Source organism: Nyctereutes procyonoides, unplaced genomic scaffold, assembly GCF_905146905.1.
Source record: "Nyctereutes procyonoides isolate TBG_1078 unplaced genomic scaffold, NYPRO_anot_genome, whole genome shotgun sequence".
Classification (NCBI taxonomy): Eukaryota; Metazoa; Chordata; class Mammalia; order Carnivora; family Canidae; genus Nyctereutes; species Nyctereutes procyonoides.
In genome coordinates this window covers 7,521,162-7,593,250 of record NW_026575145.1, presented here as the reverse complement: position 1 = coordinate 7,593,250, position 72,089 = coordinate 7,521,162, and the positions used below count along the sequence as shown (strand labels likewise).

General features: G+C 36.8%; 1 pseudogene; it reads right to left on the bottom strand.

The window, feature by feature from the left end:
• Positions 1–16,319: 16,319 nt before the first annotated feature.
• LOC129499373 (elongin BC and Polycomb repressive complex 2-associated protein-like) lies at positions 16,320–40,247 on the bottom strand (annotated as a pseudogene).
• Positions 40,248–72,089: the final 31,842 nt, after the last annotated feature.

Genomic DNA, 72,089 nt, shown 5'->3' with positions numbered 1-72,089 from the left:
CCACAATAAAAACAAGTTAATTCAAATGTCTTGAGAGAAAATATATTTTCCTATGTTCAGTAAGAAACAGCTCATAAGGGATCCCTGGGTGGCGCAGCGGTTTGGCGCCTGCCTTTGGCTCAGGGCGCGATCCTGGAGACCTGGGATCGAATCCCACATCGGGCTCCCAGTGCATGGGGCCTGCTTCTCCCTCTGCCTATGTCTCTGCCTCTCTCTCTCTCTCTCTCTGTGTGACTATCATAAATAAATAAAAATTAAAAAAAAAAGAAACAGCTCATAATACTTATAGGGCTCTCTTAAGATTAGAGCTGCACTCTCCAAGACATTTCTACCAGTAGCCATAAGTGAATGTTGAGCACTTAAATGTGGCTAGTGCAACTAAGCAACTGATTTTTACGTTTTATTTTAATAAATTTAAGTTTAAATTTAAAAGCTGAAGCAGTATACAATAATTTTTCTATTAAACTCAATATTATTAAAAAAAAGCTCTCAATATTATTGTTTTGGTAGGACTATTTTTCACTTTAACAGTTGCATTGCACAAGTTATTACTGCAGTATTATAGTATGTCTGTCAAATATATACCTTGATTCCAGTAATATATAGCAACAGACCACTTATCTATTTTGTGTCAATGGACCGATTTAGTATAAATGACAGTTCCTATACTCTGATAAAACTGTCATGTCACAATTTGAATATCTTATTCAGACAACACAAATTACAATTTTACCCATGAAATCATATTTAGAGATAATCATCATTATTTTGATTATAATATATTTAAATCATTTTTCTGTTTTAAAACACAAGGTATAAAACACATTTGTAAATTCATAATGAAAGCATACTACTGATGCTGAAATGAGCAGAAATGCAGAAGCTAGTGGGAAGACCAGAACTTTGAAGGAAAATAAATATTGGAAAATGGTGTGTCACATATTTCATTAAATGTCAATTCGCTATTGACAAAAATTTTTTGTTGTGTAAACTCTTTTGGAGATAATAATATAGATAACATCAAGATTTTCTTCAGCTAACAATGAATCTGATAAGAAATTTCCTCTCAGAAGTCAAAAAATAATTGACAAATTAGTGAACTAGGGTCAGAATTAACAAAAATTTTAAATTATTTTTAATAGGATCTGAGCTCGTAATTTGACCAGCTATAAAATGACTTGGTTTCCCTCCCAGAAATGGAAAACCATTTTTAGATGGTGATATGGTAAAATAAATTCTTATTTCAATTATGGGATCTCTGTTAAAAAATTACAACTAAGTGACTAATAAATTAGATCTTTTTAAAAATGTGAATGATTTTCAATTAAGCATGACATATTTGCTTCTAGAACAAATCATCCAAAAAAGTATTGAATATATTCTGAGTCAAAATAAGAAATTTGCAATTTATATGGGTCATGCATTATAAGACACTGCCCAGTTAATATTTTGTGTGTCTTTCATTTCATATGACTTCAATTCATTATCTAAATATTCAATCTATGTTATGGATTTTTTGAAAACATTTACATCTGCTCGACAAAGGTATCAGTTTGATATGAAGACATTACTTTCTATCAGAATTATGATAGTTACATCAAAAATGTCAAAAACCAGGACTGTTTGCACTTTTAAAACAAGAGTGGTAATTTCCTTACTGATATGTTCCACTCTATGATGCATAATGAAAACAACCATACTATGAAAAGCATCTTGCATGTGGTTTTAAACAGCATACAATATTTATGCACAAAAGCTGTGAGTTATTTAAAACAATTTATTCATTTTAATGATAAGGTTGATGTGATCCTCCAAGGATTCTATTCAATCTGTGCCTCACAAAAGCTTCTTGTTCACTGCTGTCCTTTTTTTACTAAAGAAAAATCTCTGTAATACTGTTTTACAGCCATCCCTTCTAGAGGCTAAGAGGCCTCTAATACATGGTTAAATGTTAACAAACAGAATTTTGTGCCATGAAAATGGCAGGATTTCTCTGAATCATAGTGGCAGCTCAATTATGGAAACTCTCCAGTAGTTTGAGGTATAATTTGATCATTTCCTTTCATTAGAATTTTCACTAGTCAGCTTTTTCTTTCCACCAACTCCACCCCCAGGCCGTGGTCCTTGGAAATTTGCTACAAATATATATATATATATATATATATATATATATATATAATTTTTTTTTTCTAGTCGGAGCACTGGAATTAGTAACAGAGTATTAAAAATACATTAAGCAGGGCAATAAATTTCATTTTCTTTGCACATTTTCATCTTGCAAAATCCACAACAGCTTTATTTTGAAACAGGCTTCTTACTGAACAGATGCAATAGCTACTAGGCAAGTAGGACTAAGAATTCACAGTTGAAGATACTGTTGTAATAATGTTTACTGAGTTTTGTTGACATGTGAAATAATTGGTTGTAGACCATGGAATACATATTTTCCTTACTTTTGGGAAGAAATTGAGGAATGATTTTATAATACAGTATTTTTTTAATTAGCATTGCTAGTAATCATTAAAATGACTATGATTTCCAAAGTAGGCAAAGAGAAAGTTAAATCAATTTCGTGAATTCTTTTCATATAGTGACACCAAGACCATGTACACACATTGATTTGCTTTCCAGAATTAGCTAAAAGCCTAAAAATGGTTCTATATGAATGTCTGAATAAATAATTATTCTAAATATCTAAAGCCACTTTCTCTTAGAAGCAGTAGATAACTTCTTCATTAAAGAATTCAAAAGAACAAGTGTGGAATTATATCTTGTTGAGAGATGTTTTTTCTCCTGTGAGCAAAATAATTTTCAGAGTATAGTTAGTGGTTCAGTAGCACTATAGCAACATGAAAATGTCCACAATTATTACAGGGCTTTCCCATTTTTACTCCCTCTTAAAAGAAAAAAGGCTGGGATCCCTGGGTGGCGCAGCGGTTTGGCGCCTGCCTTTGGCCCAGGGCGCGATCCTGGAGACCCGGGATCGAATCCCACGTCGGGCTCCCGGTGCATGGAGCCTGCTTCTCCCTCTGCCTGTGCTCTGCCTCTCTCTCTCTCTCTCTCTCTCTCTCTCTCCTCTCTCTCTCTCTGTGTGACTATCATAAATAAACAAAAATTTAAAAAAATCTTAAAAAAAAAAGAAAAAGGCTGCTAAAAGTTAACTACAGTTTCTATTTCTAGGATGGCTTTGTAAGATTTTAACAGAATAAGTCTCTCATAAATAATGACCATAAACCCAGAACACACAAACAAATACTATAGAAAGGATTTGGAAACAGAACAAAGTAGACAAATTTTGGAGGGCAGTTCAGTGTTGTGGGAAAGAGCTGGCATGGGATGGCCTGATGTTTCAGGAAGAGTCTACAAGTGTGACACATGGTGAATAAAGATTCAAGAGAGAAAGTCCATCATCTTTCTGGCCGGAGGAAAGTGGAAGCAAAGTTGCAAAGTTTTGGACAACTATGGCCCATGAAGAATGAGAGCGGGTACTGAGAGAGAGGCAGGAAAACAAAAACAAAAACAAAACCTAAACTCTAGTGGTCTCAAATTCTGTATATTTGTTTTATCCAATTCTCTGTTTAACTCCAAACCAGCCACATGTGCAGGGTAACTCGAAGCAAGGAGTGGAAAGGGTTAATTAATTGACCTTCTACCATTACCATCGAGGTAAAACAGATTTTGCAGTGAACATAACCATGTCAATGGCTTGATTAAATTAAAATATCAACACTTGGGGTGCCTGGGTAGCTCAGTTGGTTAGTCATCTGGCTCTTGGTTTTGACTCAGGTCAGGAATTCAGGGTTGTGAGATGGAGCTCCCCAAATCAGACTTCACACTCAGCAGATAGTCTACAGGAGATTCTCTCTCTCCCTCTCCCTCTGCTCATCCCCCTTCCCTGTCTCTGTCTCTCTAAATAAATAAATAAATAAATAAATAAATAAATAAATAATAAAATCAAGAATAGATTGACATTCTTCACAGCGGTATATCAGACAAACAGAGGGAAATATGTTTAAGCACATTATATCCAAACTGCTAAAAGACAAAAGTAAAGGAAGAATATTGAGAGCTGCCATGCAAAACCACAACATTGAGAGGATTCCAGCTGATGGCAGAGTGGCAAGCACCAAAAATCTCTCTCACCACCTAGGCAACAACCAGATTCTATCTGATATATATCTATTTTGGAACTTTGGAGTCTATTGAAAGCTTACAATTTGACAGGAGAAGACTTGTAGGATAGATTGCAGTTAATTTCTGTCAATTTCAGCTCTTAGCACACTAGCAGCTCTGCCTCTCATATCCACAGCCCTATGACAAGTATTTAGAACATATATTTTAGGAGCATCTTCCATGTAGTTTATGGAAATGCGGGTGGATATTTGATGTCCAACAAGAATCAGGGGTCTGTGCTCTGATCACTGACTGTTGTTTTTGATATCAGTGGTACAAAGAAAAAGGTGGCCCTTACTGTGGTACCTCACCACTTTTTTTGCCCCTCCCACTCTTGCTGAAGTGACTTCCAGGATATTTAAAAGGCTAGCACTCTTAATACCTAAAGAGGAAAAATGTGATGGTACAGTATGATGACTAAAGGGTAAAAGATGAAAGGGGCTAAAAGATGTATAGTGTTGCAAAATATCTAATGTTTAAATACATTATTAATGCTGAACAACCACTAGGGTGATCACAAAAAATAACTGCAAAGGGACTTATAAATTTCAAAATAATTCTTTAAAAAAAATAAATACAAAAAGAAAGGAAGAGAAAAACGGAAACAGAAGAATACAGAAACAAAAAGTGACATATTCCACCATCCAACATACACTGTACAACTTTTACTTTATATATTATCAGTATTCTCACCCTCGACTGGGATGTAAGCTACATGAACAAAGAGATCATTTATTTCATGTATCTATTCATACATTTTTAAATTAATTGCAACTTCACATTATCTGAGTACCTGAAACATATTAGATGCTTAAAAACTATTGGTTACATAAATGAATACACTCCAGATTTAATTTAATTTTTATCTATTAAGGTAGAACTAATAATCAAAAGTGAGCCAAATATACCCATATGAGAGAATAAATGAAAATCATTTATATTCTTCACCTGTGTGTTAAATCCAGTTCCATGATTTATAAAGCTTACTATTACTATAATCACATATTCTTAGTTTTTTAATTGTAGTGTAATTTCTGGTTCATTGGCAGCTCAAGTTACCATTTTAAATCCTATCAAGAAAAGCATGAGTAGAGATGAGTGAGACTCAGTGGAGTCTGGTTAGACTCATATTATCAAAGGCCCTTCCAGATGCTTTATGATAAAATGCTGTATGAACACACTAAGTTTGTTCAAGTGAGGCGCATAGTCCTTTACAGACTCTTGTTACAACGTTTTGATATTTTAACATCTAGTCCCAGAAGCAACACATGCAGGAGTATCTTGGAAAGTTGGATAAGAAGGTCTCTTGAATTTAATGATTTTGTACATATTTATAGTTACTGGTAATATTATTCTGACACTTGGGATTGATGCATATGTTTTACATTAAATGGCATAAGTATATTAAGTACTTTACAAGGTACCTGTCACATTATTTCTCTTTAACGTATTAAAAAGATAGCTAGTACTAGATGAAGGTGAAACATCACCTTCTCTTCAAATTAGCTTTGTCTGTTTATCTAGACAAGTCTTAAGGTTACCTTTGGGTTTGCTAAGGGTGTTGATTAAACAGATAAAGAGAAAGAGACACACAGATAGACAAAGATAGGGAGAGAGTTTGAGTGAAATTAGTTTCCAATATTTATTTGTACTTTTCAACAGATCAAATACCAGAGTGTAAGGAAACATCCAACTAAACTGTGACAGCCAAACTAAGGGCTATAGCTTCTGAATATCTGGAAAATTTAGAATAAAGAGAAAATGAGGAAGACCCAAAAGAAATGGTTCATTCCTGCAACCAATCATATTATTAATATTTTCCCTGAAATCACTAGTTTTCATTTTTATGTAAGGTAAATTTTAATAAGTTAAGAAATTAAAGGAGCTTAACCATCTCATTGAAGCTTACCAAAATTTTAGTAGGGATGGGGGAGGTAGAACAAAACAGGAAACATCTATCACACATGGCCTAATTCTTAGGAAACCCAAATGGAAAATTTTTACACTGAAAATAAGAGACAACCAATATTAACAAGGCCACTTACAAGTTTCATCAAATTAGCCATGAATATACTCCTTAAAAAAAAAAATAAAGAAAAAGAAAACTACTTAGCAAGTTAGTTCTCAAAATTGATTTACTCTTTCAACATGAGTTTATGAAAATTGCTCATCTCTGTTTCACAAAACATCAGTTGAAGTGCCTCACCTGGGAGCTGCAGAACCTGCTTTTCTCTTGGATCATGACTTTGGCTGCCAAGTGCTGCCTCCTTTGGCCAGAATGCTTGGTCCTGTGCTTACGCTGTTAACTAAGGTCTCCCTACAGGTCTTTTGGGGTTCCTCACAGTAGGGTGGTTGGTTACAAGAGTGACTATCACAGTAAATTGGTATCTTTTTGACATTGTTTCAGAAGTAAAATGGCATCATTTCTGCTGCACCCTATTGGTTGAAGTGGCCAGAAAACTGCCCAGTTTTAAGGGAAACAGATATGGTCAACTTCTGTTGATACAGTGGTGGTAAAATTCTAGAGCTGCAGTAGTGGCCATCTTTGGAAAATCCAGACTTTGATACTCAGTTATTCTGTGACCTACACACAGTATTTTGAACAAAATAAATATTTAGCCCTCTGTGAAAAATATCAAAAATTCATGTTTTCACACATAGATCATTTGAGCACTTTCACATGCTTCAGTTCCACTTCGATAAGGTAAGTTCCAAGGTTTCAGTTGTTCAACTGCTTAGTTTAATGTTTATAGTTGCTGGCTTACAGTTAGCACTTTACATAAATCTGAGACATGTCTTCATGCAAGTATGCTAATTCTTATCATGCTGAATAAATAATATGATGTAATTACTTTAAAAATTGTAAATTTCTTTATCAAACTACAGTATAACCAAAATTAACACTGATTTATTTATTACTCTTTCCCTCTGGCTTTTTTTTTAACTCTATACATTTTCATTTCAAATTGCCCTATCCTGAACCATATTTAAGTTATAATATTTTTATAAGTTTTTTTGTTTTGTTTTGTTTTGTTTTAAAGAGTTATGACATATCAATTGGGTACAACACAATATCTCTCTCTCAGGAATTACTTGGACTTTTCTTTGAAAACAAATGAGGAAATTGTGAATTCTGTATGAAAGTGTTCATCTATTTGTATTATTACATCAGTGGCACTTTCTGATTGGTTTCCAGATAAATACATTGTGATTATTATTCCTATCCATAGAAAGATTCCAATAAATATTGTGAATATTATGAAGTGAAAAAAAAATTACCCAGTAAGTTAGTTTACAAATCTTCCAATATGTAGTGACTTTATAAATCTCAGCACAAAAATTCACCATTACTATTAGTTGACAGCTAAATTGTCCTAAGGTATCTTCAGCTGAGCCAAGTAAATGAGGCACCTGCACTCTAGTCTCCTGTGGTCTTCAATATCTCCTTGAAGGTAAGATCATATTAATAAATAAAATTATTAAGAATTAACATTGATAACAAAAGAAATCCCTATTATGTATACAGTCTTTTTCCTCACAAACCCTATTTTCCTAAGTGTAGCTTATCATTTCTGTTTACCTCAGTATTAGTCATGAAGCAAGTTGTGAATATAAGCAATGATTAGAAAGAAAGCATAAGATAATTGTCTTCAACATTTCTCTCATCTTCCAATCACAATAGGATAATGTACAATGACATGCATGTCAATAGGAATAATGCAATCATTTTTCTAAATGAATGAGATGAAACATGTGATTAGGTGAAGCCCTTTTACTTGGTTTGCTTTAGTTTTGCCTTTTACTGCTTTCATTTCAGCAACTAAACATTAGTGATTGGCAACCAAAACAAATCTACCTTCTGCTGAATTTAGTTTTATGGAAGTTCTAGGATTATGAATGGTTTCCAGTGTGCAAAGAAATTATTATAAAATGGTAGAAACCATATTTCTGTGGGTTTTTTTTGAAATTGCAAATTATATGAAGTCAATTAATCGACCATTATTTGTTGTTCTTCACAAAGGATATATCCTTATCCAGTAGAATTTCAATTGCTTAAAATATTTTTGGAAATCTCTCTTCTAAAACTTTCTCCAAAGATACAAAGAGACCACAGAAAATTACTATATTTTTAAAACTATTATGGAAAAAATAATATTTCTTATCATTAGTTTCTAAGAAATTAAATATATTTTTAAGTGATGCCAAATCTTGTCCTGGAGATGATGAAACTAAATTGATTCATAGTTTACCCATCGATAGAAAAATATCCTCAAAAACATTCAGTATATGTTTTCACCAGTGGATTTTACAAGTTGTTTTGTGCTCACTTTTAAAAATTTGGAATATTTAGCCGTTCTGATTTTCTATACTTAATTAAAAATTTTAAGGTGATTTTATCACCAAAATGACTCTCAATTTTCTCTTCAATTTCAGCATTTTGTGTCATGTTCCTCCAAAATGCTTTAAACAATAAAGTATACAGCAATAGCGTAAAATATATTTTTTTACGAATTATGTCTGTCCCTGAATCACAAAAGTGCTGAGAAAATATATGTTGAATGTTTCCCTTATGATAAAAATCACTAAACATTTGTCTTCTTTCTTTTTTGTATCTCATTATGTTATTATACAGTTGAATAAAATAATGTACTGTGAAACCTTAATTCAGTAACACTGTCAGAACTGTATCCTAAAAATAACTCTAGATTTTTCAAGTATCCATTGTGCCTGGTAAATATTTAAAACTGTCCTAGATTCTTCTGCCAGATAACATGCTTTGATGCCTTCTTAATAGAATATAAATTCTGGAGCCAGACTATCTGGGTTTAAATCCTTGCCCTACAATTTCTTGTCACCCTAGAAAACTTTTATCAGTCTTCTCCAGGTACCATCTGTAAAATGGTGAAAGTACATGACTTACAATGATGGGAATTAAATTAAATACTTCATCTAAATATTTAACATATTATCTGTCTTTTAAAAACAATATAGCTTTTTTTAAGAAATAACTTTTCTGCCTGGGACCATCTATTCAGGTGATGCAAATTTTAGAGTTGGCCATACCAAAAATGATTGTTAGCAAAGTAAATATTAATTTTCTACTATAAATAAGTTCTCTCAAAAGCAAATAAAATGACATTTGAATTTTTCTTTTCTTAATGTTTGTTCTATAACTTTCCTGTATTAGTTTGAAAAAGGAAAAGCATCACTTTATCTCCTTGTTTCTGCCTCATGAACACTGACTTTCAGAATATAGAAAAGATAATTTGGTATTGATTGCAGATTTTCTAGTGATTCATTTACTGGTTCAGCATGCTTATTTAATAATGAGCACATATTCATTTCCTGTTTGCAAATTTTACAGTACAATTCTGTATGTACTCTACACGAGACATTTGGATATTATAAATTGCTTTTAAGCAAGTGCATCAAAGCACAATTCACAACTGACTTGTTTCTGCATATTAATTCATTTGCTTAGCCACTAGAGGGAAATAAAACACATACTCCCTGCCTATAGTAAATTTCAAAGGTTGGGTTATAAGACCTTATCAAGGCTCTGACTGTCACTTTTATTCTAGTAGCTATATTCTTAAAGTCAAGACATATTATTACTTCAATTACATGGTTTTCAATATGCAGATAACCTTTAATCTCTGCTAGATTTTTCAGAGCTAAAATAGGAAAAAAAAAATCCAGGGCATAAACTCACTTTCCAAATGTCCCTTTTTGGGAAATGAAGAAGGTATCTCATAGAATGTATCTTGAAAAAGCCTCAATTATTTTAAACTAAAGAATATATAAATATATATGATTACCAGTTTATATAAGTTAGTTTAAAATGAGAATAATACTAGCAATTTCCAAGTATTTATGATTTATTATGATTTATTCCACACTTTTATTGTCTATTAGTTATGATCAATGACTCCATTAGATAAATGCTATGAAAAATGAGAATAGTAGAGAACTTACAATAACATAGTTTATTTTATTTTATTTTTTTTTACGATAACATAGTTTAGATAAATTGAGGACCAAATGGTAAATGGTTTTGTTTTTCTTACTTTTCTGCTTCTTTAAAAGGAACAATAGAAAATACTTTATTTAGATGATTCAGTGCATGCCAGGTAAGTCAGACCTTAAGAAGCTGCATGCCTCAATAAAATAAGATTGAAAAATGTCATGATAATGGGAATGATTAAATCTCTTTTTCAGTTTGAATGTGTAAAGTTAACATAGGGTAAAATTAAACCAATGAAAATAACTGGTAAATAATATCCTAGAGTGTATTTTGTAATTTTTTTCCCTTGACATGTATTTTATTGAAATGTTTAATAACATTGTCACTTTACAAAATTAAGATCATCCCTTCAATTTACCAAGTGACTGGACTTTTTTGAGTCTTCTGAGAATAGTAATTCCTAATTCATCCATTGTACTCAAATGTGTTGAAATGCTAATGGCAATTGTATCCTTGCTTTTAATAAACCCACATGCACTTAAGTTGGAAATGTATTAATTCTTGTTGCTTCTCTTATCTAGTGCACCAGCTAGCTAAATTCAGCTCAAATGTATGTGCTCCAAATATTATCAGTTGTATTTGAAGATTTACATTGTTGCCACTTGTGTTACAAATCATGTCTTTTATGCCAAAGTCTACCATTACATAATATGACAAATATGATAAAAAACTATTAGAGTTACTTTTAATCTCTTGTCCATATTGCTTTTATGTCTCTGCAGACTTGTTACTGTAGTTAACAGAATATTGTTTGCAAAATGATTCTGCTCCTAACTGTAGTACTAATTAAAATATTTTACATATATTTTTAATATTTTAGTTTTTAATTGTGACACATTTTAAACAGAGACAATGGCAGAAAATAATATTACATATGACTATCAATTTATTATTATAACTAAACATACATTATATTACCATCAGCTGATTTTTTTTCTCATTTTATTTTATTTATTTTTTAAAAAAAATTTTTTTTTAATTTATTTATTTATGATAGTCACACACAGAGAGAGAGAGAGGCAGAGACATAGGCAGAGGGAGAAGCAGGCTCCATGCACTAGGAGCCCGACGTGGGATTCGATCCCGGGTCTCCAGGATCGCGCCCTGGGCCAAAGGCAGGCGCCAAACCACTGCGCCACCCAGGGATCCCTTTTTTCTCATTTTAGAAATAAAATCAGACATAGACAAAAGTCCACATGCTATTCTTTTCCTCTTTCTCATTCACAAAGTTAACTAAATTCCTAACATTGGTATCATTTCCATATTTCTTACCGTTCATTTATTGTGCATGTTTCTATATGGAATACACATAGCACATTTTTTCTATCCTCTGAGAAATCCTGGCTTGAACACATGCACCAGATAAGCCCAATTAGACAAAGGAGGTCCACATGAAAGCCTCTAGGTCTGGCTCAAGGACTATGAAAGGGAGCCCCTGATAATCAGAAAGGGTATATATTGTTTTCTTTTGTTTTCTTTCTTCTTTTGTTTTCTTTGCTCTCTTCTCCTTTGCCCTAGTCCTTCACCCATCATGGCAGCCACAGTTGACAGCAATAGAAGCCTGAAGGAGCCAAAATTCTAAAGGGAGAAGATACTTCATCTTCCTTTAATGAAATGTGTTTCCAAAAGAATGGGTAAAGTTCCATTACATTTTTTACTTTCTCTGTCCTTGTTTTGCTAGGCTCTGGATGCAGGAGCAGTTTGGGGAATATGCACCAAAGCCCCAACACTGATGTTGGAAAGAAGTAAAATAGTTTTTAATTACTGAAGGAAAAAAAATTCTATCCCCAAATTCTAAATCTACTGAAATTAATATTTAGGAATGATGGGGAGAAAAAAAGACATACACAGATAATGGAAAACTGAGAGAATTTGTTGCCAGCACATCTACCCTAAATGAATGTCTTAAAGGCAGTTCTCTAAATAAAAGATTCACAATAAAAGAACGAATCTTGGGACATCAGAAAGGAATTAAGAATGTGGAAATAGCAAATATGTGAATGTGGGGAAATACAATGTAATTTTCTTCTTTTCTTAAATTTTTCATTTGAAGTTGAAATGAACATTGGAACGCAAAGATGGTTCTAAATATATGTAAAGCGTTTATTTAAGATAATTATAGAGCAAAGTAAGCCCAAAGCAAGCAGTAAGACAGTAATCATAAAGTGCAGAAATCAATGAAAAAGACTAATGAAAAGCAAAGAGAATCAATGAAACAAAAAACTGGTTTTCTTGAAAAGATCAATAAAATTGACAAATTTCAAAGATTGACAAAGAAAAAAAAAACGACACAAATTACCATATCAGGAATGAAAGATGGAATATCACTAAAAACCGTGTAGACATCAAAAAGATAATAAGGGATGACTAAGAACAATATTATATACAGGAAGTTGAGTTTTTGATAAAATAGATCAATACCTTGAAAAGCATAGTCTGCCACGACTCACCTAATATGAAAAAATAATTTTAATGCCATATAACCATTAAAGAAATTGAACTTACATATTAAAAAATTCCCAGAAAGAAAGCTCCAGGCCTATTATCGTTTAAGAATTATGCCAAATTTATAAAGAATAAATATTGAATCTAAACAATCTCTTCCACAGACGCCTGGGTGGCTCAGTGGTTGAGCATCTGCCTTGGTTCAGGTCGTGATCCCAGGATCCCAGGTTCGATTCCTGCATCGGGCTCCCTGCATGGAGCCTGGTTCTCCCTCTGCCTATGTCTCTGCCGCGCTCTCTCTCTCTCTCTCTGTCTCATGAATAAATAAATAAATTAAATAAATAAATAACCAAAAAAAAATCTCTCCCAGAAAGTACAAAAGAAAATAAATTCATCTTTTTTGAGGCCATCCTGACCCTGATACCAAAATATGAGATATTACACATAAAGGAAACGATAGACCAATATTCTTCATGAATATAGATGAAAAAAATATTTACAAAAAACTAGCAAATAAAACTCAGCAATATATAAAAAGAATTATAGACCATGACTAAATGGAGCTTATTCTAGGGATACTCTGCTGTTTAATTATTCAAAAATCAATCAGTGTGATCCATCATATGAACAGGCTAAAGAAGAAAAATTACATGATCATCTAATTATCTTCAGAAAAGTAATTTGACAAAATTCAACACTAATTCATGGTATAAACTCCCAGTAAACTTGGAGGGGGAGAAATCTGATTTTGATAATGAGCCCATACTGAAACCCATACATCAAGGTTCACAAAAAAAAAAAAAATGTGTTTTTGCCCTTGAGATTGGACGCAAGACAAGAATTTCTTCTCTCAACAAATCTAAGAAAAAAAGAAAAAAATAATCACAACCTTAGAACCGAGTTTAACATGGTCAAAGGAGGCAAAATAAACTCATAAAAAAATCTATTGTATTTCTACTTATGAGTCGTGAACATGTGATTATTAAAACTAAAATGTTATATCATTTACAATTGTTCTAAAAATGAAATACTTAGATGTAAATATAACAAAATATGTAAAGGTAAAAAAAAAATACTTAACACCTGCTGTAGCAGAGAAGTTGAACCATCAATGGTGTCATTAGAAGGACCTACTGTGGAAATGCCAGAAGGAGAACCATGTAATCAACCTGAGGACACCTACCATGGAAAGCGAGTGAAAAAATTTAACATCTGGAGTAGCAGAAAAGTTCACCCCTCAGAGGAGATATCAGAAGGACCTAGTGTGGAAACCCCAGAACGAGAACATGTAGACAACGTGGGGACACCGGCCCTGGAATGTTGATGAAAATACTTAACACCTGCTGTAGCAGAGAAGTTGAACCATCAGTGGTGTCATTAGAAGGACCTACTGTGGAAATGCCAGAAGGAGAACTGTGTAATCCACCTGGGGACACCTACCATGGAAAGCGGGTGAAAAAATTTAACATCTGGAGTAGCAGAAAAGTTCACCCCTCAGAGGAGATATCAGAAGGACCTACTGTGGAAACCCCAGAACGAGAACCATGTAGACAACGTGGGGACACCGGCCCTGGAATGTTGATGAAAATACTTAACACCTGCTGTAGCAGAGAAGTTGAACCATCAGTGGTGTCATTAGAAGGACCTACTGTGGAAATGCCAGAAGGAGAACTGTGTAATCCACCTGGGGACACCTACCATGGAAAGCGGGTGAAAAAATTTAACATCTGGAGTAGCAGAAAAGTTCACCCCTCAGAGGAGATATCAGAAGGACCTACTGTGGAAACCCCAGAACGAGAACATGTAGACAACGTGGGGACACCGGCCCTGGAATGTTGATGAAAATACACACCTGCTGTAGCAGAGAAGTTGAACCATCAGTGGTGTCATTAGAAGGACCTACTGTGGAAATGCCAGAAGGAGAACTGTGTAATCCACCTGGGGACACCTACCATGGAAAGCGGGTGAAAAAATTTAACATCTGGAGTAGCAGAAAAGTTCACCCCTCAGAGGAGATATCAGAAGGACCTACTGTGGAAACCCCAGAACGAGAACCATGTAGACAACGTGGGGACACCGGCCCTGGAATGTTGATGAAAATACTTAACACCTGCTGTAGCAGAGAAGTTGACCATCAGTGGTGTCATTAGAAGAAGCTGACGGAGAACAAGCCTGTGACAAGAAGCAGACTACAATGATGGAAATAACTGACGTGCTTACTGATGTCAATGAATCACCGAATTAATCATTTGTGAAAGTATACAACTGCTCAATTTCTCATGATATACGATAAACCTTTTTTTTTAAGAGCTTAAAAAAAAAAACAAACCTCTCAAACTCTAGGGGGTCCTCCCAGCAGCAGCCCGGCAGGGTCCAGGCCTACCACTCCCCTCACCCCCCCCCCCCCCGGGAAAACAGCACCTCTGACCTCAAAACTAATCCCCTAGCCCTGTCCCCATAGGATCCATCAGGTCCCTGACAATTCCTGAAACGCCTGGAGTTAGGGAAGGAAGCTGCAGACAACTAGCCCAGCTCCCATTCAAACTCAAACTCCGCTCCTTCAGGCCTCGAGGGACCCTGGAGGTTAGGGCAAGAACTCCTCAATTTACCCCTTCTGTAAGGAGCAGCTGGCCTCACCTCTAGCCTTTGAGGGGGCTGAGTTTTGGGTGTCCAAAGACTGGACCCAGGCCTGCACTCTACCTCCACCCCCTCTCATGCATAAATCGGTGGAGAGGACGACGAAAGGCAACTTGTTTGGTCTGATTTTGGCTCTTCCACCTTCTATTACTTTCCCTGGGACCGTCCCTGGCCCTTTCCCCAGGCAAGGTCTGCACCTTTGGAGGGGAGGCGGTCCCCCAGCCCGACCCCTACAAACCACAGAGAAGCAAACTGGGGCAGGGGGTTGATGGATCCAGGGGGAGGACCTCTTTTACCCATAGGACCTTTTAAACTGAAAGCAAACAGGAAAAATTAAAGGGTAGAAACTTCAAAAAGCGGACAAAAGAGGAAAGGCTGGTGCCTGAGACTGAAGACATCGCCAGTTAGGGGTCACCTGCCTTGGTCAAGGAGAGGGCTCGGGAAAAGAGGGAGGGAGTGATCTGCCCCTAGCTCAGGCTATCTACTCCCCCGTGAAGGCTCTGGCAGGGCTCGGAGTGCAGGGGAAGGCGGGAGGGGGGTGAAGGGTTAAAGGCCTGGATGGTGGGGGGTGGGCGATGCCCCCAGGGAGCTGCCAATCACCTCCCCCACCCCCACGACGGCCCCCTCCACCCCTGGCTCGCCCACAGAAACAACCGGTTTGTCCATCACCAAGGTCTCTCTCCCTCTTTTTTTTTTCCTTGTCTTTAGGAGTAAAGGAGGTAGCCTCCTTTACTCCCCCTGGGGTGAAGGCCCTGCCCCCAGAGATCCGAGATGGAAGAGGGGAGGGATTGAGTCTGTGCCTTTTTTCCGTTAAGCCTTCTCCTGACTGCAGCCCTTGGTTCGTCTCCAAAGGATGAGGGGGAGGGGGTGTCACCCCAAACACTTAGGTGCTTGAAGATCACTGTCACTTGAGGTCCCTCTGGCCGCAGCCCATAAAGCGTAAAAGAACAGGCAGAATGTGAGACACGAGGCCCTATCCTGGGGCCCAAAGCTTGGCCGTGGCCCCCAATTTTCCCCGTTGGCAGAAGAGGTCTCAGGCTCAAAGTTCCTCCAGGTGGACCCCCCAGAATTTGCGGGCTGGGGGCTCAGGGACAGCAGGACTCCCTATCTGCCCCCTCCACAGCGGGTGGGCAGGCGGGGGCTTACGTCTCGCTGCAGGCGGAGCGAGGATGCCGGCCCTAAGTCTCCGTCCTCCCCCACCACCAGGGCCGGGGGCAGGGGAAGGAGTCGAGGAGGCTGAAGGTGCTGGAGGTGGGGAGCGTCGGTGCAGGGCGGCGGGCGGGGCGCCGCGATGGGGGAGGGGAGGGGCGGCCGTCGGCGTTTCTCGGCGGTTCCCCGGGGGGCCCTTTCGCAGGCGGCCGCTCGGGAGCAAACTCGGAGTGTCGAGGGCGAAGCCCTTGGCGTAACACCAAAGTTTCGACCGGCGGATCGGACGATCGGAATGTGCCTGGCGCAGATCGCCGGGCGCGGCCGTCGAGGGGCTAGCGGCCGGTGCCCCCGGGCGGCCTGCGGGGCGTGTCCATCGACTGCGGCCGTCGGGCCCGGCGCGGGCGGCTCGGGCTCGGTGGCGAGGCCCGCAGGTGGCGGCGGAGGCGGGGAAGCGGGCTCCTGACGGGGGCTGGCGGCGGGGCCGGGCTGGGAGTCGGGAGTCGAGACCGAGGCTGGCGGAGGCGGAGCGGAGGCGGAGCTGCGCGGGGATTCCCGAGGGCGCGGGGGCGCGGGGGCGCGGGGCAGCGGCCGGGAGGTGCCCGGAGCGGAGCCCACGTGCGGGAAACCGCCTCCGCCCCCTTGCTCCTGGCCGCGGCCCGGCACACCGCGGCGGCGGCGGCGGCATCCTGACCGGCCGGGGAGTCCGCGTCGTTGAGCCGCCCGGCGGGGCGCGCGAGCTGCTTCAGGCCGTCCGGGGCCCAGCCGCCGGGGCACGGGGGGGCACGGGGGGACGCGAGGGCCCAGCAGCACGGCCCCGCGGCGCCAGCTCCCCAGGCCCCAGGTCCAGAGGGGACGCCCGAGGTTTGGCAAGGGCACGGGGCACGGCGGAGAGAACTGGGTCCCGACGCGGCTTCCGGGGTGTCGGGGAGCAGGGCGACCCTCGCGGGGACGCCGGCACTGCGAGGCGAGGAGCGGGGCACAGAGTTTCCCTGGAACCGCCCGGGGGGGCGCCCACTGCGGGGGCCCTGGTCCAGGCGGCGGGGAGGGCGCCTTCCACCCGCTCGGCTTCTTTCTTTTTTTCTTCCTTTTTTTTCCTTTTTTTTTCCTTTTTTTTTTCTTTTTCTTCTTCTTTTCTTTAAAATGTAAATATGTAAGCTTAAAACTATCAAAATCCCTGACAGACTCATTATGGAGATAGGCATGATTAGTTTAAAATTTATGTGGAGGGGATCCCTGGGTGGCGCAGCGGTTTGGCGCCTGCCTTTAGCCCAGGGCGTGATCCTGGAGACCAGGGATCGAATCCCACGTCGGGCTCCCGGTGCATGGAGCCTGCTTCTCCCTCTGCCTGTGTCTCTGCCTCTCTCTCTCTCTCTCTCTCTCTCTATCATAAATAAAAAAAATTAAAATAAAATAAAATTTATGTGGAAAAGCAGAGGAAATGTAACAGATAAAACGATTTTTAAAAAGAGAAAGAAGGTAGATGGATCACTATAGCTAGAATTAAGTTTTACTACATAACTAGTTGTGGGTTGCCATAGGCAATATAAACACACTGATCCATGGAACAGAAAATGGAAACCAGAAATAAATCCATACAAATACCTCCAAATGAACTTGAAAAGGAGCAAAATCAGTTTGATGGTGGAAGGATAGACTGCAACAAGTTGTGTTGCAGCAGTAGGACTCCCATAGGCCTCCGTTCCCTTCTCCAAAATCTTGATCTAAATGTCACACCCTGTACAAAAATTAACACATAACACAATACTATACAAAATACAATACCTGGACAGCCCGGGTGGTTCAGCAGTTTAGCGCTGCCTTCAGCCCAGGGCGTGATCCTGGAGACCCCGGATCGAGTCCCATGTCAGGCTCCCTGCATGGAGCCTGCTTCTCCCTCTGCCTGTGTCTCTGCCTCTCTCTTGTTCTCTGTCTCTCATGAATAAATAAATGAAATCTTAAAAGAAATACAATACCATAAATAATATACTAGAATTTATTTAAAATACAATACTACAAATAATATACACACAAAAATACTACAAGACAGAGGAAAAAAATTGGAAAATGTTCAGGACCCAAGGAGGGCAAGGTATGCATACTTAGTTAGACTCAACTCCAAAACACAATCCATAAAAGTAAAAATATGTAAAAATCAGACTTAAAAACTTTTACTCTATGAAAGTTTCACTCAAGATGTTAAAAAGACAAGATACAGACTAGGAAAAAAACTTTTGCAAGTCACATATCTGACAAAGTACCTGTGAAAATAAAGGAGACCTCATTTAAAATGGAGTTAGAAGCGCTGAAGGAGGTTCTCACAGACACACCATTCCTTGCAGCCTACTTTTAACTGGCAGGAAGAAGAATGATAATTCTTTTACAAGGGAGGACACTTTTCAGGTAGGAATTTTATTTTCTGCCTATAAGTAAGGAACTTCCCTCTCTGCCCCAGCAACAATGAACTAACCACTGTTGTGCCCAAGTTTGCGAATCCAAGAAACCACCAAGGAGCCGACATCAATGCAAACGCTCGAGGGTTTATTTACCAGCTCGAGCTTGGGTCCAAGTATGCCAGACACTGCGGAGCAGGGACTTGGACCCCGAGGTGGGGTTCAGCTTAGTCTTAAGGGCTGGTCTAGGGGACCTCCAGAAGGCATGGAGGAATTTCTCAAGTTCTGTTTACATTCTGATATGGGGCTTTCAAGGGCATTGAGCTCTGATCTCCTTCTCATATGGGGCTTCCTGCCACTGGCTTGGGCTCTGTTTTTATTCTAATATGGGGCTTTCTAGGACGTTAAGCTGTAAGCAGTTTTCTTCCTGTAACTGAAGTAAGGTAAAGTTCAGCTCTTATTCACAGGGGCCTGGGATGGCTGTACTTGTGCTAACGCTGAACTTAAATGGAATGGCCTTAATTTTCTCAGCCTCCACAATATAATGGTACAGTGTTTTGGTATACATTCACACATAAAATTGAATTGTGTTCCCCCCAAATCTGTAAACTGAAGCCAACCTAAACCCCACTGCCTCAAAACGTGACCATATTTGGAAATAGAGTTGTTGCAGATGCAAATTAGTTAAGATGAGGTTATACTGGAGGGGGGCCCCTAATCCAATATAAACCGAATACTGGGTGAAGATGAAGGCAAAGACTAAAGTGATGCAGCAGAAGCCAAGGTGCAGGAAAGATGGCCGGCAAAGCCCCGGAAGCTCGGGGAGAGGCAAGAATACAGTCTCCCTCACAGCCCTCAGAAGGAGCAAAACCTTGCCAACACCTTGACCTCAGACTATGAAATGATAAATTGTTGATATTTAGGCTACTCAGTTTGTGGTACTTTGTTAGTATCTATTTGTTAAATGTCTGTGAATGAGTCAAGAGTAACTTGTACTGAGGACCTTATACTGTCCAAAAAGTGAACAGTAATGTAAAGTAATTTGGTATCATGGTAAATCAAGTTTGTATGGTGAAAACTCAATGTTAATCACTAAATATATAGTAAGCTCTGTTTAAAAGCCAAGCAAATAGTGACAAAAAAGACAAACTATTTTTTTAAAGATTTTATTTATTTATTCATGAGAGACACACAGAGAGAGGCAGAGATATAGGCAGAGGGAGAAGCAGGCTCCCTGGTGTGGAACTCGATCCCAGGACCCCAGGATCAAGACCTGAGCTGAAGGCAAATGCTCAACCACCGAGCCACCCAGGTGCCCGACAAACTATTTTTTAAAAATCAATTAGTATAAGAGGAAAAATGAACAGACTGGGGAAAACAGAAAAGTTATTGTAGGATGATAGGTTTAAACAGAAATATATCAGAAATTTCTTTACATATAAACTTACTAAAGCTGACATTTAGAAAAATAAGTAACTCTCTATGTTGTTCAAAACCAAAAGTATTCAAGTTTAAAAGAGAGAGAGATGGACGAAGATGTCATGCCAGCTGTAACCTAATAAAAGCTGGTGCAGCTATGATAATACCAGGCAAGTTAGTTTTTAAAGCCAAAATCGTTACTAGTAGTACAATGAATCATCTTATTAGGATAAAATGTTTAGTTACCCAAGATAGTGGAAAATTTCTAAGTGTGAATATACATAATAATATAATCAGATATAATCCACAAAAACCATGTTTATGAGCAGAAAAGGCAAGTACAAAAATGTAGTGAGAGATTTGATGAAAACTTTTAGAAAATGATAGAAAATTTGAAAAAGTGTTAAGTAAGGAAATGGAAAACTTGAAAGAGAATCAGAAAGGAGCAAAATTGACTTAGTTCCCCAAATTGCAAATGCATGCTGGGCCATAAAGCAAACTTGAACACACTTCAAAAGGCTATAGTCACGGGATCCCTGGGTGGCGCAGCGGTTTGGCGCCTGCCTTTGGCACAGGGCACGATCCTGGAGACCCTGGATCGAGTCCCACGTCGGGCTCCCGGTGCATGGAGCCTGCTTCTCCCTCTGCCTGTGTCTCTGCCTCTCTCTCTCTCTCTCTGTGACTATCATAAATAAATAAAAAATAAAAAAAAAGGCTATAGTCACAAAATGTAGGTCATCTGACTGCCACCTAACTTAATAAGATTAAGACTGTATATGAACAATATGAAGATAATTAACAAATGCCATATCTTAAAATTAATAAATTTACTTCTATATAGCTTGTAGTGTAAAGACGAAATCACAATGGACATTATGATTTACCTAATTTAAAGGCAGTAACTAGTACATAGCAAACTTTAGAGCATTGTTAAGATTATAAAGGATGATGTATAGCTACAAAAACATTTATTATAAAAGGTAAATTATGAAAACCAATGACCTAAGCATTCATCTTCAGAAGATAGAAAAAGAACAATATATGCAAAGAAGAAGAAATAAGAAGATAAAAGCCGATATATAATTGAGGAGATCAGCAAAGTCAACATTTATTCTACAGAGGCTGACTGATATGAAACAAGAAGGCACAAACACAACTAGGTCATTTTAACTAATACATATGATAGTAGGTATTAAAATAATGATATCACTGTAGAGTCTTCAGATATGAAAAGGTAATATGAAGGTATATTGAATAACATTACCACAGAAAACTTGAAATTTTACATAAAATGGACAAATTTAGAAGAAATGTAAAAATATTTTTACAAATTTTGACTGGTTAAATTTGACATTATGTTTTTAGTCCAGATTCCAACCTTCCAGCCTACACCTTTCTTTGGCTGTACAGTGTTCACATGCTTACTGTTCCTACACTTCTTACTTGAATCTGACATATCCATTGCTCCCATTCATCCTTTTGATCGCACTTCTGATTTCAGTTGAGACCACAGAGGGTCATTTCACATGAAATTTGACTGAGTTTGAATTGGCAATATATCACTTCAATTACTCTTGCTTTGCCCCCTTGGGACTTTCTGCCGTGAATTTCTCCCTCGGAGTTAGTCAGGCTGCACCTAGATGCAGCTCAGAAGCATGAGGATTTCATACCATGGGGGAAGCCTGCAAAGTTTGGGAAGGAGTTGTAGACTCGTGGCGTGGGGGTGATAAAATACTTCCAATTCATATCCTTTATGTAGAGAACAATGACAAGCATCTGGACGCATATCAGGAGATCCTGGCAGAACTGAGTACCTGTTGCCCCGTGTAGTAATCTCCGTTAATACACACTCTGATTGCTTTTTCCTCTGCTCCTGCATCTTCAAATACACTAAATCTTTGTAAGACCTTGACGTAGATTTTGCACCTGTAAGAAACCTAAGACAATGATAGAACCTGGAGATTTTTTTTCCTACTTTCTTGAAGAAATTCTGTAAAATATGCAGCATTAGAAAGTGTTGGTTCTGTCAGGTTTAATCCATTGGTAGTGAAATGGAATAGAGAGGCCAGGCAAAAGTTGGTCTAAACAGGCTTTTATGGGACGTGCTCTCGGGCGAGGTTCCGTGGCCCACAGGGGAAGGAGAGAGCGGGGAAGTCGTGCCAGGCAAACCATGGGGGGGGGGGTCTATAAAGAGTTTTTGGCAGGAAGGTGGGGGCAGGGCAGGATTCCAATTGGGGCAGGGCAGCATTCCAATTAGGGCAAGAGTTACGGGTCTTTGTGTGCAAGGTAGGGCAGCAAGTGGTGTTGGTGGAAAATGGGGTAGGGCAGCATTCCACTTAGGGCAAGGGTTATGGGTCTCTGTGTGCTAAGTTAGGGTAGGGCGGCAAGGTGGCCTTATTGGGAGGTTGCTGGCCTGGGGTTGGCCGTTTTGAGGTCCCCAGTCTCGCCAGCCCAACAGGTTCAACATAGACCCTCTCTGAATGCAAGGGAAAAATACCAAACCCTGCTAGCATTGATATAATAGTCTCTGAAATGGAACTACAAGTTTGTCACTGTTCTCTTTGTCCAGGACTCTATACCTTTTCATCTCTGCATACCCTTACCAAATAAAACCTCTGTATTTCTGCCATGGCCTCCATTCTCAGTTGTCCAGGTTGCTTCCAGGCCTGAAGATTCCTCTGAGCCCCCAGCCAGTAGCAGTGTTTCCCTCTGTGTTTTTAGAGATTTACTTGGTGCTATTCTTTCTACTGTAAGCAATAACTCCAGTTTGTAAGCACTACTTGTTGTGCTCCAGATTGCGAATCCGAGAAACCACCAAGGAGCCGACACCGATGCAAGTACACAAGGGTTTATTAGCAAGCTCGAGCTTGGGTCCAAGCATACCAGACACAACAGAGCAGGGACTTAGCCCCCCCCCCCCCCCAGGTGGGTTCCAGCTGAGTTTTATGGCCTGGTCTAGGGGATTTCCAGAAGGGGTGGAGGAATTTCTTAAGCTCTGTTCTCATTCTAATATGGGGCTTTCAAGGGCTTTAAGCTGTTTTTTTTTCCTGTAGCTGAAGTAAGGTAAAGTTCAGCTCTTATTCATACGGGCCTGGGATGGCTGTGCTTGTGCTAACACTGTACTTAAGTTGGAATGGCCTTAATTTTCTCGGCCTCCACACTACTCAGTAAGGTTGAAACCTCAACGTTGACAACTTAAATATCATCCCTTTTGTATCTTGGGAGAGTTTTCAGTCTGTTCGTAAAGCAGTTTAGTGTAACCATTCACTTCCCCTTCACCTGAGATGTTTATTGTAACAGGTTGACTCTCTCCTCCTCCTCCTCACCAATATAGGTCATTAACAGGAGATCATACAAAGATTTAATTACGAAAGCATGTATAAAATGATTTTGTTCACAAATCTTTGAAGAGAGAAACTGAAATTAGTCTTAGGAAAGGAAAACAAGAATCTGCCAGAATATTAATAAGCGAACTGTTTTTTTGTTTTTGTTTTTTGCATGCATGTGCTGTTGCTTTGATTCTTTTGTTTTTAACAAAGCTCTTTCTTCAAAGACTTAAAAAGTAATAAAACCTTGTCATCAGACCTTCTGGAAACTCTAGGAAATGGCACATCTCTCTGACTCCAATGGGATCGACCTTATGATTAATTAAGTGCAATCTTATAATTTGTATCTAAACATAACTACTATAGTTAAAATGTCAGTGGTAGGAAAGTATGACTCAGGTCATTTAAGTGACTAAACAGATATCTAAAACATCTGCTTGACATTGGGATAAAACCTATGAGTAGGAGTCCAATACTTGCTGAAGAAAAAAAAATATTCTCATACTCTTAACAGTGGTAAAAAAGACTTTATTCAAGAAGGATCCACTGGAATGGGATTTTGCAGTAGCAGGAAGGGATTGGATTCAACTCAGAATACAGCGAGAACAAGTGGAGATTCACAGCCAAAAGTGGGGTGAGAGGTCAGTAGATGGAAAATTGCTAAGAGGAAGCATCTGGGGAAATGGAGAATTCTGGCTAAACAGACCTAACAAGTTTCTTGCTGAAGTAAGGCCAGGATTTTCAGATATCACCACCTTTCAGATATCAAAGGTGGAAGGGTTCTTTCTAAACCAGCTTAACAAGATTCTTGAAAATGCAAAGACTGACTTAGAAGTTCAAAGGTGGAAGCCTACTTGAGAAAATGGCTTAGAGGAGCCTGACTAACAAACATTTGGTCAAAAAGAGTGTCATACTTTACAATGTATACCCTGCTAAATTTTGTAAGCTATGTTATTATTAGACTTGTGATTTCTAATAACATGTATACCATTTTTTTACATGTATATTAGTTTTGAAATGCAAAATGCTAGCGTAGGAAGGGAACTTAGGTGTGATTCAATGCAATATGTTAAATCTATATTGTGAAAATTGTGGTGTAGAAATATGAAAGAGGCAAGGTCAGATCATACATTTTTGGCAGAACGGTCTCTTGGTTTTAATTTTGTATCATTTTTGTTATATAATACTGAGATGTGAACCTACATTTTTAATGTTCAAGAGCTTTTTCCCTTTTAGCAAAAGAACATTGTGTTTTTAAATGAAATTGTTCAATAACTGCATCCACATGAATAACATTGGCTTCATTCATAATTTATCAGTTCCTTGAAGAATAACTTTGGAAGCCTATTAACAATGTTTTATAGTTAGGTAGTTCTAACTTCATGAATTTCTTGATTTGATTCCAGTTGTGTGAACCGTTTCCTTTTTATGAGGCTCTTAGGTATACATGATTAATATAAGCCAATATTTGACCAAGTCATAGTCCATTTTTATAAAAGGATTCCACTAATATCAGATGTATGAATCATGTGCCTCTTTAGTGTGAGTGGTAATATTAATTAAAATCTCAGTGTCCATTTTGAAATAAAACTATGGAGGTTCTTTTTGAGTAACAGCCACCACTGGCTTACATCTTCCACTTCCAGCCAATTAAATGTAAATATGTGATTCTGAATTTACCCTCACATAGATTTTCTATGTTTCTTTGAATGAAAAACACTACATATTAAGGATATTTAATTTTATATGCTTATTAGTGTCAGTCAGCCTCTGATCTTACCTTTAATTGACTTTGAACAACACATATACCTAAGATTGCCTTTTATAAAATCTATTTATACTGTCATTGATTTACATGAGATATTGGTTTTTTTTTTTTAAGATTTTATTTATTTATTCATGAGAGATGGAGAGAGAGGCAGAGACACAGGCAGAGGGAGCAGCAGGCTCCCTGTATGGATGTGGGACTCAATCCCGGGTCTCCAGATCACACCCTAGACTGAAGGTGGCTAAACCGCTGAGCCACCCGGGCTGCCCTACATGAGATATTGTATAGCAAGTACTCTGTGCTTTATAGTGTCCTGGGTTCCACTGATCTTTGGCAAAAGCTCCCAGCTATCACTTCAAAATCAGTATTTATATTGGAAGCTAAGTAATTTATCATGAATTCTATATAAAATATCATCTGATAACATGCTCTACTTTGGAAACTGCAAAAGTATTCAGTATTTCAGTATAGGTGGTAATTCTCTCAATTTGGATTCCATTTGAATTGCAGAGCCCCCGAAAAGAAATATGCTGACAAGAAACTTGTCTTCTAAAATTGTACACATTTCTTAACTGCCCTAACCAAGGTAGGATCAAAGATAGTGAGGAACTTGCCTTGAAATATGATTGATCTCAACCTCAGGGCCCAGGATAATTATATTAACTTCTTGCAACCATTTCCTTAATAATCAAGAATTTAAACTATTCAGCATCCTGCCAGAACAAAAATTACTCTCGTTGCTACATGTCTCAAAAAAATTTAGTGTTTAGAGAAACTGCATTACTTACTCATTTTACATTTTATTTTATTTTTAAAGTTTTTTTAATATTTTATTTATTAATGAGAGACACACACACACAGAGGCAGAGATAGGCAAAGGGAGGCAGAGGGAGAAGCAGGCTCCCTTCAGGGAGCCAAATTAGGGACTTGATCCCAGGACCCCAGGATCACGACCTGAGCCAAAGGCAGAAGCTCAACCACTGAACCTCCCAGGCATCCCTTTACATTTTAAATTTAGATTTGTTATGCTTGTTGTTGGCTACAGAAAGGTTAGCAATTATTATTATAATTGTTATTGACAGAAGAATTTGTGAGAGCCACTAACAAAAATCAATCATTTTAATTAGAGTGCTATATAACTATTGAAACTTAGAAGGGTGAATAACAATGACAAACATTTGTTAAGTCTTTACTTCGTTAAAGAAAGTACACAATATTTACAAATATTATTTTATTTACTCTCCATTTAACCCTCTGAAATCATTTTATTTTCCTCTTTTGCAGATGTGGTCATCTAATTTGGCTAAAGCCACACAGATATAATCCGAGCCCGGAGGGCCATCTGACTCTTAACCATTATGTGTGTTGCTGCCCAAATCTTAAAGCCTATCATACCCTAAAACACACACACACACACACACACACACACACACACACACACACACTCCACCACCACCATCAACAACAGCTAAGTCAGCATTATCTTATTATCTTGTTATCCAACAGTTGGCAAGATTTGAATTACAAATGTAATTTGTAAAAATGGTTAAAAGTAATTGAGACTTGAGAAGGCATTAAATGAGGGACAAGGCTAAAAGTATTACTATTAGTCAATGTCATATGAACAGCTATATGTTAGAAAAGAAAAATTGTGAAATTATGTTCAGGCTTTGATGCTATTGATAACTATTATATTTTAGTGAATAACCAGTATGTGTAAGACACATCACATGCACCATTGTCTTCAAGCTTTCACTAACCTTTCAGACATTTATTATCCCTAATAAGGATGACTGATTTAGAAAGATAAAGTTAACTTGTCAAAAGTAGCCAAACTAGTTAATGGTAGAGTAATAATTAGATCCCTACAAGAAAGAAGTTCTATTCACCCAGTTAAATTGGCTTTCATTAACAAATTTAGTAAGGGGATTTATTTAACTAGATTGAACCGTGTCAGATGACTACTGTAAAAATGGAGATTAAATCACTGACAAGGGATCCCTGGGTGGCACAGCGGTTTGGCGCCTGCCTTTGGCCCAGGGCGTGATTCTGGAGACCCTGGATCGAATCCCACGTCGGGCTCCCGGTGCATGGAGCCTGCTTCTCCCTTTGCCTATGTCTCTGTCTCTTTCTCTCTCTCTGTGTGACTATCATAAAATAAATAAAAATTAAAAAAAGATTTTAAATCACTGACAAAAAAAATTCAAGACAGTCATTATTGTGACTTAGTCGAGCAGTGCACCTATATTTCTTTGATAATTTTTTTTAATTAGCAAGTATTTTAGCTTGTTAATTATATGCAGGCTTTTTCATTACTAAGAAATGACAGAACCAAGGAAGGAAGGAAGAAAGAAAAAAGAAGGAAAGAAAGAAGAAAAGAAAAAAAAAGTAAGAAAGAAAAAAAGGGAGAACAGGAAAAAGGAAAGATGAAAATTGATTGCAAAATGAGACAGATACACAAATAGTAAAGCAAATGTAAGGAAGAAGTACGATGAGATTAAGAGAGTTAATATTATATTGAAAAACACATTTGTTAATTTTTTTATACATGTCTTCTTTTCCTAACCACTTTATATTGAGGCAATTAGTGTCCTTTTCCTTGACTGATGTTTATATTTCTCCTTTTGAGGAAAGACATAAAGAGATTAATGAAAAAGAAGAAAAGTTATTTTGTTTTCACTTTTACTATGAGATAATGGGTACTGTATGCTTGAAAGTGAAGGAAGGGGTTTGTAGTTACACTCTTTTCTTACATTTGTTTTTAATATCTTTCTGTATTTATAGATTTCTTTAACATATGCGTTGCCTTTTCACTGGCAATCTCCTTTGCTGTCTTGCTGTCTCCTTTGCTCTCAGTGATCTTGCTGTCTCCTTTGCTCTCAGTGAAGTTGCTACAGGTGCTGGTCACCGAGGACCTTTGTCCTTATCATCTTTTCTTTTAATGTCGTAAGTATTGACAGTATCTCCCTGATACCACCTCCCCATGCATGGTCACAATTCAGGTGTCACCTTCCTGGGTGACATCTCTAAAAATTGCTTAATTTGAAAACAAGAGTTCTGATTTATGGAAAATACACTTTTTTTTTTTTCTGCCTGAACCAATCAACTATCCTACAGCGAGAAGAATTCAACTTCCTGATAGTTATAATTGGGTTTAAATAATCTAAACAGAATCTGAATGATTATATTAAGAGCTGGAGAAGAGGCAAAGTGATTAACTGTATCTAGCTAACATGTCACAATTACTTAACTTTACTTAAAAGTTTAGTGAATGTTCTAAGTGATATGGAAATGTTAGGGCTCAGAGCAGACGGCCAAGAAAGAATTCATGAGACGTTATCCGTGCAAAAAAGGTGTTTTTATTAAAGCACAGAGACAAGACCAATGGGTAGAAAGAGCTGTCCTAAGATTGTGAGGAGAAACTGATTTGGGGTGGTAAGGACAGGGAAGATTTCCTAAAGGATTTTCATGAGCTAAAGAAGACTCAAAGGATCCAGGAAGCCTGGCTATTATTAAGCTAAGCTTCTTTTTTCCCTCTAGCAAGGCATTAACATTAAGACAATTGGGACTTCCTGGAGGACTGCTTGCCTCAAATATTTCTCAATGGGCTGCAGGTTATAAGGAAATTTAATTTTATCTACATTTCCTTCTTTGTTTCCCCACATCATAAGCATTTTACTAGCATCCCTTCACTTAATCATTGAAAATGCACTATAAGTGAAATGTTTATACTTGTTTGTTTCATGGGAAAAGAAATTGAGGCACAGAGATATTAACTAACCCCTCCAAACTCACACATTTAGCCACTTGTAGCACACAGATTCTAAGGCAGGGCTTCCTTTTCTTTTTATTTCTCCTTCTTCTTCTTCTTCTTCTTCTTCTTCTTCTTCTTCTTCTTCTTCTTCTTCTTCTTCCTTCTTCTTCTTCTTCTTCTTCTTCTTCTTCTTCTTCTTCTTCTTCTTCTTCTTCTTCTTTTTAAGCAATCTCTACCCCCAACGTGAGGCTCAAACTCACAACCCCAAGATCCGGAGTCTGCTGAGCCAGCCAGGAGCCCCCCTAAGGTAGACCTTTCTGATTCTAGAATTCATTATGATGCTTTCTATTCCCCCATGTGAAAAATACAATATTACCAGTTTTCTTTCCTCTAGCAGATGAATCCTTGAGGTTAATGATAATCAGTCTCTCTCCATATGACAACAGATAATTACTTTATGTTTTGTAAAACTTTCATTGTGACCTCTTGGTTTTGTCTTTAAAAAGCGAGCAGGAGAAAATGTCACATAAAATCTTGGTGATTATTTTCAAAGCTACTATAAAACAGAAATTAGAAAACAAAGGCTAAAAATATACAAAGAACAAGGCTGAGAAAAAGAATTGAGTAAAAATTAATTAGTTTCCATGTCTCTTCAGTCTTCCTGACAACATAGAAACCTAGATCTTAGACTTTATTTTATAATTCATAACTGATCTATACATTTACATAACTTATTTGCAATTTTTTTCTGATCTGTTTAAAGACTGAAGGAGTCTTCTCAGTGTGCTTGGCAAGTTAATATTTTGAAACAGGTAAAAATATTTCAAAATAAGGCTGAAGGATCATGCAAACCCTTAGGACAACAGACTTTGGAATTCTATTTACATTCATGATAATTAAAAGCTTTATGTAATTTTTTATTATAAAAATCTCCAGGTGGCAGTTAATATTAGTCTGATATTACTAACAAGTATACCAAAATTTAGATTGATCCATTTGTATATTACTTAAACAAACATAAGCAGTAATTTTGCAGAAAAGCTGAAGGCATAAGCTATGTTCCTAACTACTGAGTTACACTTAATGCATTTTTACCTTGACTATTACAATTTGAGGAGAGTCCATGAACTCCACTCATTGTCACTATTGTAGTAACAATGGTAATTTTGTGGAGGCTGGAGAAAATTAAGGCCATTCCACTTTAAGTTCAGCGTTAGCACAAGTACAGCCATCCCAGGCCCCTGTGAATAAGAGCTGAAATCTACATTACTTCAGTTGGGGGGGGGGGGGACAGCTTACAGCTTAAGTCCTAGAAAGCCCCATATTAAAATGAGAACAGAGCCCAAGCCAGGGGCAGGAAGTCCCATATCAGAATGAGAACAGAGCTCAATGCCCTTGAAAGCCCCATATCAGAATGTAAACAGAACTTGAGAAATTCCTCCACCCCTTCTGGAGGTCCCCTAGACCAGCCCTTACAACTAAGCTGAAACCCACTCAGGGTCCAAGTCCCTGCTCTGCTGTGTCGGGTATACTTGGACCCAAGCTCGAGCTTGTAACTAAACCCTCATATGTTTGCATCAGTGTCGGCTCCTTTGTGGTTTCTCTGATTCACAATCTTGGGCACAACAATTTAAGTACAAAATATCAAACATAGTTCAATATATGTAGTTCCATTGTTGGATATACCATACAGATACTTAAATTAAGTAATTTGTTCAGATTTTTTTTTGCTCAATCTCAGAATATCTGTTGGAACTTGTCTCATTTTGGTAGATCAACATAGTAGGATAAAGATTTGTTTTTTTCATTTATGCTCAACAACACTTGTCCTATTTGGGTGATTAACAACTTTGGAGTAATACTCACTTTGGTCTTGGGGAGGTATTTAAAAATATTCACTTTTTCTCCCTATTTAATTAATTCATTAAGATGATTGTATATTAACCAAAAATATAAGCAATAGAAAGAACAATAGCTGAACTTGGAGTAGAATAATGCCAGATGTCACATAACAGTGTACTTTTGGGAAAAGATAAAGACAAACTGGTTTTTCTACTCACAGTTTGATAAAAACTCTTATTAAAAGAGTGATAACTAAGGCTTATATAAACTCTTCTGTTAATATCTTTCAATAGATATTGCTAGTACCCCTAAATTTTTCTGTTGAATGATCTCCTAAGGCTGTCCCTTAGGATGACAGCTCATTAACTTGACAGAGGCATGTGCTTACCATCTAATTTTCTGCAAAGTAGTTTGGACATATTTTCTCCTTTTTTTCTCTTTAAAGACTATCCGTAGAAAAGCTTTCCAACTATGAGTTTTACAATGTTTTCTTATATGCCAAAATAGAAATAAAAGATATTTGTTTGTGATCTTGACATGTTTTTTTCAGTGACTTTGTTGCTGTGCCATTTCCATTTATTTATAAGTAAAATTGTCACATGCAATACATTTGTAAGACCTAGAAATCAGGTAAGAAAACAGCAACCTCTATGACTATTATGTAAGCAATGATAGGCCACTGATGATAGTCTAATCTGAGTGGTAGGAAAGGAAGATACATTTACATTTTTAATTGAGACCTCTCTCTCTCTCTCTCTCTTTTTTTTTTCTTTAGCCTGTGTGCATTATGTGACTTAATCTGAGCAAATGAATGAATGATTTTGCATTTTGTTAGATTAGGTAAAGAACACTACTTCAAGATTATAAAGATTTACTGTGTAAAATTGAAATTGCAAGTTATTACTCAAAGGAGGCTCTGAGTATCAAGTCTCAATGATTTATTCTCTCTATATGTTTATAATTTTAAAATGGATTCAGTATTCTCATAGAAGGACATTACAAATAAAATAGTTAATCCCAAAAACAATTATGATGATGAATAAATATTCAAGCTTAATTTATTTTGATAGAGTTGATATAGCTGAAACAGAAGGAAATTAATCTCATGTTGCACTTTCATTCTAGAAATTGTTTATTCCTTATACTTGGATATCAAATGAAGACCAACCACCACAGCTCTGTTGCAGTTGCAGCTACAGCTTTAATGAGCTCAAAAAACACCATTTCCTCACCTTTTCCCTTTGCTCTCTTGAGTCTTAGATCCCAGTGCTTTGCCATGTGCATAATGTTGAAAAACCATGAGCTTAATTGAGCTCCAAATTCCTACTGTATAAGTGCATCGACTTCATAGTGGTTTTCATTTACATTTCTCTGATTAGAGATGTTGAACACCTTTTCATGTACCTGTTGCATCTTTGTAGCTCTTCTTAGGGAAATGTCTATTCAAAACTGTTGATCTGTTGCCCACTTTTTAATCAGATTCTTTTTTGTTTTGTTTTGCTGTTCAGTTGCAGGAGTTCCTATAGTTAGCAATATGGTGTCCTGACACACACACACAAAGGAAGAACAGCAAGGGGATTCTTAGAGGTGTTGGATATGTTTGTTATCCAGAGATATGTTGGTAACAATAGAGTAACATATTAGTGAAATAATTATATTCAGTAGCTATATTGAGATTTGGGGAATTTTAATTTAAGATGCATATTTCACAGTATGGAAAGCGAGCACTGTTTTATTATTATTTTTAACCACAGATCCAACTTTTCTGTCACTGGTTACTAAGCAAACAAAATGATACCAACTTTGTGGTATCTATCTGTGTCACTTTGACAGTGTCTCTGAAAACATGAAATGTTTAAACATGACATTTGTATTTCAGAAAATTTTTTCATACTGAATGTGAATAGAAAAAAGATGAATAAATTCACAATATTGACTTACATTTATATGACTAGGAAATGAGCATACCATTTTTCTTTCCTTTAGGCACAGAGTTGATATCCCCTCATGGCATTATTCTCTAGTCTTACAAATGTTCTTGTGCATGACAAGAAGTCCTTTTGCTACTTGACTTTGCAGATTAATTAAACTATAGTTATACAAATGCATTCATGAATTTCATTTCCATCTTTTTTTCAACTCTCAAAATACAAAATACATGTATATGTATATGTATATATATATATCACACTGAATTAAAATATGTCAATTTAACTTTATATTATTCATTAATATGTTTATGGGACATACAGGCAATCTAAAAACTTCATAATCAGCAAGAAATATGAGAATCCAACCTATATTTTAATGATGAGTTTCTGAAAAATATTAGCTAAATTAGAGCCTTATTTAAGATGGAGTCCACAGTAATTTTTAAAAATCTGTAATAACATGAAAAACTAAGGAATTTAATGCAAATGAAATGTCCCAGAAAATTTTCTTTGAGATTATATTGTGCAATAATTGCCTATGTTTGTATAGTTCAACAAAGTTTCTTTTTAACTGTGCTTCTTCACTTGGGCAAGTAATTTAAGATTCACAGTATTTTTGATTGTGGAAAACAAACAATACCAAAAAATTTCTTTAAAGAAAAAATCAGCATAACAACAACAATAACAATTAACAACAATAACAAACAAAATTTTTGTTATTTAATCTCTAAATAAAAATTTAGAGGTCTGTGAGAGTACTAGGGAGAGTTTAGAGATTTGTGAATGTACTAGTCAGGGGTGTCCAGAGAAGCAGAACCAATAGGATATGTATATAGACACATATATAAAGACATTTATTATAAGGAATTGGCTTATGTAATTATGGAGGCTGTCAAGTCCAAAGATCTGTGGTTGGCACACTGGAGACCCAAGAGAGTAGATGGTATAGTTCCAGTCTGAAGCCTGGCAGTCTTGAGAGTAAAAAGGAACTGATGTTTCAGTTTGAGTCTGAAGGTAAGGAAAAAAAAAAAAAAAGATGCCCTACCTAAAAGGGCAGTCAGGCATGAGGAATTCCCTCTAAACTCGAGGGAAAATCAACCTTTTTGCTTTATTCAGGCCTTCACCTGATTGAATGAGGTCCACACTTTATGGATGTAAATCCACTTTAGTCAGTCTATCAGTTTAAATGTTAATTTCATCCAGACATTTCACAGTAATATCCAGAATAATGTTTGACCAAATATCAGGACACCCATGGCCCAGTTAAGTTGACACATAAAATTAACCATCAGAATAGAGTTAGTTAGAAATTATGTAGTTGTAAATAAAGCCTTGCACAGTGTTTAGCATATAATAAATACTAAGTAAATTGCACATATTAATATTAATAGTAATTAATTATAAAATTGCAACAATTCATTAAACACAGACTTTCTGTTCCTTGCAGTTCAAGGAACTGGTATGGGTGGTAAGCACTGCATATTCTTTTTAGAATGGCTGTGATTGAAATTGGTATAATAGCCTTGACTCTCTGCTTATATTATAGAGATCAAGGGCCAAACCCTACTTTATTCTCTAAGACTTTTCATTTCCAAGTAGTTTCAAACAGAGCCTCTCTGGGTCTTAGGATGTTATACTACAACTTTCATAGTTGATGTACCATCCCAGACATGCCCTATGGACCCAACTGCTACATTTGGTCTCCAAATAACTAGTAAAGCCTGGACCACTGAGTAATAATTTATGGTATGACCTAAATTCAGGAGCTCACAGAAAGAAGCTAAAAGGATCCTTCCAAAGCAAATATCTTTGCCAAGGCAAAGTGCCCAGTGTAAATTGATGCTGGTTGTATAATGTTGGAAGAGAATAAAATGAAAAGATTACCTTGGCATATTCTCATGGAGGTATATGCTTTTTGTTTTTCTTATCCTGAGGTTGGTCCTTTCTAAGATTTTATTTATTTATTCATGAGAGACACAGAGACAGAAACATAGGCAGAGGGAGAAGCAGGGTCCATGCAGGGAGCCCAATGTGGGACTCAATCCTAGGACTTCAGGGTCATGCCCTGGGCCAAAGGCAGGTGCCAAACCACGGAGCCACCCAGGGATCCCCCTGAAGTTGGTCTTATTGGAGTTTGGCAGGAGATAACCGTTGACTTCGCTACTATGACTTGCAGCTGGAGCTTTTATGCGTAAGATGCAGGTTTATTTTCTTTAAGTTAATTCAAGAATTCAAACAGCCATAGCTAATTTGTGGAAAGTGGAGCAAGGTATGGTGAATCAATCCCCAGCTCATGAAATTGCAACAAAGCCAGTGATTATATCATGATGTGTGTTCTATTGTGCCTGGCATAAATAGATAGATAGATAGATAGATAGATAGATAGATAGATAGATAGATAGATAGATAGATAGATAAATAAATAAATAAATAATTTTTAAAAATGTGGGTATAAAGCCAGAATTCAGAATAAGGAAAAATATTTTAATTATCACACATGTGAAATTTGAGAATTTAGATTTAGCACTTTTCTACTCTTGAAAGAAATGCCCTCACAAATGTAACATGCAATATTTTAACAGGTATGATGCAAAAACATAATTTATTTGATTATCTATATTTCTGTGACACAAATGTGTAGCAGGCTTGCGAATAACATCAATTTGTGAAGTCAAATTGATTTTGCATCTGAAAATATCAGGTCACACCCTAGAATATTTGAGATATCTTTTGCTGAAAATTACAGAAAAATCTTTGTAACTACTTTTAGCACATTCTATTCCTCACTAGTCATCATCTGTTATAAACTTCTTATATATAAGCAGATGCACTTATATACTATACTCCCAAGAGATTCATCTCCTCTAAATTTATTTTGTTTTAGATTTTGATTTTTAAATGCTGACATAGATTAATCTGAGATATTCAGTCTCAGCATTTACATGAAATCTCCTTCTCTATAGGCCAAAGATTGAATTCCTGAAAGAAGTCTATGAGGTACACTCAATTGTTGGTATTGCAGAGGATAATTTTGGAGAAAATGCTTCCAGAGTAAGCTGACATCGCAATGATACACACATCTAAAAGACCCAGGTTGTCTAGAAATATTTTGATTAGAAACCTATGACTTTGAGAAATGGATTGCTCTGCTCATCCTAACCAACAAAGCAAAACTTATTACATGGGCCTAGATGAAAACCTGAGGGAAATTTGACTTATGCTTATTTATAAATATATGAATATTCTTATCACTATTTCCAAGTTCTATTTTCTAGTGCTTAATAAAGCCCACTTCCCTTTGTTCCCTGTTTATTTTAATTAACCCTCCTTTTCTTGAGGTATACTAAGCAGCCTAGAATCTAAAATCTAAGCAGCCTCTTTCTCAAAAAAACATGCTAAGCAGTCAGTAACTTAAAGTACTTCATCTATTGGCTGTTTAATATTCCTTTTTAAAATTAGTTTATTGTTGAAACAGGCATTTCAGAATCCACTTAGGAAGTAATTCCTGGATCTCAGGTGATCCACCTTTAGGAAGTCAAGGATTAAATTTCTCAGAATAATTCCAACCTTGAATCAAGAAAATACACAGATTCCCCTGGGTGAGATCATGTGAAAGGAAATTATCCTACAATAAGCTTTAAAGTGATAAATTGCTAACACAAGCAAATGTTTCTCAGGAGACTGAAGCATGATGCTGGTGATGATTGGAATTCAGGGGATTGTCTTACTCCTTTGATCAAGCTTAGAAAAATCATAACTATCTTGATAAAAAAAAGACATGATGTTAAATTTTACTATTTTTAACCATGTCACATTTGAAAACAAACATATTCCTAGGTAGTGACTCCGACAGGGCCTCAAATTATTGTGTAAAAATAATGACTTTATTCCCCACATAAATGGTACAAATATTATTTGAGGTACCTTTACTGGTTCATTTATTCTTCAATGAAATGTGTTTATAGCTTCAACAGGAATTGGTCTTCCTTTGTATTTGGATATAATTTTTTAAAAGTCTGTGGATAATGTCACAACTATGAATATATTCCATTTTATTGAATATGACAAGCTGCTACTATGGAATATGATCAACTCTTCATATGTGGTCATATATGTGCCTAAAATGTCCCACCAGAACCAGAATTTTTGTCCAGTATTTACTCTGTGGTTTAATTCACTCCCAGTTCTAGTAATGCAACCTCCCATGAATAGATGTGTGGGAAAAGCCTGAGAGGAAGCATTGTATGCTTAATCTCTGTCCTCTAAACATAAAAGTTAATAGGGTAGTAAAACATTATTATTTCTGGGAAAATAGAAGTAATCAAAAATATACCTCTGTTTTCTTATTTTTGGGAATTTTCCTGACAAAAGTCAATTCTCTTACCTTCATTTATACTCATCACTTATGTTAGAACCAAACCAGGAGTTTTAAGTGTGTTAAATAATGCTTTTGTACTTACAGAGAGAGAGGAGAGTGGGAGAAAACAAACAAGGTAAATAAATTCAAGCATAAAAATACAAAATTCCAGGTGTGATGACTAAGTGAAATATCCACCATAGAAATTGAATCACAATGGAATTTTGTTTGGAATTTTTTCCCTAAAGTAGGAAATTTATTTAAAGAAATCATATTGATGTGTGTAGGATATTACTGGTAATTGTTTATTGTATAAATGAGCCTGTGGTTGATTTTCAACATCTATATGGAATTTTAAAAGCAATCAAATAAGCAACAAATCCAATTAATAATTTTCTCACAAAACCACAACTAAACAGATGTTTCTTTACTGGAACTGCATAAAAAAAAAAACATGCCCTAAACCTCTTTGGTTCAGAACATTTTTGCATCATGTAAAATGCATCATGTAACTCAGCCCTTTATGGACATAATTGGTATTCTGATAAAATTTAATGAAGTCAAAAACTCCTACTGGGAAGTTAGGATTTCCTGGTCAACTGATCACCTAGTTCAATCATCTTTAGACAGTTAGATAATAATGCATTTTACTACCTTCTTCCTCATTCCCCTAACCCCCACCACCAGGGTTCTTTTTTTATTTTTTCCATCTTTTTTACTTCAACTTTCAGATATAATTCTGACTCATTGTTGCAATATTTTTAGAGAAATTTTTTAGCATTTTATCCATCGCAATGGGCATAAAAACATATATTCATCACTGAAAGCAGTGCTATGTATTGTTTTTCAGAATCAAGAGCTACCACAGTTGGCATAACTAAAATCTATTCTGTTCATGCACTATGACAGGCCCTACTTTGACCTCTTCTGTGTTTTATGCCTCATTCATCCTCCAACACCACTCATAAAAGTGCTACTCTTCTCATTTTATGAGTGAGGAATCTGAAATACAATGAGATTAGAAAATGTGATCAGGTCCTCATAATGGTAAAGAATACCTGGTACTTTATGTTTTAAATATTTGTATATATTTTTATACTTATACATTTTATAAATAAATTTTATATTATATATTTATATACTTTTATATTTATAAATTTTATTATAATCAAGCACAAAATAATAAATTAGCAGCATTAATCATCACAGCCATTAAGTTACACAATTTCAAAATTGACAATTTATCTGAGACAGATTTCTTAAAGACAAATAAAATGTATTTCTTATGTATGAAATGTTCTTTTTTTTTTAAAGTTATCTGTGGTAATAGCTGTCTTCATGGTTAAGGTGCCTATCTAAATTCTTTTTTTTTTTTAATTTATTTATTCATTCATTCAGAGAGAGTGAAGAGAGAGGCAGAGACACAGGCGGAGGGAGAAGCAGGTTCCATGCAGGAAGCCCGATGTGGGACTCGATCCCAGGTCTCCAGGATCACACCCCAGGCTGCAGGCGGCGCTAAACCGCTGCGCCACTGGGGCTTCCCTATGAAATGTTCTTAATAAATAACATATTACAAAAGATTCACACAAAGGTAACAGCTTAATTAGTAATAGCCATTACTAGTAGCAATATAAACATACATTATCAAGAAATTTCATCAAATTGTGGTGAATTCCAACAATGGAATATTGTACCACTCAGCAAAATAAAAAGGGAGAGGTGGAATGAACTACCATTACACATAGCTTGATGGTTAAATACTAAAAACATTTTATTGACTAAAAAAATCTAGCCACAAAATTATACATACTGACCATTCCATTTTTTATTAATGGAAAATACTAACGTACAATGGTATAAATAATAAGATCCACACGCATGTGGGAACTTACTGGGATGGTGAAAATGTTCTATATCTTCATGGGAATTTTGGTTGCAAGGATTTATAAACCTTTGTTGTAACTCATGGAGTGGTACAGTTAAGGTATGTATACATTTTAGTATATGTGATTTTTCCTTAGAAAATATTAACACTAATAGTTGAAGAGGAAACCAGGCTTTGTATTTTTTACTCTTTGAAGGAACCTACAATAATGAGTTGCAGTTTTAGGAAACACATTTGCTTAGTTTTTATTCTTGGCTCAATCCTTTTCATTGTGGAATAACAAGAAAATTGCTGATCCCCACCCCCCATAACTTATTTCCTTGTATTGCAAAGTAGGAATATGTATGGTACCAATAATGGAGTGTTGTGAGAATTAAATGCAACCATGTTTGAAGCACTTAGTAGACTGTGATCATTGTTTAAAGTTTCTTTCTTTTTTTTTTTTAAGATTTTATTTATTCATGAGTGACAGAGAGAGGCAGAGACATAGACAGAGGGAAAAGCAGGCTCCCTGCAGGGAGTCTGATGTGGGACTTGATCCCTGGACCTCAGGATCACGACCTGAGTCAAAGGCAGATGCTTAATCTCTGAGCCACTCAAGCATTCTTAAAATTTCATTTTGTGTACTCACATATACACAGATTCTCTCCCTACCAAACTGATGCTGCTCTGAAATAATCCTCTTTGTTTTCTTCTACCAAATTTCTTACTTCATTGACCTGAAGAGTGAAAAGTTGATCTAACAGCTTAATTCACTTTTTACTTCGTTATTTTGAGAAGAGGCTGCCACTCTTGGAGAGAAATGGGAACAGTAAGAAAAGAGAGAAAATAACCGCTGAGCATAAAAGCCCAACCTATGCCACTTTGTAATGATCAGCTCTTCTTTCACTTACCTGTAATAACTTATAGAGAGAAATTGTAGGAAGGGAGTTACTTTTATCCTGTAACATGTAAACAGTTTAGATGTGCATATTGTCAAGTACCATGACACTGACCTCTTTATCCTCAGCAGAGCCTGTTTTCTTCCTTTGATACCTTGCCTCACCTTTCACTGTCCCCACCAGCAGCACTGCAAGGAAATTCTTTCTGGACTTCCTCTCGTCTATCCACACTCTCCTGTTTCTTCAAGTCACGAGCAAGATCCATCTGCTCCATAAGTCTCTCTCTGGGTATTGTAGATTAATTCAATATTTCCTTTTTGAACTTTATTTGAAATTACAGTATAACATCTCACTGTATATTTTATTTCAAGAGTCATCTCTTCTCATCCTCAAAGAGTGAGCACCTTAAGAATGGAGACATCAACAGCAGCACATTCTTTAGAAATAAACATGAAGATACATTTTTAGATTTTGAAATGGATCTGAAAGACTATCTGGTTAAGCTACTTGGCTTTTTAGACAAAGAAGGTAAGGTCTTCGAAAGCCTGAAGGACCAGTATGAGGTTCTTAGAGAAGCAGAACATGATCTGCTTGAATGAAGAGAACTTGGCATCATGGTTGCAAATCTTAATCGGCCACATGTTCAGCTTGTCATCTTGGGCAAGTTTATTCAAGTTGCTTCCCCATCTGTAAAATTTTGTCATCATTTTCTCTGATAAAATTTAATCTGATCTTATAAAAGGAAAAGTTTGAAAAGATGTATTTTTCAAGTATAATACACATTCAGTGTTATATTAGTTTCAGGTGCACAGTATAATGATTCAACATTCTGTACATTTCTCATTATGAGAAGTGTAGACTTAATCCCCTTTATCTATTTCTTAATATGAGTGAAGTCATATGGTATCTGTTTTGCTCTGAGTGATTTATTTCATAAGGGAAATCAGACCGTCTAGGTCTGTCAATGAGGTTGCAAATGGCAAGATTTCATTTTTTGTTATGGTGAATAATATTCCATTATATATATCACATCTTTATCCATTCATCTATTAATGGACACTTGGATTGCTTCCATATTTTGGCTATTGTAAATAATGCTGCAATTAACAGGGGGGTGCATATATCTTTACGAATTAGTGTTTTCATTTTCTTTAGGTAAATACCAACTTGTGGAATTACTGGATCATATGGTAATTTTATTTTTATTTTTTTGCTGAGTCTCCGTACTGTTTTCATAGTGGCTGCACTAATTTGCATTCCCATCAACAGTTTACAAGGCTCCTTTTTCTCTACATCCTCACCAACACTTGTTATTTCTTGTGTTTTTGTTTTAGCTAATCTGACCCATAAAAGTGATATCTCATGGGGGTTTTGTTTTGCATTTCCCTGATGACTAGTGATGTTTAACATCTTTTCACGTGTTTCTGGCAATTTGTATGTCATCTCTGGAATAATGTCTATTTGGGGTGTCTGCCCATTTTTAATTGGATTATCTGGCTGTTTTGGTGCTGATTTTTATAACTTCTTTATATATTTTGGGTATTAACCCCTATCAGATAAGCTATTTGCAAACATCTTCCATTCAATAGGTTTCTTTTTGGTTTTATTTATTTTTTATTTTATTTTATTTTTTGCTTTTCAAGGTATTTTATTCCCAATTTCCAAATGAGAAATTAGAGGCTTAAGGTCACATAGCTAGTTGGGGGGTGGGGGGGAGCCAGCTTTAATTAATTAATTAATTGATTGATTGATTATTTAATAATAAATTTATTTTTTATTGGTGCTCAATTTGCCAACAAACAGAATAACACCCAGTGCTCATCCCGTCAAGTGTCCCCCTCAGTGCCCATCACCCATTCACCCCCACCCCCGCCCTCCTCCCCTTCCACCACCCCTAGTTCGTTTCCCAGAGTTAGAAGTCTTTATGTTCTGTCTCCCTTTCTGATATTTCCCACACATTTCTTCTCCCTTCCCTTATATTCCCTTTCACTATTATTTATATTCCCCAAATGAATGAGAACATACACTGTTTGTCCTTCTCCGATTGACTTACTTCACTCAGCATAATACCCTCCAGTTCCATCCACGTTGAAGCAAATGGTGGGTATTTGTCGTTTCTAATGGCTGAGTAATATTCCATTGTATACATAAACCACATCTTCTTTATCCATTCATCTTTCGATGGACACCGAGGCTCCTTCCACAGTTTGGCTATTGTGGACATGGCTGCTAGAAACATCGGGGTGCAGGTGTCCCGGCGTTTCATTGCATCTGAATCTTTGGGGTAAATCCCTAACAGTGCAATTGCTGGGTCGTAGGGCAGGTCTATTTTTAACTCTTTGAGGAACCTCCACACAGTTTTCCAGAGTGGCTGCACCAGTTCACATTCCCACCAACAGTGTAAGAGGGTTCCCTTTTCTCCTGCATCCTCTCCAACATTTGTGGTTTCCTGCCTTGTTAATTTTCCCCATTCTCACTGGTGTGAGGTGGTATCTCATTGTGGTTTTGATTTGTATTTCCCTGATGGCAAGTGATGCAGAGCATTTTCTCATGTGCATGTTGGCCATGTCTATGTCTTCCTCTGTGAGATTTCTCTTCATGTCTTTTGCCCATTTCATGGTTGGATTGTTTGTTTCTTTGGTGTTGAGTTTAATAAGTTCTTTATAGATCTTGGAAACTAGCCCTTTATCTGATACGTTATTTGCAAATATCTTCTCCCATTCTGTAGGTTGTCTTTGAGTTCTGTTGACTGTATCCTTTGCTGTGCAAAAGCTTCTTATCTTGATGAAGTCCCAATAGTTCATTTTTGCTTTTGTTTCTTTTGCTTTCGTGGATGTATCTTGCAAGAAGTTACTGTGGCCAAGTTCAAAAAGGGTGTTGCCTGTGTTCTCCTCTAGGATTTTGATGGAATCTTGTCTCACGTTTAGATCTTTCATCCATTTTGAGTTTATCTTTGTGTATGGTGCAAGAGAGTGGTCTAGTTTCATTCTTCTGCATGTGGATGTCCAATTTTCCCAGCACCATTTATTGAAGAGACTGTCTTTCTTCCAGTGGATCGTCTTTCCTCCTTTATCGAATATTAGTTGACCATAAAGTTGAGGGTCCACTTCTGGGTTCTCTATTCTGTTCCATTGATCTATGTGTCTGTTTTTGTGCCAGTACCACACTGTCTTGATGACCACAGCTTTGTAGTACAACCTGAAATCTGGCATTGTGATGCCCCAGCTATGGTTTTCTTTTTTAAAATTCCCCTGGCTATTCGGGGTCTTTTCTGATTCCACACAAATCTTAAAATAATTTGTTCTAACTCTCTGAAGAAAGTCCATGGTATTTTGATAGGGATTGCATTAAACGTGTAAATTGCCCTGGGTAACATTGACATTTTCACAATATTAATTCTGCCAATCCATGAGCATGGAATATTTTTCCATCTCTTTGTGTCTTCCTCAATTTCTTTCAGAAGTGTTCTATAGTTTTTAGGGTATAGATCCTTTACCTCTTTGGTTAGGTTTATTCCTAGGTATCTTATGCTTTTGGGTGCAATTGTAAATGGGATTGACTCCTTAATTTCTCTTTCTTCAGTCTCATTGTTAGTGTATAGAAATGCCATTGATTTCTGGGCATTGATTTTGTATCCTGCCACGCTACCAAATTGCTGTATGAGTTCTAGCAATCTTGGGGTGGAGGCTTTTGGGTTTTCTATGTAGAGTATCATGTCATCGGCGAAGAGGGAGAGTTTGACTTCTTCTTTGCCAATTTGAATGCCTTTAATGTCTTTTTGTTGTCTGATTGCTGAGGCTAGGACTTCCAGTACTATGTTGAATAGCAGTGGTGAGAGTGGACATCCCTGTCTTGTTCCTGATCTTAGGGGAAAGGCTCCCAGTGCTTCCCCATTGAGAATGATATTTGCTGTGGGCTTTTCGTAGATGGCTTTTAAGATGTCGAGGAAAGTTCCCTCTATCCCTACACTCTGAAGAGTTTTGATCAGGAATGGATGCTGTATTTTGTCAAATGCTTTCTCTGCATCTAATGAGAGGATCATATGGTTCTTGGTTTTTCTCTTGCTGATATGATGAATCACATTGATTGTTTTACGAGTGTTGAACCAGCCTTGTGTCCTGGGAATAAATCCTACTTGGTCATGGTGAATAATTTTCTTAATGTGTTGTTGGATCCTATTGGCTAGTATCTTGTTGAGAATTTTTGCATCCATGTTCATCAGGGATATTGGTCTATAATTCTCCTTTTTGGTGGGGTCCTTGTCTGGTTTTGGAATTAAGGTGATGCTGGCCTCATAGAATGAATTTGGAAGTACTCCATCTCTTTCTATCTTTCCAAACAGCTTTAGTAGAATAGGTATGGTTTCTTCTTTAAACGTTTGATAGAATTCCCCTGGGAAGCCATCTGGCCCTGGACTCTTGTGTCTTGGGAGGTTTTTGATGACTGCTTCAATTTCCTCCCTGGTTATTGGCCTGTTCAGGTTTTCTATTTCTTCCTGTTCCAGTTTTGGTAGTTTGTGGCTTTCCAGGAATGCGTCCATTTCTTCTAGATTGCCTAATTTATTGGCGTATAGCTGTTCATAATATGTTTTTAAAATCGTTTGTATTTCTTGGTGTTGGTAGTGATCTCTCCTTTCTCATTCATGATTTTATTAATTTGAGTCTTCTCTCTCTTCTTTTTAATAAGGTTGGCTAATGGTTTATCTATCTTATTAATTCTTTCAAAGAACCAACTCTGGTTCTGTTGATCTGTTCCACAGTTCTTCTGGTCTCGATTTCGTTGAGTTCTGCTCGAATTTTATTAACTCTCTTCTTCTGCTGGGTGTAGGGTCTATTTGCTGTTTTTTCTCTAGCTCCTTTATGTGTAAGGTTAGCTTTTGTATTTGAGTTCTTTCCAGTTTTTGAATGGATGCTTGTATTGCGATGTATTTCCCCATCAGGACTGCTTTTGCTGCATCCCAAAGATTTTGAACGGTTGTATCTTCATTCTCATTAGTTTCCATGAATCTTTTTAATTCTTCCTTAATTTCCTGGTTGACCCTTTCATCTTTTAGCAGGATGGTCCTTAACCTCCACGTGTTTGAGGTCCTTCCAAACTTCTTCTTGTGATTTAGTTCTAATTTCAAGGCATTATGGTCTGAGAATATGCAGGGGACGATCCCAATCTTTTGGTATCGGTTCATGTGGTCTATTCTGGAGAAAGTTCCATGTGCACTTGAGAAGAATGTGTATTCAGTTGAGTTTGGATGTAAAGTTCTGTAGATATCTGTGAAATCCATCTGGTCCAGTGTATCATTTAAAGCTCTCGTTTCTTTGGAGATGTTGTGTTTAGAAGACCTATCGAGGGTAGAAAGCGCTAGATTGAAGTCACCAAGTATAAGTGTATTATTATCTAAGTATGTCTTAACTTTGGTTATTAATTGTATTGATATATTTGGAAGCTCCCACATTTGGGGCATATATATTGAGGATTGTTAAGTCCTCTTGTTGGATAGATCCTTTAAGTATGATATAGTGTCCCTCTTCATCTCTCACTACAGTCTTCGGGGTAAATTTTAGTTTATCTGATATAAGGATGGCTACCCCTGCTTTCTTTTGAGGACCATTTGAATGGTAAATGGTTCTCCAACCTTTTATTTTCAGGTTGTAGGTGTCCTTCTGTCTAAAATGAGTCTCTTGTAGACAGCAAATAGATGGGTCCTGCTTTTTTATCCAGTCTGAAACCCTGCGCCTTTTGATGGGGTCATTAAGCCCGTTCACGTTCAGAGTTACTATTGACAGATATGAGTTTAGTGTCATCATGATATCTATTCAGTCCTTGTTTTTTGTGGATTGTTCCACTGAACTTCTTCTTAAAGGGGAATTTTAAGAGTCCCCCTTAAAATTTCTTGCAGAGCTGGTTTGGAGGTCACATATTCTTTCAGTTCCTGCCTGTCTTGGAAGCTCTTTATCTCTCCTTCCATTTTGAATGAGAGCCTTGCTGGATAAAGTATTCTTGGTTGCATGTTCTTCTCATTTAGGACCCTGAATATATCCTGCCAGCCCTTTCTGGCCTGCCAGGTCTCTGTGGAGAGGTCTGCTGTTACCCTAATATTCCTCCCCATGAAAGTCAGGGACTTCTTGTCTCTTGCTGCTTTAAGGATCTTCTCTTTATCTTTGGAATTTGCAAGCTTCACTATTAAATGTCGAGGTGTTGAACGGTTTTTATTGATTTTAGGGGGGGATCTCTCTATTTCCTGGATCTGAATGCCTGTTTCCCTTCCCAGATTGGGAAAGTTTTCAGCTAGGATTTGTTCAAATACATATTCTGGCCCTCTGTCCCTTTCGGCGCCCTCGGGAACCCCAATTAAACGTAGGTTTTTCTTCCTCAGGCTGTCATTTATTTCCCTTAATCTGTCTTCATGGTCTTTTAATTGTCTGTCTCTTTTTTCCTCAGTTTCCCTCTTTGCCATTAACTTGTCTTCTATGTCACTCACTCGTTCTTCCACCTCGTTAACCCTCGTCGTTAGGACTTCTAGTTTGGATTGCATCTCATTCAATTGATTTTTAATTTCTGCCTGATTGGATCTAAATTCTGCAGTCATGAAGTCTCGTGAGTCCTTAATGCTTTTTTCTAGAGCCACCAGTAGCTGTAGAATAGTGCTTCTGAATTGGCTTTCTGACATTGAATTGTAATCCAGATTTTGTAACTCTGTGGGAGAGAGGGCTGTTTCTGATTCTTTCTTTTGAGGTGAGGTTTTCCTTCTAGTCATTTTGCTCAGTGCAGAGTGGCCAAAAACAAGTTGTATTGGGAAAAGGAGAAAGAGAAGAGAAAGAAGGAAAGAAAAGAGAAAAAGAGAAAAGAAAAAAGGAAGAAAAAGAAGAGAAGCAAAAGAGAAAGAAAAAGAAAGGAAAACAAGGATGTGTGGGAAGCAAACAAATAAAAAAGCAAAAACAAAACAAAACAACACGGGGGAGTATCTTCTGATTCTGTAGACTTTAAGTCCCTTGACTTCCCCTGGAACTGGTCCGTCCAGCTGGTCTTCTGGGGGAGGGGCCTGCTGTGCTGATTTTCAGGTGTTAGCACTTGGGGGAGCTGCTCTGCCCCTGCCTGCTGCAGGGCTCAGCGGGGGTTGTTTACCCCGTGAGGCCCCAGGAGGAACAGCCGCAGTTGCTATGGCAACTCTGGAAGCCTGGATTCAGCCTCCGCAGGAACTACGGGCTCGGGCTCTCCGTCTCGCAGGGCCTGGAGGCTCCGGGGCGGGGCCGCTGATCTGCTCAGCTCGGGGCAGGAGCGTCCTCGCTGTCCTGGGCCCTCCCGGCCTCTGCCTGTCCCGGGGGAGGCCGGATCCTGGGCTGTGTCCCGGCGCCCTGTGCTCCGGGGCCTGCGCTGTTGGATTCGCGCTCCCGCCCCGCAGCCCCCTCCGCGGAGCCGCCGCCCGAGCCCCTCCGAGCTGCTCCGGTCCCCGCCGTGCGCGCTGCAGCCCTTAGGGAGCTCGGCGCACTCTCCGGGGCGCAGGTGTCTGTTAGTGTCCCCGGGAGCCCGAGGGCATCCCCGCCCTCCTGGGTCCTGCTCCAACTCCCTGCGAGCCCCTTTCCGCCCGGGAAGGTTGGTGCAGCTCCTGCTCCTCCGGGACGGGGCTCTCCTGTCCTGGGGACACTCGCCCCGGCCTCAGCCCGGCTCCTCGCGGGGCCCCTCCCCCTCGGAGGCCTTTTGTTCCTTTATTTCTTTTTCCCCGTCTTCCTACCTTGATAGAAGCGCGGACTCTTCTCACTGTAGCGTTCCAGCTGGTCTCTCTTTACATCTCAGGCCGAATTCGTAGATTTTCAGGATGATTTGAAGGTTATCCAGGTAATTTGGTGGGGACAGGTGATTTGGGGACCCTGCTCTCCCGCCATCTTGCCCCTCCCCTTCTTTTTGGTTTTATTGATAGTTTCCTTCACTGTGCAAAATCTTTTTATTTTGGCATAGTGCCAACAGTTTAATTTTGCTCGTTTCCCTTCCCAGAAGAGACATATTTAGAAAAATGATTCTATGTCAAAGAAATTACCCCTATATTATTCTTCTAGTAATTCTATGGTTTCAGGTCTCAATTTAGGTCTTTAATCCATTTTGAGTTTGTTTTTGGGTTTGGTGTCAGAAAGTAGTTCCAGTTTCATTCTTTAGATTTTCTCACACTATTTGTTGAAGAGACTGTCTTTTTCCTATTCATTAGAGAGAGAGAGAGAGAGAGAGAGGGAGAGAGAGAGAGAGAGAGCCAGAGACACAGGGAGAGAGAGAAGCAGGCTCCATGGAGGGATCCTGATGTGGGACTTGATCCCCGGACCTGGGGTCACTCCCAGAGCCGAAGGCAGACGCTCAACTGCTGAGCCACCCAGGCATCCCCTAAGAATTATTTTTAAGTAATTAGGTCATACAACCTGTATCCTTATTACTGAATTCTAAATCAATTATGTTACTGAAGGAGATTATATAATTCATGCATTAGATATCCGCATTAGTACTAGAGACTGAGGACATTAGAAGCTCACGCGAATTTGCAAGAGAGTACAAATTTTATATTGCTAATTACTTGATATTTTGCCTTTTAAGATAAAGCCTTGTTTCTCATCCACACAAAAGCATTTCAGAAGATTAATTAGGGCTTCATTAATAAATAATTAAGCATTTTATCTCTACATTGCCTAAAAGCAATTGTAAATTACATCTTACCCATGTTCCTAATTTGATGTCCAGCACACAGACTTGCCTGTGGAAATTTTATAAATCAAGCTCATGATATATTAGCCATACTTTGCTTGCCTTCCAATTCCACTTGGTTGTTGATAATGCAAATCAAGCCACATGAGTGATAACCTGTCAGGAGACACTGCTTTGGAAAGCCATACTCACATTAATACTAGCCTTTCAGAATTGTTATACAGAACAGTTCCCTCCATAATTAAGAAGACAAACATGGCAAAGAATATGCTGCTTCATCAAGTTTGTGTGTGAATCATTCCCAAGTGAATTTTTAAAAAGAGCCACATGAGTTCCATCAGGAGCAAATAAAAATAAAACATCATTGTATGTTAACATCACTAAGTCAGCAAATAAATATCAGACATGAAAAATAAATTTGGTATTTAAGTGTATATGCTATAGATTTTATAGACCAAACTCTACTTGGAAATAATGAAGTACACATGATTTTATGAAGACAAAATGTGAGTCTATTACCTGACTCTATTACATTGAATTTTAGACATGCTGTTTCCTTGAAGACTAGTTTCTTTCTGAGATAACCCAGAGGTGGCATCAACTCACTGACAGCATGTCTTATTTTTCATTGAACTACTAGCACCTAGACTAGATCCTCATACATACAAAGCATTCAGTAAAAATTGAACTTCAGTAAAATTACCATAGAAAAATAATTAGGTCTTACAAGCAAACATATTTAAGCCCTTGTCATTTAATCTAAGTCACTCATTTCTGTTCAGAAAAACTAGTTATGTCCTGAAGAGTTCCCTTGTGTAGAGAAAAGGAACACCAGGCAGGGCTTTGCACCTGAAAGAACTGGTGGTAGAAAACGAAGACAGAATGTGTGGTAGTTTAATCTGTAGAAGACTGCTGAACTCAGAACATGCAACTTGGACAAATAACACATGCCACTCTTTGGGTGAAGCCACTGACTGCCAAAACTAAGTGCAGATCTGACTTTAGAGCCTTTTCAATGAAGAAAAAGAGTCTCCCGTTCAGCATTGTCTCCTACTACTTGACCCTGAGTATACTGTATCAGACAGGCTCTGAATAAAATTTTGTTTCATTAGCTCAACAGTTGAAGAAAGGAAGCTTCAAGAAGGGTAGAAATCCTTAACACCTTAGTAATGGAAAGTTGTTCACATTGAAACATACATAATCTTTTAGAATAATTACATTTTTGTAGATGTCATAGTTCATAATAACACCTTTTGACTCAAATGGAAATCATAGTTAAGTTTATACTTTTGCCATATATTAAAGTCAATTACTAGTTTATATTGTTCTGTGTTACTCTTCTAGAATCATTTTACATCTGTCTCCTGGCAGGTGTATTCACAAAAGTAGATCAAGAAACAAATTATAAACTGATCAATATTTTATTCCTTTCTTTAAGGCCTTTTATTTTACCATGCAGGGTTTCAGTACATTAAGCTGGTGTTTTATAATGTGAAATGATTTTGATGGTATGCAAATAGGAGACTATTAAAAACAAATGACATGTTTTTGGCAAAGCATTTGATTGTCTAAATTATCTTTCTGTAACTGAAAATATTCAATATTCATGCATTAAGAGAGTTTGCATTAAACAATAGCTACAAAGTAGAGATGTAGACTCTGGCTAGCTTCTTAAAGAGGGAATAGAAGCTATGTTCTGTAGAGGGCAGATTTCAAAGGACAAAACTAAACACTCATATTACTAAAAGTTTAAATAGACATGTTGTACATTCTTAGCTGCTTACATAAGTATGGGTGTCTGAGACAGAAAATGAACATCCCAGGTGGAAGTAAATCAATCTCAAGGGAATTATAATGTAAAGTGGCATAATGATGAGCACACAATGCACTCTCCACAGTTGTTCTTCCACTCACAACATGAAAGGCAGCACAAGACAGAAGGGAAAGACTGACAAATTGATTAGTTCTGCCATTTCCTTAGTATTATGTGCTATGTCACTTTTTGAGGTTCTTAGATAAGATCCAATTGCTCCTTGGGCCTTCTTAATTACCTTTCAGATTTCCTTTGTTATAGGACTTGTTACCATGAATCTAAGAGACCTTGTCTTGGCACGTTGACAGAAAGAATTGGACCGTTTAACCAGAACTAATGAATATCTTCCATTTCCTTCATGAAAAAGGTAATAAATGTTGTGCTGTTTCCTGGATCGTGTATGTAAGTGACAGCAAGAAACACCGTGGAATAGTAATAAAAAAATCGCCTTTGTTAATTCGAAAGCATAACAATAGTATGTGTACCAATATAATCTGTATCTCTTCCATTTTTTAGAAGAGATTAAATACACTGAGAAAGTACTTATGAATTCTGTATAATTTTCATTTTATAATGAAATAAATGACTTATTCATTTTTTCAGTTTTAATCACAACTGACCAAATGATGCAGACTTTCCATTAGACAATGGTTACCACACAACACACAATATACTAACAAAGAAAATGTTGATAGTTACTAAAAAAAGTGATTACTGATATTCTCTAGAAACTAATGACAAACATCAGAGTATGAGAGTGTTTGTACATTATTTTCTTTTATTGTTTTCTCCTTCTGGTTATGTAATTTATCACTGCCATGTTTATGGTTCCTTTCTGTGCGATAAATATGCCTCAAACCATTTTTGGCAAAGATTCTAATAGTAATGCAACAAACCAGATGGAAATTTCCATCTTTTGACCATTGACACGAAATTCATATGTTTAATAGATTGAGATGCTAAAATTAATATCATTTATTAATATATTGCTCTAATGTATAGCATATTGCTATTTTAAAATATATTACATTTTAGATAAGCTCTTCTGAAATTTTCAGTAATATTCTTCTTTCTCTGGAAATATATCTCTTTACTTGAATGTAATTCTCTACTGAATTTTGAGATTAATATAATTTTATGAAATTTCCTCTTTGTAAGACAAAAATTTTGCTAACTTTATTTAATATGGAACCACACTTCCTACACTTTCTGATTTGCATTAAAATAAGCTGGGTTTTAGATGCAGAGTACTACTCTTCAATTCATAGATTTTTATATAATATTTCATTTTTGCATGACTAGTTTAAATGATTCCAATCAATTATTTTATATCCCACATTTCTTATTCTTACATCCTAATCTTTGTTTTCATTTTGACTTAGATAAGTAGATGATTTTTTCTGAACTTATGAATGTTTTAAAACTTCTTATTTTTTGCTTTTCCTTATGCAAATATTAAAATCATTTCATCCTGCATTTTAGAAGAAGGAATACAGCACAGCACAGCAGTTCTGCTATAAAGCCCGAAGTCCCAGCTATAATTCCTGTGTCAACCACTTCATGTGATCCAGCCTTAGATAATAATTGTAATTCCCTTGTGCCTCAATTCCCTCACTTTTTAAAGAAAGATAACACTAGTTCTTACCGATAAAGACTTTGCTGTGGATAAACTGTGTTGGACACGTAGTGAACCCATAGTAAATCATTATCATCCCTAACTCCATTACTTGACACCGTGCTGACTTCTGGCATTTATTGCTAAAAAGAAAACAGAAATCTAAGGCAAATCTGAATGTCATTACAAAATGGGTAAAATTTTCCCCCAATTGTATGTATACAATTTTAATTTATCATTTTAAAGGACCATTATATTTTACATTTGGGATCTTCTTTCATTGATTTTTCTTGAAATGTAGAACTGTTTTGAACTAATTTCTCAGATTATCTTTCAACTGAGGAAATAGCCTCAACTGGCATTTTGCAATTGTCTGAGACGTAAAAGACACTTGCTCCTGTTCTGTCTTTACTTGCTTATAAATTTGTTCTCCTCTCAGAGCTGCAGTTACAGCCAGAAGTTAGGTATATGTGGAAGATTCTATCTAATTCCCTGTGGCAAATGATGTTGTGCTTTCTTGAGGTAACATTATTCCTCATCCAAATTTCGCTCACACAGAATAGAGTAAAAAGGTCTTGATTCTGTCATCATATACTGTTACTCAAGTGGTTTTGAATTGAAGGATACAGTTGGAACCCTAGCCCAAACCTGCTCTGACTCTGTCCAACTATTTCCAGAATGTGTAGCCTCTGACACCATGTGCAAAAAGAGGGTGATTCCTCAGAAAATGGTCTCTTACACAAAAGAGGAAGAGCTCAGGTTTCTCATTGGTATAATACTTGCACTTATGAGCCACGTACTGAGAAAATGATTCTAAAATTGCACCTTTTTTTCAGAACTGTGGTTCTGAAACACAGTTCTACAATACTACAACATTAGATAGAGACTCTCAACAGATTTCTAAGTGGAAAATACAGTACGGCTATCAGGCACAAAGTTGTACATCAGGATCTCTAGAATTTATTTATCTTGTATAACTGAAATTTTATACATGTTAATTAGTAACTCCCCATTTCTTCCCCACCTCAGGCCCCTAGAAACTCCCATTGTATTTTCCCTTTCTATGAGTTTATCTTCTACACTTCATGTAAGTAGAATCATGCAGTATCTTTCCCTTTTGATTGGCTTATTTCACTTAGCATAATGGCCTTCAAGTTCATCCATGCTGTCAAAATGACAGAATATCCTTTGTTTTTATGTTTCAACAATATTCCAGAATATGTCTATATCCTATTTTTAAAAATCTATTCATCCATTGATGGCCATTTAGGTTGTTTCTATAGCCCAGCTATTGTGAATAACACTACAATGAATATTGAAGTGTTAATATCTCTTTGAAATCCTGACTTCAATTCTTTTGAGTAAATACCCAGAAGGGGAATTGCTGGATCCTATGGTAGTTCTATATTTAATTTTTTGAGAAATCTCCATACTTCTTTCCATAGAAAAAAGCTGCACCATTTTGGATTCCCACCAACAGTATACAAGGATTCCAATTTCTCCACATCTTTGCCAATTCTTCCAGACTTTTGTTTGTTTGTTTTGATAATAGTCATTCTAAAAGACGTGAAGTGGTATCTTATTGTGGTTTTGATTTGTAATTTCCCTAATGATTAATGATATTGAGCCATTTGTGTATCTTCTTTGAAGAAATGTCTATTCAAGTCTTTAGACCATTTTTAAATCAAAATTATTAGTTTTTATTTGCTAATAAGTTGTACAAGTTCCTTACATATTTTGGAAATTAACACTTTATTGGATATAGGATTTGCAAATATTTTGTCCCATTTCATACATTACTTTTTTGCTCTGTTGATTGCTTTCTTTGCTGCAAAGAACTTTTAGATTAATGAAACTCCATTTGCTTATTTTTGTTTTTGTTATCTGTGCTTTTGATGTCATGTCCATGAATTCATTGCCAATACCAAGTTTTTCCCCTGTTTTATTCCAGGGGTTTTACAGTTTCAGTTTTACACTTGAAGTCTCTAATCACTATTGAGTTGATCTTTGCGTATTGTGTAAGATGAAGTTCAATTTCTTTCTTTTGCATGTGGATAGCTGGTTTTCCCAGCATCATTTGTTGAAGAGATTATCCTTTCCTCATTGTTTTGTGGCACCTTGTCAAAGATCAAGTGACCCTTTATGGGTGGATTGTGGAGGCCAAGAAAATTAAGGCTATTCCACTTTAAGTTAGCACAAGTACAGCCATCCCAGGCCCCTGTGAATAAGAGCTGAAATTTACATTACTTCAGTTACAGGAAAAACAAAACAAAAAACAAAACAGCTTACAGCTTAAGTTCTAGAAAGCCCCATATTAGAATGAGAACAGAGCTCAACGCCAGTGGCAGAAAGTCCCATATCAGAATGAGAACAGAGCTCAATGCCCTTGAAAGCCCCATATCAGAATGTAAGCAGAACTTGAGAAATTCCTCCCCCCCTTATGGAGGTCCCCTAGACCAGCCCATAAAACTCAGCTGGAACCCACCTCGGGGTCCAAGCCCCTGCTCTGCTGTGTCAGGTATACTTGGACCCAAGCTCGAGCTTGTAAATAAACCCTCATATGTTTGCATTGGTGTCGGCTCCTTGGTGGTTTCTCGGATTCGCAATCTTGGGCACAACAGATTTATTTTTAGGAAGCTCATTTTTAAAGGCTTTACCTTAACTTAGCGTGGGATGTCATAGATGAAAGAGGCATCTTAGTTGGAAAATTACTCAGAATGTCAGAATTAACTGTATTCTAGAGGTCACTGTATTCTCTAGCTCACCTTTTTCCTCAACATCAGGTACCATTTCTCCATTCCTAGAAACCCAATAAACTAAATTCTTCAAGTGGCTTATTTCAGTTTTTATGCTCATATATTTAAAAAATATGCCTTTACTGCATTTCTTAAGTTTTTAGCCTTTGCTGATAGCTGTTGACTGTCCACATCTTGGGAAATGAGTATTTAGCTAACTTTCTGCCTCTGGCCATCCACCATTTTCCATGTGTACATATCCCGTTCCCCATATTCCTTATATATACAGTATATCATGCATATAAATATTTCTAAGTAAATAGATACTAAGTAATTTCATTGTTATACTAGATAAATGTAATCTACAGTTAATAATACATTATATTATGATTACCTTTTGTTCCTTTGAATCTTTTTATTTACCCTTAGATTAATAAATTCTTTATTGTTGTTTTGTTGGTAGTTTTGTTTTCTCCATTTTGGTAGTTGATTCTTCTCAAACCATGCCCTAATTGTATATTTCTTCTCAACATATTAAACTTTATTATGCATTCCATCAATTTTTTGGTGGTAATGGATATGTTTATTACCTTGATTGTGGTCATGGTATCGCAAGTATGTCCAAGTTCACCAAATTGTATACAATACATACATATATGTATGTCCAAGTTCACCAAATTGTATATATTAATTATATTGAGTTTCTTCTATACCAATTATACCTCAATATAACTTGAAAAAAAGAGAAAAAATAAAATTGTCTTTGAAAATCTTTTCAATGGTATGGAAAGACATGTGCAAAGCATGATCTTCTTTCTGGAATTTTTTAAACCAGTGAGTGCGTGTATGTACCAATTTTAGCCTCTTGAAGTAATGTCTACTGCAGCTTCTTCTGACCTGCTTCAACATGGACATGTTGCTCTAGAGGTCTGCTGCTCAGCTGTCATTTAGGTATTCTCCTTAACCCTCACCCTAAAGATTTCCTTCACTTCTTTTGTGGGTTAGATTGCCTCCTTCTTGGGTCCCAAGTTTTTCTCTTATTTTGTCCTCTCATCTTAGGCAAACATCAACTCTAGTAGTTTCCTAAAATGGAGACAAGGAGCAAAAGACAAAAATCCAATGAAATCTTGCATGTCTGCAAAATCTTAATCTTCTTTCTTTTAAAGATTTTATTTATTTATTCACAAGAGACACACACAGAGGCAGACATAATCTGAGGGAGAAGCATGCTCCCTATGGGGAACCTGATGTGGGACTCATGTCCTGAGCTAAAGGCAGACACTCAACCATTGAGCCACCCAGATGCCCTTATCTTCTTTCTTGTTTACATAATAGGTTTGATATAGAATTCTAGGTGGAAAATCCTCTTCTCCTCAGACTTTTAAGGCATGGTTTCATTGCTTTTAATTAATAATTAATTATTTTTAATTAACAGTGTTTCTCTTAAAAAGTCCCAGCTCATTCTGTGGTTGATCATTTGTAAGGAAATTGTTTTTAATTTATAGCACATTCAGTGTGTTCTCTTTGTCCCTGTATTTTATGATGACTTATGATGTTAATGTCCACCCATTTACATTCACCATTGCAAATAGTCTCTTTCTATGGAAACTCAAACAATTTCAATTAAAGAGTTTTCTTTATATACTAATGATTTTATCTGCTATATTTTCATTTTCAGAACTCTTATTTAGAAACTGTTCCCTCTTGAAGTAATCCTACAGCTGTCTTTTGCTTCTAAGTTTTTATTTATTTTATTCTTGCTTTAATTTTTGATGTTTCCTCAAATTTACCTAAGAAATGCCTGCTGAATTATTCAACAATTTTATTATTTTTTATTTTTTGATATTTAGCATTTTATATGTAGAATATTAGGGGATATTATTTCACAAATTACCAAATGTATATGTATCACAAGTTGCATTAAAAACTAAAATACCAAAGGTTTTCAAAATGCTATTCAGTATCATTCAGGAAAGTCACACTAAATATCCCTTAATCTTCAGAATATGTTCCTTGCCATTTTCCTTACCATTGCTTTATTTACATTTTAAAATAAAAAAACACTTTTTCCTCCACCGTGAAAAAGTCTACTATTTATAATTGAGGTTTTCTTTACTCTAAAGCATATCAAATCTGGAATATGATTCTCTGCTCCATAATTTTATTTTTAACACCCCCCTCAGTTCCTTTTTTTTTTCCTGCTGTTCTATTCCTAAAACACTACTTTTTTTCATGGATGCAATAGATGCTCTTAGTCATTGAGATTTTGGAATTGTCTTCACCTTGCAGTTTCTTATTCCTCCAAGTGTCTTTTATGTATTTGTTTTGATTCAGTATTTCATCTTGGTCACTTTCTTCAGATATCTGGTTATTCTTAGCTGTAAACTTGGAAATGAAGGCAACTCCAGACTTTGATGGGAATCTCTGTGCATGTGGACATAGCCATCATCTCTGTCTTCAATGCACGAAGATATGGACAGGCTATTTCATTTGAGAATTCCCTATCAGTATCTACAATTTGTCTTTCTTGAGTGTCAGATTTTATAAAGAAGTTTCTTTCAATCTCCAACTCCAAGGGAATAAACCTTGCTACTAGTGTTCCGAGAGTAAAGTTTGGAACCTGTTTCACAAATTTCCAGTTTTCAGTACAATATTAAATCTCAACCAGTTTTGAATTTTCTAAATATCACATACTTTTGTTTTATTCTCTCCAGAGAATAAATTTCCAGTCTTCTTTTGGCTGTATTAAATGGGTAATTGCTTTATAAAAACTTTCAGCTATGTATCACTTTATGAACCTCCTTAAAACCTTATTTCCAGAGGTACCTGTTGCCAAATATTCCTGAAGTTTTTAAGATTTTTTTTTTCTAAGTCATGCTGCTTTTCAGCTTTTTCCACTGAAAACTTAGAGTTGCCAGATAAGATACAGGAATCTCTGTTAAATGTGAACATACTTTTATTCTAAAAGAAATGTTCATTGATTTTCTAAGATTCAAATTTCCCCGGGTACCATGTATTTGCATTTGGTAAATACTACAATCCTATTTAAAATATGACTTCCTTAGGTTTACTCAATCAGCTACTACCTGTTATTTATTTTACAATTTCCAAAATTTGTAGCTATCATTACATTCCTATTCTCTTTGTACTTAAGTATTTACACCTTAAAAATCCTTTTCCTGTCATTTTAGTGTGGCTTGAAGAAGCAAATCTTTTCTTGTTCTGCCCACTATCTTAATCAGAGGCAGTTGCTTTTAGTACAATTCTCAAGATTCCTTCTTAGTTACCAAAAGAGAAGCCTGAATCCTCTTGATTTAGCCATGCTTAGAAATACATTAGCCACCTGATATATACATGAGTTTGCTTTTAAAGTGATGTTATCAGTAGGACTGCAATGTCACCAAGTCCACAGAAACAAATTTTATATGCTGTGAATGTGAATTTGTGGACATGGAAGCTGAGACATGCTTAAGTGACTGTCACTTAAAGAAATAGTCTCATAAAATAGGAAAGGCAAAAATATAAATCTCCTCAGGAGTTATTGTTAATTCATTGATCTGATTGACAGTTTTAGCAGAGTGATATGTGAATTTGGACATAAGAATATTATTCTCGGATTCATTATACAAAATTCATGCCAAGTCTAATCTATAATCCAGCCCATAAAATGACTTATAGGTGAACTGTTTGAAAGTTTTCTGGGACTAGGTAAAATCTTAAAGACCATTTTTCCTCTGTCTTCTGATGGATCTTTATAACTCTGGTCTCCTTCACAAGTTCTAACTTTTGTTGACTTATTAAAGCATGTGCAATTTTAAGTAAAGTCTTAAAAATAAAAGAACAACATACCAGTTGGAATTTCTTCTCTGAATTCTTTTTTTAATAAATTAATTTTTATTGGTGTTCAATTTACCAACATACAGAATAACACCCAGTGCTCTCAATTCTAAGAATAATTTAAGTTTAAAGTAACCTGATTTTATATACAACTTTAATACCTTGATTTCTTACCACTGATACTCATTCTCTCCTCTTCAAATACAGTTTGAATTTAGGCATAAAGTATTTATTTAGAAGTGATATGATGCACAGAAGTTTTTGTTTTCCATCCTGGGACATCTTTAGTGAATTATGATGAATAAGGAAAGCAAAACATATGAAGAGCATGCATCAGTTTTGTTGTTGTAAATTGTCGTCAGAACCATTTCTATTACCCTAAAATCAACTTGGATACTGTTATGAGAAGTTGCCATTTCCTTTAGGGAACTCTCTGGAATATTGTTTATATTACAAAGGTCCTCTTTTTAAATTTTTTTATTTATTTATTTATTTATTTATTTATTTATTTATTTATTTATTTATTTATTTTTGAAAGAGAGAGAGAGAACCAGCATGAGCACGACTCAGGGAGTCTATTGTGGGGCTCTGTCTCATGACCCTGAGATCATGACCTGAGCCAAAAATCAAGAGTCAGACGTTTAACTGACTGAACCACCTAGGAGCCCCTATTACAAAGTCCTTTAGCTTTTAGTCTTAAGGATGGTATTTGGCTTCAATCACATGAACTCTTTATATGTAGTTCTGTGTATGCGTGTGTATGTGTGTATAAAACAGGAATCCTTGATGTGTTTGTTTTTCATTTCGACAGTTAACATTATTGCACTCTGACAATTGGATCTGTGTTACCATCTGTCACTCGGGGAATGTGTCTGTCAATTAGCAGTTCTACAACACTATCTGTCGACCCACAAAAGTTACCAGGAAAATAACTTGAAAGCTACTGTCAAGAGGAAATTGAACTAGGTATTGAGTTCTTTGGAAGTACATTTATTTCACAGCATCTGTGTGTCAAGTAGTGATGAATGCCCTTTCTAACTAGGTGAGAAAGTGAAATTTATCTCTTTAAAGAAACTTCTATAGAGTAGAATATGCTTTTTCAGCAATGTCAGTCGATCTATGTTTTCAAATTTATTCATTTATTTATATACAATTTTGAAGTATATTAAAAAACCTCATCATAATTTTTAAAAACCTATATTTAGGAAATAGCTGACACCTTTATTTAGGAAATGACTGATGAAAATGTCTGATATTCCACTATAATCTATAATCTAACCCATAATATTTTGAGATTAAAGTATTGAGGTGAACATATTTTCCAAAAAAAAAAAAACATTTCTTTGTACAACGACCCAATGTTTTTCTAAAGTTCATTTTAGAAGATTATCCATAGACTCTGGTCAATTGCATCCTACTTATTTTAAGGATAGATTTCTAAAACAAACACACTGGAGTCACAGTTGTGAAGGTTTAAATGAAAAAGACTTCTCAGTTGCCCTTTGTTCTGCTTGTTCAAGTGCATCCTATAATTATACATTTTAGAATCTAAAAATAAACTTTCTTTAGTCCAAGAGTCTCATCAACAAGCTTTGTTATTTATATTTCTAACATTAAACAGAATGAATGAATTTATATACAACTGTGCATATGTATGTTTCTGTGTGATGTGTGCATGCAGTAACACACACATATATATTCACAGTTTCATGCTAAAGGGACTCTGTTGTTCTCATAAAGTAATTTAATCAGCCTTCATAATTTTCTATTTTTTCTAACCTGTTATACTGTAGGGGAATATGCATATATGTGTATACATACACACATACATATATGCATACATATGTATGTGACTCTGTGTATATATGTATATGTACATAAAGACATGCAGGTATTAATCTTCATTATAATAGGTTAGAAAAAATAGAAAATTATAAAATAGATTAAATTATTTTAAAAGGACAGCAGAGACCATTTAGCTTGAACCGTATGTACACTAGTTAATAAGCAATAGTTTAGGAATCAAACAATGGCTCAGGTCCAGCACATTGACAGTGCAATAGCAAACAGCTTTAGGTCCCTAATCTATAAAATGATAATGGGAATGTTTTCATGAGTATTCAATAAAGTAATAAATAGAATGTGCCTAGCTAGAAAATGGTACATGGTAAGAACTCAGTAAACATTAACTAAAAATTGGTAAAATGGTTTTATACATCTCGAGTACCTCTAAAGGCATAATTACATTGTCAGACAGTAAAAAAAAAATCATAATAATATTGAGTCACCTGAGTCATACATATCTTTAGATTTAATAATAAGAAAAGATATTTCATTCTCCTCTTGTTAGATAATGAAACTAAACCCCTAAAATCCTTGATGAAGAAAAATGTAATTATTTTCAATTTCCTATGTTAATTGAGTTACAGAAAAGCATAATGAATTCTTGAAAATGCCTCACGTCATATCTAATATTTCTATTGTTGTTGTCTAGCTTCAGGATTATTTAAATTATTGATACCAGCCCTTCAAATCAGTAGGATGGTGTGTTTTAGCATATCACCTGGAAAACTGACTCTGCATGCTACAAACTGATTGTCACCTGCAGAAACAGTGCTTGTAACCATGAGAGGCCATACTTTCACTGGTATTTAAGTCTTTGGGGAATATGAGATTTTTGATAAGCCCCAACTTGGAACCTTCCAAAATCTTACACTATTGCCACCAACTCAAGTGTTTTTCCCATGAAAACCTACTGAGATCTGTAAAGCTTTTAGCAAGTTATATTAGATGTCCTTTGCTGAGAATGTTTCCTTCAAACATTTGGAAGTAGACTTTATTTTTGTAAGGTTTATATTTTATTTTATTTTATTTTATTTTATTTATTTATTTTTTATTTTTTTATTAAAGGTTTTGTTTATTTATTCATGAGAGACAGAGAGAGAGAGAGAGAGAGAGAGAGAGGCAGAGGGAGAAGCAGGCTCCATGTAGGGAGCCCGACGTGGGACTCGATCTGGGATCTCCAGGATCATACCCTGGGCTGCAGGCAGCGCTAAACCACCAGGGCTGCCCAGGTTTATATTTTAGAGAGCACATTTATGTCTAACTTCCAGCCTTGTCCTCTGTAGGACTTCTTTACATGTCAGCTTTATTTTTATTACCAGGGGAAATATTTACACTTTTCAATACAAGATCAAATAAGGAAATACTTCAGCAAAACACAAAAGACTAATTGTTGCCTTCTGTGTCAGCTTGAGGTTCTCTCAGTGTTATAAAACACAGCATATTTAACTTAGAAGGCTTTGCTGTGGCTCTTCCAATACACCATATCACCGCACTTTGTTTTTGCCCACTGGTAAAGCAATTTTGTGCATTTATTTACTTTTAGAGAGAGAGAGGACGTTCGTGCACATGTGTGAGCAGGGCAGGGAGTGGGGAGAGGAACAGAGGGAGAGGGAGAGAGAATCTTAAGCAGGCTCCATGCTCAATGCAAAGCCCCACTCAGGGCTTGATCTTACAACCCTGAGATCATGACCTGAGCCAAAATCAAGTCTGATGTTTAATTGTTGAGCACCCAATTGCCCAAATTAGTATAGCAATTTTAAAACATACCTGGATTTGAATCTCAAATGAAAGTTTCTCAATATCCATTATGACATTTGTAGGATGGTGTTCACTGTTCACTTTATCACACAGAATTATATTTTATACATAACTATTAAGTTGCTACAATTTTTGTTTTTTTTCTCTTTTCTTCTTACTCTTAATCTCTCTCTCAATCCCACTCTTTGTCCTCCTTTCTTACTGTGTAAGGGAAAAATGCAGACCTGAATAACCAAGAGTAGATGAAGTAAAACATTATAAATAGGACAAGAGAATGTTGGAGAGACATCAGCAAGATGGCAAATTAAGTGGTCCCTGACTTCACTCCCTGTCAGAGAAAAAGAAACTTGCAATTATTTGGAGACCAAACAATTTTGTGAAGATCTTAGAACCTAGGGATGAAGCTGATGAGCCCCATTGGACCACAAAAACTGAGAAGACCAACATTGAAATAGTAAAAGGAATTGTTTCACTTTGACTTCATTTGTCCCTCCCCCAAGCTGGTTAAGCGCTGCACTAAGGGAGTACCCAGGCCTATAGTTTCCCCAGTGGGAACATGAGAACCTAAAGTGGACATTCAAATTGCCCAGCATTCAGGGATGTTTTTTTGGGAGGCTCACTTGGGTATTACCTCATGGAATTTACCTGGGGAATCAGCTAGAGACTGAGAAGAGTGGAGGGCTCACAATAAAGAGCACATGGATCTATGCAGACTGCATTCGTTTTGTTGATAAAACCTGAGTGGAGATCCTAGCCAGTGGTTCTGCCCATCTGCAGAGCAAAACTGGGGCCCTATCTGGCTTGGGAGCTCTGTTGGCAGTTCTGTCCAGTTTGGGTCCTCAACCATGGGCCATCTTGACTGATTAGATGATTTCTTGGTCTTGTCTGGATAGAGAGCCAAGGCAGCTGCCTCACCCAACTGTTGAGCATAGCATGTGGCTTCATCTAACCTGGAAACTTGGATAATGATCCCAGGCAACCATAGAGTCCAATCTATGGTACTGCAGGGCCACAAAGCACAGCCTACAGCCCAAACTAGTAATTGAGCCCAGCCCACCCACTTGCTGAGCACAGCCTGCAGCCTTGCCTGGCAGAAAGCCTGTGACCTCAAATGACCATGAAGCACAGCTTCTGACCCTGCCCAAATGTGGGGTACAGCTGGTAGCCTCACAGCACCAGGGTGCCAGGCCAGCCGTCTTGCCCAATGGAGGAGCACAGCTAGCAGTCTGTCCAATAGCAAACCATAACCTATAGCTCTGACCTACTTTGGGGCACAGCCTGTTGACCTCCTCACCATAGCAGGGCCAAAGTCTCTGTATAATTTTTTTTAAGTCTCTGCATAATTGCAACAGCTTATAACCTAGAAGAAATGGATAAGTTCCTAGAAATATACAACTTACTTACACTGAGTCATGAAGAAATAAAAACATGAACAGACCAATAGCCTGCAAGGAGATTGCATGAGTAATCAAAAATCTCCCAACACAGAAAAGCCCAGGACCAGATGGTGTCATTGGTGAATTCTACCAAATGTTTAAAAAAGAACTCATGCTGGGACACCTGGATGGCTCAGTAGTTGAGCATCTGCCTTTGGCTCAGGTCATGATCCTGGGGTCCTGAGATCGAGTCCTGCATTGTGCTCCCACCAGGGAGCTTGCTTCTCCCCCTGCCTGTGTCTCTGCCTCTTTCTCTGTGTCTCTCCTGAATGAATAAATAAAATCTTTAAAAAAATAAAAATAAAAAAGAACTCATACCAGTCCTTCTCAAATTCATCCAAAAAATTAAAGGAAGAGAATACTTCCAAAAGTATTTTATGAGGCCAGAATAATCTTATACCAAAGCAAGATAAGGACACTAAAGGAAATAATCCTATACCAAAGCAAGATAAGGACACTAAAGGAAATAATCCTATACCAAAGCAAGATAAGGACACTAAAGGAAATTACCCTGATGAATATGATGCAAGAATCCTCAAGATTCTAGCAAACCAAATCCAAAAGCACATTAAAAAGATCCTACACCATGATCCTACATTGTCATGCAAAGATGATTTAACATATGCAAATAAATCAATGCATGTAATACTCTACCTTAATAGAATGAAAAATAAAAATGATGTGATGAACTCGATAAATGCAGAAAAAGCATTTGACAAAATTAAATCCTTTCCTGATAAAAAACATCAATAAATTAGGCATAGACATCATGTACCTTGACATAATAAAAACCATAGATAAGGGCAGCCTGGGTGGCTCAGCAGTTTAGTACCACCTTCAGCCCATAGCCTAATCCTGGAGACCCGGGATTGAGTCCCACTGAGTCCCACGTCGGGCTCCCTGCATGGAGCCTGCTTCTCCTGCTACCTGTGTCTCTACCTCTCTCTCCCTGTCTCTCATGAATAAATAAATAAAATCTTAAAAAAAAAAACATAGATGAAAAGCCCATAGCTAACATCATATTTAACAGTGAAAGATTGAATGTTTTTTTTTTAAAGATCAGGAACAAGGCAAGGGTACACACTTGTGCTATTCCTATTCAATGTAATACTGGCAGTTTAAGCCAGAGAAGTTAGGAAAGATAAAGAGAGGATACAAAACAGAAAAGAAGAAGTAAAATTGTTTCTGTTTGCATATGACATGACATATAAAGAAAATCCTGAAGACTGACAAAAAAAAAAAAAACCTGTTGTATCTAATAAATAAATTCAGTGAAGTTGCAGGATACAAAATCAGCACAAAAATTGTTTGCATTTTTATACACTAACAATGAACTATCTGAAAAAGAAGGAAAACAATTCCGGGGTCTTAGCATTTTTTATAGCAATCCACCAAACAAGTCAGTCAACGTTTACTGGAAACAAGCTGTCACGTGATATTCATGCTGTATTCACCTTGACTTATTTATTTAGCTATATGAACAGTTACAGAAACTAGTCAGTATCAGGATAGAGAAAAGGCTTGCAGTTTGCCACATTTATCAGATATGTGTAGGAATTTTGAGGGCCCCTGATGGACTGCTTCACTTAGCAATTTGTTTTTGTTTGTCTGGTTATATTTTTCTTTTAATCTCAGTTGCACAGAATTGAGGAAAACATGTGTTTACTTTAGATCCAGTATTTTAGCTGACTCTCATTATAGCCTTAAGCCATGGGTGATTATGTTGGATTCTATACTTAAATAATAATTTCATTTTCAAATAATATCTAAACATTGAGCAGTATTTTTTAAATTAAATTTACCATAATCATTAAAATTTTTATGATGATATCAGGCATGGTTGTCTTATTCCTGTTACTGAGAAAATTCTTCATAGATCTCTCTCATTTCTGCATGTCATACAAAATGAGACATTAACTTCCTTTGTTCTGTACTCTAATTTCAAGCATGTCTATATACCAAATAGCTCTGAAAGATAAAGACAGTGTCTTCAACTGGAGCAAAGAGCAGTCATTCTTATTGCCAGTGTAATAAAATAATGTTTCAATGTGGAACAAAATGCAGATATGCTTACTAATTATAATGGATGCTAGTTTCCTAAGCTCAGGGTTCTGAATGTAATCAGTCATATGTCTAAGTATCGCCTGGTATTGGGACGAGTTGAACAGACATAAATAAGCTGATGCTTATATGACTTACTGCACTGTGAAAAAAATAAAGACTTTTCTTTTGGACTCAGAAATTATGTGCTGTATCTGCAGATAAATTTGTAAGCTCTCCCTTAGAGCAAAATCTCAGACCATTCATACTTACAATTTTATCAGTCAGAATGGAATTCTTTGAGAGACGTGACCTTATGGAAGACAAAGGAGAAGGTTCCTGTGTGCTAGATTCAGTGATATGAAAAGATTCTGAGAGATCCAGTAGTGTATATTCTCAACCAAGTGGTCATTTTGGTGGTGGGGGTAACAAGGGTTCCTCATTATACTACTTATAAATGAATATTTAAAGGCTGAGCAACTGTAGAAGAATTGACACACGCTGCTCTAATAGTTCTGTGGTTATTCTTACTCTACTTTACAGACAAAGGAAGAGCTATTGTCATAACAATGGGAAAATACACTTTCCATCTCCACTGGAGATGAAATTTGCCTGTGTATGTGGAGCCAATGAGACAAATATCTCTCAACACCTTTGGATTTTTTCCCCATACTTAATCCCATAGCCATTGTACAGTAATTTTATAAGGCAGATGAATGCCACCTAGATGATGGTGTGCCATGCTGGCGGCACTGTCAACCTGTGAGCCTGAATTGATGTAAATCACTTGGGAAGGACAAAAATTGTACACAGTATTTTTTCCAGGGGTACTATATGCATGTTAGAAATTGTGCCTCTAGGGGATCCCTGGGTGGCGCAGCAGTTTGGCGCCTGCCTTTGGCCCAGGGCGCGATCCTGGAGACCCGGGATCGAATCCCACGTCGGGCTCTCGGTGCATGGAGCCTGCTTCTCCCTCTGCCTGTGTCTCTGCCTCTCTCTCTCTGTGACTATCATAAATAAATAAAAATTAAAAAAAAAAATTAAAAAAAAAAGAAATTGTGCCTCTTGTGTGAAAGCCAAGTGTTAATTTTTAATGTGCTACTCTGCCAAAAACATGACTTCTACCATGAAAGTATCACAAAAGATACTCAAGTGTACGAGGAAACTCCACTAAAGATCATGTATTCCTCAGATGTCAGCAGAGATATCTTGAAAATGAAGATACCCTTGTTGACTCAGGGGAGCTTACTAGAACAATGGAGTTTTAGCCATAAAGAAGAATGAAATCTTGCCATTTGTAACATCACGGATGGATTCAGAAGGTATAATGCTTAAATGAAATAAGCCAGTCAGGAAAGTACCATATGATTTCAATGATTGAATTGAATCATATATGGAATTTATGACAGAAAAAATAAAGATACCAACAAAAAAACAGACTCTTAAATATAGAGGACAAACAGATGGCTACCAGAGGGGAGGTGATGGAAGAACGGGTAAAATAGGTGAAGTGGATTAAGAGTACACTTATCATGGGATGCCTTGGTGGCTCAGCAGTTGAGCATCTGCCTTTGGCTCAAGGAGTGATCCCAGAGTCCTGGGATTGAGTCCCACATCCGGTTCCCTGCATGGAGCCTGCTTCTCCTTCTGCCTATGTCTCTGCCTCTCTCTGTGTCTCTCATGAATAAATAAATAAAATATTTTAAAAAGAGTACACTTATCATGATAAGCACTAACATGTAGAATTATTGCATCATTATACACCTCAAAATAATATATAACTGTACGTTAACTATACTGGAATTAAAATTTAAAAATAATAAAAGTAAAAAGTATAAATAGATAAATAATAGATAATAATAAAGATAATTGTCTTTAAAGACTCATTATCTTACAATGGAAATGATCCAGTGAGAAAAGCTGAAATGATCAATGAAACCATTTCAGTTATAGAGAGCATTTAGGTCAGTCTCTATTTACTCACTAAGGTTGCTATGGATGATAAAATTAACCTAGACTTCCAACTTTCAGGAAAAGCACTGTTTGTGCAATAGCTAATGTAACCAATGCATTGGACCAAGTGGAAAGACCAATTTAAAATGGTAAAAGGAGGAATACCCCGATATGGTTTTCTTCAGTTGCTTTGGGGACAGAACCTGGGGATGTGTTTGAGTTCAGTACTGCAGGTTAGTATCTTCTTGCTGCTTAGAGTCCTGTTAATAGTAGCCTTAATTAAATGCTAATGAAATAAACTGGTGCCAATCTCTGTTAGTTAGATTAATCAGAGTAGCCACCAGGGTGGAGTACATATAGAAAAATTAACCTGAGGCCAAGATAGTTTATGACTGAGGGTCACATATTGCTGAAAGACAATTCTTCATGGATTTCTCATGTTTCTGTGTGTCTTAGGAAAAGAATCACGACTGCCTTTAGTGGAGTGGTGATTCTCTAGGAAGAAAAGGGTGACTGCTTACAAAGAGCTTTGGGATGTAGAGATAGCGTCTTTCTCCAAAGCAAAGGGCATGCATTCTTTTCATCTAGTATAAAAAAGATCTTGTCTCATGCTGAAGCAAAGGACAAGAATGCTTTCTAAGTATTCTAAAAGACTTGGGTTGCTAAGTTCAGGGCTCTTGTCCTATAACATAGTCCACTGTATGTGGAAGACTCCAGCTGGGACCATTTAGCTGCCTTTGTGGAACTTTGAAGTAAGAGAGACTGACAATATGCTGATACTCATGGTGCTTGCTGTACTGTGACTAACACAGTCCTTTGTCTTGGATCTAAGAGTTCCATTTCTTCCATCAACTTCAGTGAAACTGGCAGGCTAAATTGTAGGTTTCCAACAGGACCCACATTGGTGAAGGCAGTCTGTTTCATTCTCAAATGTTAATCTCATCAAGATACATCTTCATAGATAACACAGGGATATATTTAACGAAGTATCTGGGCACCTTATGGCTCAGTCAGGTAGACACATTAAAGATAATCATCACATCATAGACAAGAAAAGCTAGACTGGATTTTATTTCACATGAGAGTGAAAGGTGCACTTTCACAGCAGTGTATCTTCCTGGGTTACCTTGAAGATATTTCAACTGTCTTGGTTTTTGCCAGATTTAGTCAACAAAGACATTTATTATTTCAATATCCCACAGAATATTAGATAGATGATAGATCCCACAGAATCAGATGTTTCTCAGAAAACATAGTACTAACTAGATCCGGTAAGCAGAAAGTAGGAGCTATCCTACACAACTTAATAAAGTCATATGAATGACAGATCTTGAGTGAAAAATCTCAATAGAAATTCAAGGGCCATCCTCTTTGGTGAAGTTATCATAGATAAAGTAGTCTGCAAGATGAACCCTGTACTGCCTATCATCAAGAAAAATTCCAATATCTGGTGGAACTTTGTATTCTTTTAAAGAAACATGTACATATTTGAATGTGTTTTTCTGAGTCCCTTACCAAGTAGCCAATAAAACTTACAGTTTTAAGAGGCCAAGTTTAGACCTCTGCAAGCTTTCTTCTGTTTGGATGTCCAAAGTAGATCTAAGTGTGCTTTAAGTGTCTATGGTAGTGTTTGGAAAATTGCAACCTGATGGCTAAAACTAGCTCATCACTTGTGTGTGTACATAGTTTCCTTGAAGACACTTGATTCCATATTTTCTAGGTCTTGTTTTGCATTACAACAGTAGAGTTGAGTAGTTGTGACAGAAACCACATGGTCCTTAAAGTCTAAAATATTTACTATTTGACTTTTTACATAAAATGTGTGTTTATCTCTGGTCAGTGACATTTAGAGCTTGGGAGAAAATTCATATAAACATCTACAAAAAACTCTTCTGCTTTGCTAGTGGGTCTTAATGGAAAACTGATGGCTTCTCCTTGCCACACCAAATAATATTGTAACCTGAGCTTCCCATGATAAATTGGGCTTTTTCTGATTTGCTTAGCCAGGATGTTGTATAGAGCAGAACTATATTATTATCAAGTGGTAGTGGAATATTTAAGTGTCACAAGCAGACAGGTCAAATTCCCACAGAATCTATATTTGTAGCTTGTATTTGTCCTTTCTTAACACCTGTGTCTTGTAAATATAACCACAGTAGTCTTGGAAGCACAATGATCACTTCACGACATATTTCATACTTTCACTCCACCAACCCTAGGAATGGTAGCAGCTTCCAGCTATTCTTAATTTGTAAGGTATAAATTATTATTCTCTTCTTGTTTCTCTCATTAATACCCTCTGTTTGATGCTTCCTTAGTAGTTTCTGCTTTCCTGCCTAGACACTAACATAACCTTCATATAACTATTTTGATGATATTAGGCAGTGAAACTTTTCTGTATGAAAAGTGGATTCATGTCATTATATATTTATCAAAACCCATACGTGGGTTTTTTAAAATCCATATGGACTTTGGGTGATAATGATGTGTCAATGCATGTTCATCAATTATAACAAATGTTAATGGGGGTGTTGGGTTTAAAGGCGGCAGAAAGTACATGGGAAAACTCTCTGTACTTGCCACTTAATTTTACTGTGAACCTAAAACTGCTCTGAAGAATAAAGTCTATTTTTTTCTAAAAAAGTCCTTATCTGATTTTGCTAATAATATTACATATGCCATTAAAAATTCTTTAGATTAAAAAAAACATTTTTCTTTTTTTACATTATCTAGAAAAACTTACAAAGTTAGGTAATATTTTTTCCATGCAAGTTTAGTAGAAATGGCTTTTAAAACAATTTGACTAGTATTATCATCTAGAATTACTCATACATCTAGATATGAATCCAGTCTTCTAAGGTTGTTGAATTTAATTCTTTAAAAATATCTTAATTTTTAAAATCTATTATTTATTTTATTTTTATTAGCTTTAGTTTTCTTCATTTTTTTTTCATATGTTTAACCACATTATTAGTCTTTGCCCATAGTTTAGATTTTAGTTCACAATTATACGGGATTTTTAAACTACCTTTTATTATATATTTCTAATTTTACTGTGTTGGGGTCAGAGAATAGCATTTCTCTAGATTCTTTGAATTGTGGCCTAGTTTAATAGTTCATTTTTATGAATGATCTATGTATACTGGGTCAGTGTTCAGCCAGAGAAACAGAACCTCTAGAGAGAGAGAGAGAGAAAGAGAAAGAGAGAGTTAATGTAAGAATACATGATCATGGGGTCCTGCTAAGCAAGTTCAAAATCCATAGGGCAGGCTGTCAGGAAAGGGAATCTAGAACTCTAAAGCAAAAGTGAAGCTGTTGTCCATAAGCAGAATTTCTTCAGGGAACCCTCGCCTTAACTAATTGTACTAGACCCACCCAGATTATCTAGAAAATGTCCCTTAAGGTTAACTGATACAAATTTTAATTACACCTACAAAATATTTCCTCAGCAACACTAAGAATAGTATTTAATTTAATAACTGGAGACTGTGTGTTTATTTCAAAATAACAAACACACAAAATGACCATATTCATATACTAAAAAAAATGTGCATTCTATGTTATTTGGCTGCAAATTTTATTTCATCTCTTCATATTTATGCAAAAAAGCTGATAGCTACTAATTTATTTTGGGCATTAATTTAAGTACAAATGTGTTATTTTTGTCAATTAGAACATCCCCCTAGTGTTTTTCACATCATGTTCAGATTTGTCAGCTATAAATATTAGCACTGTAGGTATTTTGATGTTTGCCTAGGATGTCATATTCTGTTCCTGTATCATCAACTCAGGAAATGAAAAACAAAACAAAACAAAACAAAAACCAGAAAGAAACAAACAAAAACAAAACCCTAATATTCTCTTTGTGGTTGTCTTAAATGCATTTATCATAGCAATGTGTTTCCGGGTTTTGTTTTATCTAAGAATCTCAGGATTTTATGTAACAGTCATTGTAATGAATGCAAGCAGTTGCATCTTTAAGAAGAGCATGCTTCACTGAAAAGAGCCCTTCTTGAGGTTAGGGAGTTTCTGGTATGTCAGATAAGGACTCAACCTTACAATGTTAACTGTGGGCTCTCTGTAGGGCATTTAACTTTTTTCTTATTTATTTGTTTATTTATTTATTTATTTATTTATTTATTTATTTATTTATTTATTTATAAGAAAAGTGGTGGTGGTGAGGGGGAGCACACAGAGGGAGAGGGAGAAGCAGACTCCCCGCTGAGAAGGGAGCCTGATGTGGAGCCCATCCCAGAACCCTGAGATCATGACCTGAGCCTAAGGCAGACACAACTCAGCCAGTCGGGTGCCTGCGGGGGGCACCTCACTTTATGCATACCCTAAAACTGTTCTTTGCAAAATATTATCTCATTCTGATATAATTATATTGCTTAAA